The following is a 66,187-nucleotide window of genomic DNA, read 5'->3' on the forward strand; positions in this document are numbered from 1 at the left end:
TCCTGCTTCACCATCAAATATTTCTTCTTGATTTGCAGCTGTTACTATGGATGTTCCAAAATTTGCATTTGAGTCTCTATTCACTACAGAGTCATTTGTTTCAATGTTACAATTTCCTTCCCCAGTGACCGATGCTGAGTTATCAATTTGACCCAAAAAATGACCAACTTCTGTTATTTCTCGTATTGCAAGTGGACACTGATAAATGTTTTGATTGATTGATTCACTGTGTCCCATATGTCGATAGAAGACATCTCTCTCGTGTTGTGGGACATCAAGTAAGGCAAATAATGTCGAAGCTCGGTGCCTGAATTTATCAGCTATTAACAACTGGGGTTTCTCTAAATCCTTTACTAAGGAAGTGACATATTTGATGGCAATGTAACCACTTACATGATCTTTGGATATTCCTGTATTTGGAAAAAGAAATGGGTTGTCTGAAATATCAACAGCTTTACGCTCCTGTGCAAGTTTCCTTAAAGGCTGAATTGTGTCATTGGGTATCAACACAGGGACCAACATCTTGCTTCCCTTTCCAGACTGATAGGCCAGCTTATACTTCTCAAGTAACGCTTTTTCCAGAGGATCAGTGACATGTTGTACAAGCTGGGGATCAACCCATACACCTGAATCTGCATCATTCCAGTCTTTTAACAACATCCTTGCGGGTTCTCCGCCTCTCCTCGCATTAAACATTGTAAGCCTAGCTACGATGACATTGCGAAGCCTAACAAACATATGTGAATCAAATAATTGATAATCATCCTCACAAATACGGACCATCTCTTCAGTAATAAATTGCCGTAGCTTCTTTATATCATTCTCTAATGGCATCTCTTTGGGTTTTCTCAAATTTGTTCTCTTTGCTTCACATTGAACTCTGGCTGTAAAAAAAATACTATCCCAATTATAATCCAGGACAGCTTTGAACAAATCTATCTCTGCGGATTCTTCCATTTTGTTTTGCATTATATATTCCCCTTTTAAGAAATTAATTAACTTTTTCAATATAAATCCAATTGAAAGCTTCAAGCCTGCTTTCAATGTCCCATCCTCTTTCAAAGTCATTTCAGAAATGGTTTGCGATATTTCATTAAAGTTACAACGCTTCACCACGTCCTCTCCAGAGAAAGAAGGTTGATTCGTTCTCTTCCTAGTTTTTAAAATCAAATTTCCTAAGATGCGTAAATCACTCATTATAACTTTTCTCTCCTTCTTTGAACTTTTACTCCACAATTTTGTTCCTAACAATACTATAGCTTTGTCTGATCGACACAAATTTCCCACTTCATCATTCCGAAATTTGTCAAGAATATTCTCCTTTATTTCTTTACTTGCATTGGGAGCCACGGGATAAAATTTTACAACCCCAGTACACAGAGCATGCTCAGTACTACATTTCTTTTTGTGTTCATAAACCCTTCGTCCAGAGTAAAACCCCTTACAGCCAGCACACATAACAACTTCATGTGACCCTTGTGCTCTCTCACGCATAACTATTGAATTGTTTCTAGTGTTTGAATAAAAAATGCCCTTTTTCTTGAGATAATCCATTGTTCTATCCCTTTCCTTTACAGGCTGTTTCATGGCCTCTGTAACTTCTGTCTCATCTTTGTGTTTCCTCATCAAATGCCTTGAGAGTTTTGTTTGCAACTGTCCACAGTATGGACAGGGTCTCCTTGGCTTTTTGTATTTCTCTGGAAAAAAAAGAAGAAAATAAAGCACATCATGCTATGAACTATGAAAATAAATCAATAGACAGATCATATGCACATCAGCTACATGACAGCGATAGAGAGGAATAGCATTCCAAATATTTAAGGCCTGGACAAGTAACTGTCATAATTCCTTCTTGTTATATACTTTTCTACCATCTATTCCTTTGGAAGAGGTATGTTAGATTTGTGGAGACCTCTGCCACATAACAAATCCAGTGAAAAGACGCCATATTTTTGTTTTGAAATAGAAATAAATAGATCAATCCACCCACTTCACTGGGTTCAGGGTTCCCTCTTCATTATAATCAAAATATGAACATAAATCGGAATAGTAACACATTGAAGTCTCATCTGAATACATAGATTGTCCTTTGTTGTTTCAGCGAAAAATCAGACAGAATGTCAAAAGAATTTTAGGTTTTTCCCCAACCACCCCTTGGAGGTATCAGTATCAGCGGAATGGTAAGCGTCATGTTTTTTACGTTGAGCAACAAAATTTACTCCAAATGCTTCACTCGACCCAGGCGGAAAAGCAATCAAGAATAGACCCAAGTCCTATCCAAAGACTAACATTTCATTTAAGTTTATTGTAGGCCCTTGGCCAATCGACAAAATTCAATTCACATAAATTATTTACAACAATCAGAAATTAATTATATCAATAATAGTAATAGAATGCAATGAAGGCAATATCATAATAATAATAATAATAATAATAATAATAATAATAATAATAATAATAATAAATAATATAATAATAATAATAATAATAATAATAATAATAATAATAATAATAATATATAAATACAGTAGCGGCTATAAGTAACAATTAATATAGTAACAAAAGTAATAATAGACTATAGTTCATAGTCATAACAATGACTTTCTTTGTCATTGAGGGAGTGAGAAAACATCACCGGCTGGCAGAACAAACAGCCGACATCAATCAAACGTCCTCCAGACCGGTTGAGCATCGGCTTCATTAATTCCTTAAAGACTTCCCCCCAACTGCCTGAACGATGCTGATGCCCAGACAACTTAATCCTGATTTATATTTTGTGGGAATGAAATATGACATGTATATGCCGGAAATATTTCAATAACAAACACACTGTTCAGATAGAAAATATTTGAGTCTTGCCTTTGTTAATTGATACAGGTAAGTTAGGAAAATAAATGCTAGTAAAAACGATCAGCAAGTTCGTGAACACTGCTTCTCAACTCGAACATATGTTTTCATCAAATCTACACACATCATGTTGTGAGCTGAATTTTAATGATCTCAGTTGTCATTGAAAGGAAACCCAAGAATTTTAGAATAAAGAAAAATATGAACCTGGAAGTCAAAAGGGTTTGTAGCACAGCAGGCATTATCAAAGTATAATTTTAGTACCGACAAATTAAAAAGAAAATGTGCTTTTCTTTAAATGCTCCCAATCATCATATACTGTTTAGGTTGCAAGATTAATAAAAATGTTATCTACTCTGATTCTCGTTAAGTTTCCAGCTGGTCTGTGAAAAAAAGCCTTAAGCATCATAGAAATACAAAGAAACAGTTTTAATATATAGATGGGTTGTAACAAAAAAACCATTTTAACACTTACAATACAAGCAATTTAAGTCTATTACAGACAAAAAAAAACCCCAATAAAATAAACATGAACATTTTTATGGCTGGTTTCACTGATATCACTCCACATTGGGGTTTCAGATTCTAAGATGTCCACCCTATCAAATTTGGATTTGTGCTTGTTATGTAAATGGTAGCGTATTTTGCGACGCAGCACTGCCAAAACAGAAAAAAAATGCAATAACACAAATGCAGCACCATGGAGGGGGTGGAAGTTTTCTTTTAAAAGGAATGGGTAAATTAAAATTGATCCCACAAATATCAAAGGAGAAGAATGACAAAAAAAATGACTCACCATTGCACGTAACACGTTGGTTTGCAAGTGTATAGCATTCGGGTTGAACCTGGGTCCCAGACTGGCAACGAGGTTCAGTCTGTGATAGTTGTGGATGAGGCTCTGACTGAGTTGGGGAATGAGCACTAGGTTCCAAAGACAATGATGTACTCAGCATTGGGTACCTCACAGAGTACGTAGAGGAATCAGACTCGGAGTCAGCAACAAAATCGGGACCCTGTATATTTTGTGGAAAAGATGACAGATCAATCAATTTATTCATGTTGACAATAAACATGAAGAGCCATTGTTTAATAATCCAACTAAACAATTAGCTGGTTAATAATGCAAGTATAATAAAAAAGAGTTGAGAAAGGCAGACATATTGTCTAAGTATTTAATATGTTCAACTGTGCTTGGATAAATATAGATACACCAACCAGGGTTTCAGTAAACCGTTTTTAACCAACTCTTTAAATCCTACACCAGGACCAACAACTACAAAACAATTTTTTATATCACTACGATTCTGGACATATAAACGGTTGTCATTGCAACAATATGAACTTCCTAACCTTGCAACTGCAATATAGTTAACAAAAAAAGTTGATAAACATTACGATGCAAGAGAATTTGGACAAAATGCGAGATCAAAAGTATAATCCCAACAGAAGCTATTTTAATTTTTCCTGGAAACGCATCATTTCACATTTTGTCAAATAAAAAAACAAACGACTTCAAATGTGAATGGCTCATCAATGAATATCACTTCAAAATATAACGAGGAAGGTTTAAAATAGTGTTATTGTTGGCGAAGTCCACTGCAAAGAAAAATTTTTAACAACAAAAAACTAGGAGATCTCACTGGTGTAAAACAGTGTTGTCCTTGTCCTGAAATATTGTATTGCGCCTAACAGACTGCAGGTCTCATCTTTTGTGGCAAATGTGTTTTGTCACCACAAAATATGTTGATGTGAAGCATTTTGAGCATGGTGCCAACTGTGGATAAACGCTATACAAATGTTATGATTTTATTTTAATGTACATACTTACCACAAATGAATCATGTGATATGGAACTTTGTTCTGCATCACTTTCAGGCTCTGAGTTGGAGTCTATATAGAAAATAAAAACAACAAAAAAAAGCTGAAGACTATCATGTGCAAGTTTTTCTCTAAACTCTTAAACAAAAAATCATGCCATCTTGTGCTGTAAAAGGATTTTTTAAAAATTATTTACCTTATGACTATTGTCCTTTGGAAAAAAAAAGAAAATTAAGTCCGAAACCTTCTGGCTATTTTCTTTTAAATTTCAAGAACGTCAGAGTTGGCAAGGGAGGACGGAAATATAATTCCAGAAACCAATCTGTCTATAATCATATCCATATGATAGTTTTTCGTTCAAGATTCAGGTACAGTCCACTTAGGATAATCGCAATACCTTGGGATCATCGAAAATGTTGGGATTAACCGAAATTCAGTTTCCTGTCCACTATTTCAACATTTTACACATTTATTGTCAACTCAAACCAGTAAATAATATTCTTAGTCCACCACATACAGAGCAATTTGATTGAAACAAAAACCATATGGCAGCCCCGTGTAGATTTGTCAACCAAAAGCAGCTATGAAGCAAGCCGATATCTTATTCAGATTGGAAGAAGTTTCAATCTTTTTTCTCAACAATTCAACATTTGTCAGAGTTAAAGAGATTAGCCTTAATGAGAGACAATAAGCTCTCACCAAACTCGTTGGTCACAATGCACAGTTGTTAATCCTAAAACAAAGGATATCGCTCAGTCTCTCTTTATAACTGTCATTTATAACCTGTTGTCAAGATTATGACCAGCCCACCCCTCTTCTATTTAATGGCCACCGATGACGTCACAAACCCATACTGCAGAGCCCCGCCCTCTTTCGACTCTAACAGAGTGGTGACACACTACTGTAGCATTAAATCCTGCTCACTCTCGATTCTTCAACCTGTCACGATTTCATCCATGATGAAATTTAATCATGATATACTGTTTGATTTCTTGAATTTACCACTTTTTAAAAAACCGAAGTTTGTTGCAATTAACCAGTGACTTTTATATAGAATTATTTCCATTGCTTAGGAAATATTGTGATTAACCGAAAGTTGCGATTAAACGAGTTGCAATTATCCGGAGTGGACTGTAATAGTATTACACATCATGACTCAAAAAAAAAAAAAAAAAAAAGCAAACTATGTGTACCTAAATGTTATTCATTTCCTCATCAAATTACATTCTTACCATTAACATCATAGATCACATCAAAAGGGTTGTCTGGATTGACAGCAAGACATTTTTCAGGATTTTTAAAGCTCAAATCTCTCTGATCTGAAGTTACAAAAGAAATAGCATATTCTCAACATTAAACTATGATTTTGTGATGGCTGTGATATGGCATACTGTATGCATAAAGCAAGATGCAAAGACAGGTTTAAGTTTAAATTATTTTATATTCTTTTCAAAAATCCATTCTAGTTTTGCCAAAATAAAATAAACACGAGAAGTGTTGAGTTGGATAAAGCTAAAACTAAAAGTAGTAGTGGTAGTAGTAGTAGTAGTAGTAGTAGTAAACGACAGATCTTACTCACTAGTGTGAATCTACAGTCTACAGAAGTTCCCGAATTATCTGACTCCACTTCCAAATGACTGACTGACAAGTGACAATCATCAATCGGTGTGTGTGTGATTGTGATGTCTACCCTATTGAAAATCTTAAATCAACAGTGATGTAATAAGAATGGCCAATAACTTACCATTTAAATTATCTCGGTGTCTCTTCAATGATGCCTCCAGCATCAATTTACCCCACGATGCCATAGACGTCTAGTTTGGAACTCAGCAAGTGACGAAAAAATACTTGCGGCTATAGAGAGGACGTCCGTCGGCCACTCTCTCCGCAAGTCAGTTGTCAGTGGTTATCAGATAATCATTGGTTCTTGAAAAATATAGAAACACAGCGGTTCATTTAAAAAGACTCTTTTGTAGATCAAGATATAATGTTAGGTATTGCACTTTAAAATCTCTTCAGACATAGAACGGGTCAACTTGACGTCTAGACCAAATCATTTCGAAGATCGATATGGCAACAGCAACGCCTGGAATGGAGGATTTAAATGCGGCATCTGACGATTCTACTGCTATGACAGAAGATGCTCCATTTCACGACGTCGAGATGGCTTCAACTGGCATCAGGCATCAACATGCTACTCAATAATGGGTTTGATGAAGCGTTTGACTAAGAATTAAAGCTGATAACTGATAACCACCTACCTACTACTGACTTGCGGAGTGAGTGAGTGCCGAGTGCCTCTTTATGCGCGAAATTGACTAAACATACGTTTCACGAAAAAAAGAGTTACTATGTTTGCTTGTCTCTTGTCACCAAGATAAGAATCCGGACCAAGATTCGATAAATCTGTTTCTAAAAATAGATTATAATTCGTATATCTTGTTCATTCCTCAGTTCATCAACTTTCACACAATTTTATATTAGGTTTTCATTACTATAAAAATCCATATAATGCTCTAGAATTTTAGAGAAAATTTCGGAAAGATATATTGCCTCACTATTGAAATATATCGATGAAAACACTGGTACCCCTATTGTACTTTTTTCAGGCGGTCACCTTATTGACCAACGTGAAAATTTAGGCATAACTCTTCTTACTGTGGTGTTTAACAAATAACTTCAATACTATGATTTACAATTATATATCCTTGACGGTTGGGTTGACAACTTTAAACTAAAAATAGAAAAGTGAATGTGCTAGAGGTCAAATCAATAGGGGGACCGGATTTTGGTCTCCCTATTGGTAAAGTACTGTAAAATGAACTAATAGGGGTACCAAAAGTCTCCCTATCCGGTATTAATACATATATATATATATATATATATATATATATATATATATATATATATATATATATATAATAATAATAATAATAATAATAATAATAATAATAATTGTTACTATTATTATTATTATTATTATTATTATTATTATTATTATTATTATTATTATTATTATTATTATTATTATTATTATCATTATTATTATTATTATTATTATTATTATTATTATTATTATTATTATTATTATTATTATTATTATTATTATTATTATTATTATTATTATAATAATAATCTTTATTGTCCAAATAAAAGGCAATTCATGTGAGGTAAACAATGCTCAGTTTGGTTCATGGTATGAACACCAACACATTTACAAATACAGACACAGACATACACAAACATACACGCACGCACATTGTTTTTGCACATGTATACAAAAGAAATGAGCATACATACATATACTTGGCTTACGGACTGGGCACATTCTGCCACCAAGGCTATCTGACTTTTCAGATTTAACTATTTTCATGATTTCTGCGGTGATTTGGCTTCAACGATATAGTTGTTTTTAAGGGTTTTACGGCGTTTGCGACACATTTAGGTCATAGCAGTGCCAGTAAAAAGAAGAAAATGGAATAGTCAAAATATTCTAGATTGACAATCAAAGCACCCAAGAAAAAGTAAGACATAGGAAAATTGGTTCAAATAGGGAACAGATGTAGATACCAAGAGCACACCATCAATGTACTCAGTTTGAGATCACCTTAAAGTCTCATCCAGACACCAGCACAGGATCCCACTAAGAGGAATACACTCAAATGTTTACAGAAAACATCCAAAACAGAATATATAACTAACAATACATAAGAGAGAGATGATTTACAAGGAAAAAAATATCATCGCCCAAAAACTCTAACTACACATCCAACTGTTTCTCTCCTAGCCAAGGACTTCGGCCAGGGTCAGGACAATACTAAGTAACATCATTCCAAGACAAAGAAAGAAAGCAATTGGAAAACAGATACAGGGGGATAGAATACACAACAAGTACTTCCCTGCCCACAATGTGAGGTCAGAAACCCCACCCAGGGGGTGTAATTATTATGTACATTTTGTCCTCACTGGCCACTAGGAGGCTCTTCCTCAAATCTATCTACCAACTAACCCTGACCTACCAGCCATAGATCTATAAGATCTTGGATGGCATTAGTATGTACACTCATAGCAACACATTTCTTCATCAGATATTCTGGTATTATGTCTGGTTTTATACCCCTACCCAAATCAATAACCCTGACCTACCAGCCATTGAGTCTGTGAGATCTTGGATGGCATCGGTGCAGACACTCATAGCAGCACATTTCTCCATCAGATGTTCTGCATTATATCTGGTTTTATACCCCCCACACCTACCCATAACCCTGACCTACCAGCCATAGAGTCTACGAGATCCTGGATGGCATCGGTGCGTACACTCATAGCAGCACATTTCTCCATCAGATGTTCTGGCATTACGTCTGGTTTAGGCATCAATTGCTCCATGTCTAACTGGAGGGATGACATGAATTGACTGCAAAAGAGGATAAGTAAAGATCATAATCAGAAATCATCCCAAAGTTTTATCTCTTCTTCATCCTCAGTAAAGTAACAGTGATGTTTATATGTGATGCAACATCTCACTTTGGTAACACATCTGCATCAAGAAGTCAAAGTGAATTAAGATTAAATTGTGTGGCAGAGTTATGTGGTCTTTGCTTCACACCCAAAAGATACACAGAGTTCGACTGCCCACTGCGATGTGTGGCCTTGAGCAAGTCACCTCGCCTTAGCTGCAGCAGATGCCTGGGTTATTCCAGTCTTTCTTTTGTTTTGTCAGCTACTGCTTCATACACATCTTTTCATATTTTTATCTTACACCAGTGCCTGCTCCCTAATGTGTCACTTTGAAAAAAAACTTTATTTTCTCTGCATATAAAAAAGTATTCATCTAAAGACAAACAGCAAAGTATTAACCCTTTCCTTACCAGCCATTTTCAGAATTTTCCCCAAAATTTCAGTCACCCAAGACAAAAATAGTTTTTTCTTACTCAAACAGAAAAGCAACAAATACATTCTAATGCATAATATTGATCAGCAAAATGAACTCTACAACACAGTGTCACGTTTTTATAGCTAAAATAAAACATTTTTCTTTAAATTGTGTGATTTACAAACGAAATCTGAATGATAAAAGTGCTGTTTGGATTGTAACGAATGTGACGATTTTCCTATGGTTGGTAAGGAGAAGGTTAATCTAATATTCAAAAACAAATTATAAATTAAATGATTTCGATACTTTTCTTTAGAAAAAATATATATTCATATGTTCATTATTTTCAAATTATAATAATATACAAATTCATGTTTGAACATCCTGGTGACTCAATTTCTTCCAAATCATCACTCATTACAGTATATCTGGTTATAGTTATTACTTTAAAATTATCATCAAAAGACAGGAATAGCAATGCAACTGGGCTTCTTAATGAAAACCAAATGATAATGTTATTACTTCAAATATAAGACTACAATAGAATACTTACTCCAGATCCGTGTCCTTTTGCTCTATATCACCTTTCACTCTCCTTAACAATTTCGCCTTTTCCTCACTAGAAACAAGAAGATAAAGGATGAAAAAAAGCTTGAATCCAAATTCGGTTGAGAATTTTCAGTGAGAAAATAACAACACTTATATGCACATAAACAAAAAATAAAACATTTCATTTAAGCATGAAGAAAATTCAAAATTTTATAATCCTATCTAATCTAAAGTGGTAATATAGATATTTGTTTGTTTTTTGTTTTTTTTTAACGGTTTTACAGTAAAAAGGAAGAAAATGGGATAGTAAAAGCATTCTAGATATTCAGTTAAAAGGGCTTGAGGAAAAAGTAAGGCATAGGAGGAAAGTTCAAATAGGAAACAGCTGTAGATTCCAAGAGCACACTATCAGTGTACTTAGTTTGAGATTACTACTGAGTTTGAGATTACCTAAGTCTCACCCAGTCACCAGCACAAGATCCCACTAAGAAGAATACACTCAAATGTTTACAAATCATATGTTAAAGTTTTTAAAAATAACAGCACATAACAGAGAGATAATTTACAAAGAAAAAAATATCTCCCAAAACTATAACAATACATTCGACTGTTTCCCTCCCAGCCAAGGACTTCAGCCAATGTCAGGACAAAACTAAGTATTGTCGTTCCAAGACAAAGACAGAAAGCAATTGGAAAACAGATACAGGGGGATGGAAGACAGAACAAGTACCTCCCTGCCCACCATGGGAGGTTGGGAACCCCACCAGATAATATAGAAACATACCTTACCATTTATTGTGACACGTAATGAAATATAGAAATGAAACTAATGATTACTGGGTCTAATGAAAATCATTGACTAACCTTGAGTGATCGGGTATGGAACCCGATTCAGAAAAAAAAAATTTTAAAGAATAAATTTCCAATATTTGATAAAAGTCCAAATGAACCCATTGCAGAGGAATTTTGACAAGAAGACAATTCATTCTTTTACTTGTAAAAATGAAATCCCAGAAAATCTAAATATTCCAGGAGAAATCATAAAGCAATAAGAAGAAGGGAATTACCCGGATCCTATTTTATATAGCTTTTACATTCTATTTGTCAGTAAATTATCAAAGTAAAAATTTTGTAGTAAAAAAAATTTGGCATTGGAATTCCCTCACCGACAATTTGAGAAATTCTGGGTTGTGAGTAATTTACTTGTCGATTCGAAAACATTTCTATCACAGGAGGACATAACTATCGCGATACAGAGTCATAACCTAACACCATCCCACACTACACAAATGTTGCATCTATCTTCAGTATTGAAACTTCAACAATATAGATTGGATTAAAAAAGAAAACTAATGTGTCCATGATTCAAGATTGCAGTTTTATTTACCTGTAAACAGAAGACGCCTCATGAGCCTCCATTGGAACCAACTTCTGGAAGATGTCAGGACCTGATATTTCTTTGTCGTTTGGGTTAAAGGGAATTCCCTTTACCAAGGATGCACCTAAAGAGGATGTCAATTGTGAAGGGAGGAGGGGTGACAAGAACAAGAATTTTGTCAAATCGGTATGAAATTTAAAATTTATGACAAATTACAAGACTTTTCTTCAATTCTATATAAATGGATTTGTTTACGAAATGAACCGTTTTTAAAATATCATATTAAATATAATATTACATAGGTGTGAACTGAGAAAATTGGTAGGCCTGATCATGATACAATCAAGTGGAGAACAAGAAAATCTGTATACAGACTCTCTGAAACTCACGCCATAAGAAAAATATACCTTCACATAGATTTGAACCAAAAATCTTTTGATTCAAAATCAAGAAATTTACCACAACTAATCCTTCAGAGCCACCAAGTAAATGAAGTTGACATCAACAATTACCAGCTACCCTTTGGACATGACGTTGATTGATCTCAAAGTATTTTCCATCTGATCTGACTTAGACCCGACACTGTCATATGGGCAAACAGAGGAATCAGAGAAATGTAAATATGAACCAGATCAATTTGCATGTGATTTAAGTTCTCCACAGATTGAAAATATAACCAAAATAAACTGGATGCAGCCCGAGTGGGATTTCATCATTGGCTTCTGTGAATAAGTCATAAAGACTACAGAACAAACAAAAACATGTTAGCAGAACCCAACAATGAAATGTCAATAGTAGCATTCTAAAAATATTGATTTACTTCTGTTTTATTTGAAGTATCAGACTAACCTTTGACCTCTGGCAAGCTTTCAAGAGCAGGAACTTTATCATGATAAACAAAATCGTTGTCCTTTTTGGCTGAGTTATATCTAAAAGACAACAACAAAAAAAGAAAAGACAATTATTTGAGAATGTTATTTCTGTATAACTTGCAATATTACAGGACAAATCTTTTACATCTCTCCAGTCTACACGGCTAGATAGTGAATATGATCGACTCCAAAAGATACAGAACAAGGCAGCTTGATTAGTAATGTTATCTATCTAAAATGGTAAGCATATTATCCCCATTTTGAAGGACCTAAACTGGCTACCTGTAAAATTTAGAATTAAATTAAAAATACTTACCCTAGTTTTCAATTGCTTAAACATTTCTGTCCCGATTACCTTCAAGAATATATCCACCCTTATGAACCCACTCAAAATTTGAGATCTGCTAAGGGAACCCCCAAAATATGTCGTTGTTCATGAGTAATCCTTTGACCCCCATCAGCATTGAAACAAAAAAATAGTGGCAATCCACTTATTGTTAAAAACTGAACTTTTCTGCAGAGCATATGCTTTAGATTCCTGGTATGCATTTTATTATATATCATATTATCATATCTATGTGGTTTTTAACTTGTGGTAACTTGTCGGTTTTATACATAATGTGTTCTAGATATTATGTGTTGATGTGTTGATGTAAAGCGCTGGTGAGCAGTCTGATTGGAACTAGGCGCCATATAAATTCATGATCTTATCATAATATTATTATCATTTTTTCATGAAATCATGAGGAATCAAATCTATTTCTAATAAAAAAAATGTTCTTAACATTACCATGAGATCTCAATTGAACTGAGCTCTATATACCTTTTAAGCAAAAAGTATTGAGCGTAAAATATTGTTGCTGTTCCTTGTGTGTCATTGTTATTATTGTCGCTGTTGTTGTTTTTGATGTTGTTGTTGTTGCTGATGTTGTTTGTGGTGGTAGTGGTGTAGCTGATGCTGCTATGTTACTCTTGTCAATTTGTTGTAGCTTCTTTGTGGTAATGGATATGATAGATAGTTATTGTTTAGTTCTGTTACAGTTGCAATTCCTATAAATATTTTATCATCCTAATACCATGTGTGGTGTCAGTGGCTCCTCTTGTTACTAAGATGAGCTATGTTGAAAATGGTCAGTGATTGAATGACTGACAATGATTGAAACCGCTTGTCTTGTGTCCTTGGTTAAGGAACTTTACTCACATTCTCATCGTATTCAGATGTAAAAAGAGTACCTTGCCAGCAACAGCATTGTCTCTGTCACAAAAAAAAAAATTTAATAGCACCTAACAGTTACAATGGTTAGTGTTGCTTTTCACTTAGGACTCCTTTGTAAAGCACTTTAAGCACATTCAGATAAATTGCACTGTATAAAAGCTTCCATTTCTTTCTTTTAATAAACCTTAACAGGAAGGTTCCATTTTACTCTAACCTCATAACTTATCTTAACAAGTTTGCTAAGAATTGTATCGGCAATTCATAGTTGTGCATCACTGTTACTGCTCTCTTAATGAAAACAATCAGATCATATAAAGCTATGACCAGATAAATATTAGATAAAATTATGATTTGAAAGACAGTTAATCTTGCCATTAAATGAGTTTTCAATAACAAATTAACTATAATCTTACTTTCCCAAGACCACATCCTGACAGTATTTCAGACATTCCGATATTTCAGACACTTCATTCTGTGTGAGAATAAATTTTTTAAAAAGGGATGCAGGAAACAACAATAATATCCTTGGTTATATCAAAATGACTATCCTATTTAATTTATAACATGTTTTCATTACATCTCATCTACATTATTTTCATTACCATTTTTTTCGATACCATCATAGTTTTCATCATCTTCATCATTATCATCATCATCAATATCATCCTCCTCCTTCTCTGCCTCCTCCTCATCATCATCATCATTTTCATCATCATCACCATCATCATCATCATCATCATCATCATCATCATCATCATCATCATCATCATCATCATCATATTCATCATTATCCTATAATAATTTTTTCACACAATATAAATTAGAATAAAATTCTGACTCAGGTGGCCTACTTGCTCAATTTAAAGTTTGAAATGGAGTAGAGAAACATTTTTTAATCGCATTATTCATTCCATGAACAAATTTTGTCTTTCAGGTTGAATATGAGAAATGATCAAAATGATTCAGACATCATAGAAATCACAATGTTGCAATGAAAAAGTCTCTTGTTCAAACAAAATAAAAACATCAGATTTTGACAGCAGGGCTCAAATACACTTCTCCAAAGTGAAATGCCAATTTGAGCCTGAGCCTGCAAAAGAATTTTTGTTTTAAAGAGTGAAAAAGAAATGAACATGGTACTATTAAAGTAGCTCAGCAAAGCATTATACAAATTGTGTGGCTATGTGGTCCTGTGATATGACACTCGCTTTCAGATCGGAAGGGCCAGGGTTCGAGCCTCGCTCGACACATAGTTGAGTCCATGGAAGAGGCTCTTTACTCACATTCTCTCATCTTACTCGGATGTAAAATGAGTACCTGGCCATTAACAGCGTTGTCTCTGTCCGAAAAAAATTTGTCATATCGCCTAACAGGCGTCATGTCTCGTTCTACCTGTTACGTGTTGCTGTTGGTCAGGGACCCTTTGTAAAGCGCTTTGAGCACATTTAGTGGATATTGCGCTATATAGAAGCTCAGGTTGTTGGGGGGGGGGTTTTGATGTTTTTTTTCTTCTATGTATGTCATTTAATAGAGGGCTCAATGATAAATCGAAGCAATCACATTACCTTGGCCAATTTGGTGACTTCAGCCAGTTTATCTTTGGCCCCAGTAAAAAAGGACAAACATTCTCCGTGTTTCTCAGCTTCTTCAGCTTGTCTCCCTTGATAGTAGTAAGTAATGCACTGGTAAAAGAGCATCTTAATGTTCATACGCTTGCGCCACTCCTGAATGGTAGAAAAGATATATATATATATATAACAAATGAATATATGTGCAAAACATTAGATCACATTACTACAGATTGATTAATACTCGCTGTGCTTCACATTGCTTCATTATGGCTTCCCAAACAATTTTTGCTGGTTCACGCAGTAGAAGTCACCTGTTAAGCATCTTTTGTGCACTCTACTTCGTGAAGTCCCAAGACTGAGAGTTTTTGCTATGATGAGAGTCATTTAAATCAGTCGATATTTGAAGAACGTCTAGCCAAATTTTAAAATACAAGTTTTCCAGAGTACAGCAGTTAACCGATACATGAATTAATGAGCCTTAAATGTGATAAGTGGTTTTAAATACAATTATACAGTCCTTTACATTGTAAACTGTTTACGTCAAGCATTTAAGAAATGACAGTATACATGGTAAAGTACTATAAAAATGCCATATCTTATAATAATATATAGTTTTGAAGCAGTAGATCAAAAATATCACTAAGTATTCAGACAGTCACAAACCTGACTACATAAAAATTTTAAAATTCGTAATGTTCAGGAGATAAAATTGTAGTCACTATAATTAATTTTTAAAATCAACAATTTACCCTCACAGGGATTAAAGATCACTTCAACATCCTTAAAATTATGTAGTCTGACTGACATCAACTTTCCTTTTCAATAAGTTTTAATGAGTTAGTGATACTCATAAAGTTTAGAAATTGGAGCCAAAGTTTAATCATTCAACTAATTTTTTGTAATGGTCTGCAGGTCTGCAACCAAATATTGAGAGAGAGAAAAAAAGCATTGATCACCTTGTGCATACGAGAGTTGATCTGGTTCTTGGCATCACAGGAGTCAATGGCAGCTATGGACTGGCGGTAGAAATCAACGACTTGAGCAGCCACCTTGGCTGTAATGTTGTTTTTGCGACCATCCAGCATGGACTTTTCTAGGATACATTCTTGAGCCTGAGCCTGTAAAAAAAAAAATAAATAAATAATAATTATGGCACTATTTAAGTGGCTCAGCAAAGTATGAATCACATGCAAATATGCCTTAAGCATTCAGAATTATTTTTTTTTCAATCCCTCTGTCCATTTAGAAATGATTAAGTTGCTCTGTCAAAAAATAAAAATACTTGCATCCTGTTAAAAGTAAAGCAAGCAATTATTACATCATTTATCACACTACAGCTAGAGAGATCAAATAAAACTCCTTGGGAAATGATGGCTTTATAAGACTATTTTTACTTCATAGACCTCCATAGTAAATTTTCCAACCAAGTTTTTCGAATCTTTATCTTAAGATAGTTCATCAAGGAGTGGAAGACGGTGTAATCAGTGAGAAAACGACACTCTTAGAGGCTTGACTCACTCAACCCTAGCCTTTACCTCTGTTTTCCACTCTCCTAAGAGATTTTTGGTATTTTTCAAAAATTGAGAAAAAAAATATATATTTTCACAGGGATGCCCTTTGCTAAAATCAAAAAAGCTGAAAGCTATTCTAGTAAAGACCATATCATGAGAAAATATTTCCTACAACGCTTCTCTTCATCAAATAGTATCACTCTTAAATCATATAAAAGGATACACATCCATCTAGCTTCCCCACAACTATTGCATTTAACCCTCTCCCTATCAGCCATTTTCAGAATATTGCCCAAAACTTCACACCGAACAAACACAAAACAGGCATTTCTTACTCAAACAGAAAAACAACAAGCACATTCTATACAAAATATTGTTCGGCAATATGAGCTCTATTACAGAATGTCAAGTTCTTATTGCTATAGCAAAAAGAAATGAAATCTGGATGAGAAAAGTGATGGCTGCATCGTAACACATGTGACGATTTTCCAATAGGTGGCAAGGAGAGAGTTAAACAATCAATACTTTTCATCTTTCAGAAAAAAAAATCAACTAACAAATGCCGAACAAGATTAGCCAGAAGATTTCAAAAAGCTGATTTTCCGGCATTAGCCGGGAAAAGGGCATCCATGATATTCAGTAACTAAATCTTGAAGAAAATTGGCAAGCACATACTCTTATTCAACTACTACAATCATGAAATAATTAAAAACTGTACCTTTAATAAATGTGCTTGTTTATTGTTCACAGAAAAATATGAATTATGACGGGGTAAAAGTAACTACAGCCAAAGTCATTGTGAGTAAATCTTTCTTTAGGACTATTGCATGTCTATTTAGAATGACTTAATCGATTATTCCAATGGAAAAGTCCACACAGATAATATCAGTGTTAGTAGCGAATAGAGGTTTATGGATACTAAGATAGTCAGCATTTAGGCTAAATGGTTCAATCTTCAATTAATATTCAAACTTACCAACATGAGTAGAATATGGAATGAGAGAAGTTCAAAACTCAGGTCAGTACTCATAGAGGAACTACCAAAATTGTCCCTGAGGTGCTCAAATGCCCAAGCAGCACACTGGAAATGGGTACACGAAACTTTCATGCCCTGTGGAGAACAAATACAAATAGAAATGTTCATTATTAAGGGTTTTTTTTATTTTTTACTATTTATATTCCTATTGATTGGAATACCAACAAATTTATCAATGAAGTAAGTTAAATTTTTTTTTGTTGTCCATGATTTAAAAAGAAAACAATAGAACAAATAATCTTTTAAGTCTGACTACACATTAATTACATATAATTATCTTCACTGGGTTCACTGGGTTAAATATATATATATATATATTATATATATATATATATAATATATATATATATATATATATATAATATATATATATAATATATATTATATATATGAATGATGAATGATATGATATAATATAAATAATTCAAAGCGTTGATAGCTCAAAGGAACATGAGCATTAAACTTTTTTTTAATATCTTCAAAATTGTCACATAATTAAATAGCCTCAATCACAATTTCGTATCTTTGTATTATTATTAATAAAACTTTTCATTTTAAAATCCCACGGATAGCATCAACGCTTATTGATGGATGGAAATGTAAAATTTCTATTGTCTTCACAGTATTACTTAACCACAAATCTTGGTATCTCATTTATAGGCTTATTTTCAATAACCATACATTTCTCAATTCTTGAACAACGAACTCATTATGTTGGCATTAATAATAGATGGTTTGATGACACAGAAATCAACAATGACAACTAACCTCAGCATTCTGCCTTGTGTCCAGAACACCCAACTGGGAGTGAACACTTCCAATGTTGTAAAGAATGCAGGCCTGTTCAAACTTGATATCTCCTTCATGGTACTTTCCTGTCTGGACGTCTTCCCTATGTTGATAAAATAATAATTTTTTTTACATGAATGGTGAAATTATTTATCTTTAATATTATATTTGTAACTTAGAAAAAAAATCACAAATTTTACACCATAACATTATCTTTAATATTATACTTGTAACTTAGAAAAAAAAGATTCACAAAGTTTACACCATAACATTATCTTCAATATTATATTTGTAACTTAGAAAAAAAAAGATTCACAAAGTTTACACCATAACATGCGCACTCTTTGGAGAGAATGTTGGCATTAAATCATCCCAATTTTTGGGAATTCTCAATGTTTTTCAACTGTTAGCCTATCTGTTAATTTATTAAATATATAATTTTCAACAATTCACCACGCCTCATTGAGCTTCATTTATTCTCCCAGAATGCCATGAATAACCAGGTTTCCAATTAATACAATCCAAGTCATTTGTTAGTTAACCTTCTTGTAATAGCACTCTGACAATATCCATCACAGACTACAGTGAGTAATTCTTGCCCACTTGAGTGGAGAGAAGTAATATGAGTTGAGGGTCATAACCAAGAACTCCAAACACCATGGCCTGAGTTTTAGAATCATTATCACTCATCTGGTGAATAACCTTGCTCGACATTGACTGACTTTTGTTACAAGGCATGACACAGCTCTGCTACCGAGAACGGTCTTAAACTGATAAAGCTGTAGAAAAGAAGTATTCTCACCAAACGAAAACCATGGCAGCCTCCTCCCCTTCCTTCATTGGGAAACGTCCTTGCAAGAATTGTAGCTGTGCATAGTACTTCTTGAGAGTGGTACATACCACGTAGTCACACACCACATCAGCCACCTCCTGATGAGATAAAATTCATTTCAATTAATTCTCCCTGGATTTTCAAACAGATTGTTGTTGAATGATGCAAAATAATGTCTTTGTCCTATTTGTTAAGTGTTGCTGTTGGCTAGGGAAACCTTGTAAAACGCTTTGAGCATGTTTAGTGGATATCGCTTTTCATAAATGCTCAAGTTTTCTTTTTTTATTGTTTTCTTTTTTTATCACATTTGGTTTTGAATTTGCTTCGCACACATTATTGATATCCATCCTATACAATAAATTACTACAATATACTACAATACTGCCATAACATCCACAAAAATAGTAAAAACAAGAATTGATTATGATGATGATTATAAAAATCTTATAATGAAGAAGACACCACACAAGCATGATGGCTTAATTTTTCCCTGCAAATCGTAAAAATCTTAAAATCAGCTCTTTGCATATTGTGCTTATTTGAAAATAACTAATTAATAAACAATCAAGAATGTTCCTAGATTTTTAACTTTTACAATAAGACTAAGACTAATGAGATTACCATCTCGATTTACAATATCTTGGATATTACTAGTTTTTCTCTTACTTCCTATAGGCATGATTTCTGTTTGTTTGTTTGTTATTATGACAATGACGATGTTGGTGATGGTGATATTGATGATGGTAATGATAACCATAATGACAATTTCCAAGGAGAAATTTTGACCCACTATTTTGAAATATATAAACAGGTATATGATATTTCCATTGGATACAGAATACCTACAAAATCATTCAAGTTCAGTAAATAATTTGGGCAAACAAGTAAAAATACCAGGGTGATTGCCCCATGTTCACAATCAATCCAATTAACTTATATATGCACTAAGAAACATCAAATGTTAATTTCTTTAGTTCACCGAGATTACCAATATTCAAATTTGACAACAACAAAAATAAATAACGTTGAAATAAAAAGACGAGAGAAAAAAATTATTCTCAATCTCATTTTCAAAATAATTGTAAAAAAGCAAAATGGGGAAAAGGGGGTGGGAGGTTCTTTTCAAACAAGTCATAAATTCTTTAAAACTTTAAACTTTTTTTTTTCAGAGTTACCTCTCGCAGCTGATCTAGTTCAGAGAAGGCTTTGCTGTACAACTTAGGGTCCTCTCCATAATGCCTCTTAATGTACTGATGAGACAAGAGAGGATATAAAATATAAGTATATATTATAAACATTCGTATAGAACACTTCTACAGATTTAACATGCTCAATGATCTATATTCTCCAAGCTGTCCAAATGGGAATAAACTTTCATTTCATACAAGAACAAAAGTTGAATTCTTGCTGGACAACTGACCAGTGGATTCTTTTGCCGTTTCGAAACTAATGAGTAATTTTTATGATGTGAAGTCGTTTTTTCATACAAGAACAAAAGTTGACTTATACAAATCCTTTTTATACTAGCACTCTTACACTATGTCACTGCCTATAGTCAGGTACTCATTCACACCAGAGTCGAGTGGTTATTTTACTCAAGGACAACACACCAAAAAAATGCAATTCAATCAATGTCACCCCTATGGTCACTGACCTTAACTTTGATGCAGTCTTTTCGTTAACAAAATAGTGGAATTATTTTTTTTAAACCTGTAATTCCAGGACGTGCAACTTATTTTGAAAGCATTCAATTTCAATCCCTAAACAAACTAACTTGGTTTGATGCCACTTAATTCCTAATTTCTTTTGACTCTTCTGTGAACCTGCATTCAATCAGCAGTTGAGCCTGATTAGAAAGTATTTATTCTGAAATAGACTGAACTCAATCCCAGATGTAGCACTGTCTATTTCGGGCGACAGAAACTAGGATAAGAGAAGACTAGATTTAATAAGCCTTGATAGGACTATGACACACATTCCTCGTCTTTATTTGATTTCTCTCATTTTCCGAATAACTGTGACAAATGATTAAGAAAATACTCCAATGAGTACCTAGCTATAGGCATTGCCAGATATTATAAAAGTGTGAATATAAACAGAAAACTAACAGGCGACTTATAGTGTATGGTATGGAAATTTGATTTCATATACCTTGCAGGTGGAGGAGTAAATTATTTGATTTCTCCCACTTTCACAAAAACTGTGACAAATGATAAAGAAAATACTCTAAAATGGTTGTTTCATTGCCTGATATGAATCTTTGAAATTTACATCTCAGACACTTATTTTCTCTAGAATTTGGTGACACCTTGAACGACTGCTGCTCTGTTATATCATGATACTTAAATGTCATAACTCAGGTCTATATCAGTGTCTGTAAAATATTATTGCTTTTAGGCCATCATATGGAATCAAAAGAGTAAGCACCCCAGTGCTAATCGTTGTGTGGCACCAGAGCTAATGGAGCAGATATAAGGAATATATGCCTTCTGTAACCACTGTTCGAATTTTTTTTTAAATTGTACCTTTCAGGGAAGATATAAGCTATTTAGTTTGGCCTTCGATTTGATTATTATCTAATTTGTAAAGCTGTTTGTTGTGGGGTACAACGTTAGAGGTCTTTCTGAAGCCTAATATGATCTGATTGATCTGGATTTTTTGTTTTTAACAGAATATTTCTATTATATCACTTCGGCCTTCATTTAAAAATCTAAGGAGGCCTTCTGTAAGCTCCTCATTCTAAGGGAAACAACCCAAGTATTCCTTTAACTATAGCCCTAAGAAAAAATCAAACCCAGTACCTTAACCTAATAGGAAAAATAAACACGCTAAGACCTTTACTAAAATAACTAATCCTAATAGAAAAAAAAAATCCTCTGACCTCTAGCTAACCCTTAGGAAAACAAAAAAATAGGACTGCTTTGCACTGCCTTTCAATACTTCAATGACAAAATGGCGGTGGAGAACCAAAACAATGGTCATGTTAGGAAATTTTTAACTTTCACTAATCGGTTTGTTAATAGAGTTTTATAATGCTAATATTGAAAATTGAATAAATAAACGCCTGACAAAAGATCCAGCGTGAAAACACTAATTGAAAGAGGTGCTAGACCAGAGAGCTTAAGGGATTTCTCCCAAAATCTAAATATTTGTAATGGAAACATTCCTCTAAATTTTTCATAAACTGAAATTTAAATATTGACCTCATGAATATGTATGCAAAGAGATTGAAAAATGCTTACAGTGCGAGCTCTGTGACCAGTGGTTTCATACCTTGTGCGAAAAGATAGATGATGACACCTATCAACTGTTGAAGAAAGACTCAGAAAAAGAATGTCCGCTGCTGCATTACTACTGCTCTAAGTCCTGCAACAAAGTGGCCTCAAAGTTCTTGGGCAATTTCATGCAGCTTGAAAAGGAAGTAGATAAACTCAGGAAAAAAGTAGAAGACGTAGATAAAAGTGTGAATATCATTCAAAAAGGTGAATTCACAGAGGAGATGATAAAAATAGTGAAATCAACAGCAAAGGATGAGATAGAGGCCTACCCTATGTCTGAGGCGAGTGAGATTAAGGAGCGACTCAAGAGAAGTACAGAAGAAAAGTCAGATAGAGTAAGACAATATATAAATGAAATGAGGAAAATTAATGAAACTGAGGAGAAGAAGCAGGCAATGGTGAAAAAGAACCTGGAACTAGAAGAAGAGAGAATTGAAAGGGCTAAGAGAGTGAAGAATGTAATTATGTACGGCATACCAGAAGCAAAAGATGGCGACAACAAAGAAGATATAAGAAAAGCCCAAATGGTACTCAAAGAGTTGCAGGTTCATGGAGACAAAGACAGCCTAAACCCTATAGAGCAAGTGATCAGATTGGGCAGAAGAGAAGATAGACCAAGACCCATGAAAATAAGTCTGATGTCAACGGATCAGCGTAACACTGCTCTTAGGAACAGCAAACAGTTGAAAGACCATAAACGGGAATGCTTACAGAAGGTGTATATTGGAGCTGACCAAACAATTATGCAAAGAGAGCAGGCCAAGGAGTTAAGAGAGGAGCTGAAGAGAAGACGAGAAGCAGGGGAAGATGTGGTCATATATAAGAAAAGGGTCATTTTCAGGGAAAAGTTTAGTGAACAAATAAGAAAGAGAGACAGCGATGTTGGAGGAAATGACTGGGACTGGGATGAGGAATGACTATATTGGAAACGTGTCAGTCCAATTGCCCAAAATGTTTCTGAGCAAGGACTCGAAGACAACAAGGAAATTCAAAAAAGAGAATTACCAGTAAATGATAAGGAGGGGCAGCACGTGAATATGAAAAATACTCTGAAGTTCATGTACACAAACGCAGACAGTGTGATGAATAAGAGAGAGGAGCTAAAGGCTATGGCAGAAGAAGAAGATCCAGATGTGATAGCAATAACAGAAGCTAAGCCAAAGAATGCAACAACACACCCAACCATAGCAGAGTTAGGTATTGAGGGATACACTATAATAGCTAGCAGAGATTTTGAAACTTCCGACAGAGGAGTATACTTATTGGTGAGGGAGAACCTCAAGGTTAACCCCATAGAGGAACTCACAGATCACGACTTTAGGGAGAGCGCTTGGTGCTCGATTGGAGTAACTGGACAAAGTCAGATACTAGTAGGAGTGATTTATCGGAGCCCAAATAGCACAGGAGAAAATAATGAGAGAATGTTGGAGATGATAAGGAGAGCATCACAAAAAAAGCATTCAGAGATAATTATTATGGGAGACTTCAACATGCCGGAACTGGAGTGGAAAGGGATGGACGAACCAAAAGAGGGAAGCCTGGAGGAAAGTTTCATAGAAACCATTGAAGATTGCTACCTACAACAGATAATAAAAGAACCCACAAGACAGAGAAAAAACCAGAAGCCCAACGTATTGGACTTGATATTGATGGAGGAAGAAGATGACATAATCGACCTAAGACTGAGCCACCCACTGGGAAAAAGCGACCATGCGACCATATTCCTAAAACTGAGGGCGACATCAGAGACTGTAGATGAAAAACTGACACTCAGATATAGGAAGGCTGATCTAGAGAGTATGAAAGAGGAACTGGTGCATATCAAATGGGAGGAAATACTAATCGAGGACACCGTAGGAAACAACTGGAGTAGATTTACCAGAGTACTTAACCAATGCTTCGAGAAAAACATCCCGAAAAGCAGAGGGAACCGGGTTGGGAGAAGAAATCAACATTGGATGACGCAAGAAGTGAGAGAAGCATTACGGAAGAAGAAGGCAGTAAATAGAAGATACTCTAGAAGCAAAAAGGAAGAGGATTGGGACAAATACAAAAGAGTGAGAAACGCAACTACTAAAATAGTCCGACAAGCGCATCAAAAGTATGAGAACAAGATAGCAGAGGAAACGAAAGAAAATCCTAAGGTATTCTGGAGTTATGTAAACAGTAAAATGAAGACAAGACAGGGAACCTGTGACATAAAAAAAGAAGATGGCACTTGGGCATCTGAAGATGAAGACAAGGCAGAGGTGCTAAATCTCTTCTTTGCAAGTGTCTTTACAGTGGAGAACCAGAAAAACTTGCCAGATATTGCTAAAAGAAGTAATATAGATACTACACAATGGCCGATTTCTGAAGAGAGAGTAATGAAGAGACTACAAAACTTAAAGGAGAGTAAATCACCTGGACCTGACAAACTTCATCCTTACATCCTAAAAAACTTAGCAGAGCACTAGTAGAACCCCTAACCAAGATATTTAACCAGTCGATGAAAGAAGGAAGACTACCAAGGGAATGGAAAGAAGCTAACGTCACAGCCATATTCAAGAAGGGAGACAGAAAAAATCCAGAAAACTACAGACCAGTGAGCCTGACATCTGTCGTCTGCAAGCTCATGGAACAGCTGATTAGAGAAGAAATGGTTGATCATATGACCAAGAACAAACTATTCAGCAAAGATCAACATGGTTTCATGGCGGGAAGGTCTACAGTAACAAACCTACTTGAAACAATGGATGACTGGACGAGAGACCTGGAATTAGGCAACAATTTAGATGTCATATACCTCGACTTCAGAAAGGCATTTGACAAAGTTCCACACTGGCGCCTAATCAGGAAATTGGAACAGTATCAAATTAATGATCAGACAGTCAAATGGGTCCGAGATTTCCTCAAAGATAGAAGACAAAAAGTGATAGTGAATGGAACAGCATCAACGGAGAGACTGGTAACAAGTGGAGTTCCACAAGGAAGTGTACTGGGGCCAGTTCTCTTCCTGATTTATATCAATGACTTGCCAGACAATCTATCATCTAAATGTAAAATCTTTGCCGATGATACTAAGCTCTATGGAGTAGCTAATACAGAAGAAGAAAGAAACACCTTACAACAAGATTTGAAAAAGCTTGAAGAATGGTCCGAAATATGGCAGATGGAGTTCAACGTAGATAAATGTGCAGTTCTTCACCTAGGAAAAAACAACAGAGAAGCAAACTATATAATGAAAGAAAAACCCCTGCAGAAATCCAATGGGGAAAAAGACCTAGGAGTATTTATTGATAGGAAGCTAAACTTCAAGAAGCAAATTCAAGATGTTCAATCTAAGGCTAGTAAAACACTCGGAATAGTGAAAAGAAATTTCAAGAATCTGAAAACAAAACACATGACTACCATCTACAAGACTATGGTTAGATCAAAGCTGGAATATGCTAACTGCATATGGTATCCGAAGTTTGAGGGAGACAAAGACTGTTTGGAAAGAGTGCAAAGGAGAGCAACAAAACTTATCACACACCTGAAAGACAAAACCTACTGTGAGAGATTGAAAGAATTAAATCTCCCGACCTTAGATTACAGGAGAAGAAGGGGAGATATGATCCAAACATATAAAATAGTAAAGGGAATAGACAGGGTAGAGGCAGGATTCCTTAAACCAAACAAGAACATTCAGACACGAGGAAACAGCAAGAAACTGAAAAAAGAACGTTTTAAAACAAATGAAAGAAGGAACTTTTTTTCATCTAGAATTGTAAATAACTGGAATAAACTGCAAGAAACCACAGTATCAGCAAAAAATTTGAATAAATTCAAAGCAGAGTTGGAGATAAGCAACACCCTAGGAAACAAGTTCAATTATAAAAATTGGTCCAATCATTAATAGATGAGGAGGAGCGAAGGAGACTACACCAAGTCTAAAAGCTCTATACAGAGGTATCCAGGTATCCAGGTATGATAAATTTATGTCTTAAATTAGACAAGATCATTGACAGACAGAGAGAGAGAGAGAGAGAGAGAGAGAGAGAGAGAGAGAGAGAGAGAGAGAGAGAGAGGAGAGAGAGGGAGAGGAGAGAGAAGGGAGAGAGAGAGAGAGAGAGAGAAACAAGATAACGGACTTTTCGATATAAATTTGGTTAACGAATCTCGTCCTGGTAGTCCACAGTTCCATAAGACTAACTCCATCCCTTTGTTTCTAGGCTGAGTAATGTCGTTGACATTGTGTTGGTTCTCATCTTTGACTTTGATGTCAACAATTCATGGGTGATTTTACTACTTTCTGACAGGCAAAAAAAAATCACAAATAAACATCCACATCTAATCTGGCCTCCGATATAATCGCGCCATTTGTTATTTTAAAAAACATTAAAGAACTTCAAAACGTCTTATGACAATGAATCACGCAGAAAAGAAAGAGAAATCGATGAGACTCGACACTCGAGACGGCGGCGATGAGAAATCAGGGCCAATGTAGGTGATTCCAGGCCCCGAAGTAGACGAAAAACAGAATTAAATATTCAACCATCAAAAAGCAAACTTGGTTTTTAAAATACCTCCTCAAGACCGGCTCCAAATTCAAAATGTGATGCTGGGCTCCGTTTTACGTCAAAAGACAGCATAGGAAGACGAGGTGTCGCCTCCATTGCGAATCTGTCTGTTGTTGATTTTATTGCTTATTTTTAGTAGCAGACTACTCTTCCTCTCTTGATTGTCGACCCCTGGGGTCATATCCGGTGCGCTGATCCGTTTCCACTTTTTTCCATTTCTTATGACAAATGACATTTTATTACTGTATTTATGTAAGCTGAAGCATTAGTCTGGTGATAAAACATTAATTTGATGCTATGCGTTAAGGGTAACATACTCACAGCATACGGCAGTCGGATATATCATACCAACTCACAAAACTAGGTGCAACCTTGAACATTCATAGCCTGATTGACATTATTTAGTGAGAACTAATCACCAAAATGGCTGCCTAAAAACAATAACGCAAAGCTGAGTGACGTCAATTTCGTTCCCTCTGCAACTGAGACAGGGAGAAACTGGGAACAAATAAATTGAACGTTGGCACACACATATTACACACACACACACACACACACAAACACACACACACACATACAAACTTAGAGGGAGAAAGAGAGAGAGAGAGAGAGAGAGAGAGAGAGAGAGAGAGAGAGAGAGAGAGAGAGAGAGAGAGAGAGAGATTCTTGAAAGTTGATGGCAACATTTCTTTGAAGTTTGATTGTCACTTTTGACAATATTGACATGTTAGTGGCCATTTTAGTCATTTGGTATTTGAATTTTTATTTTAAAACGAGAAAGTCCTGGCTGAACTTGTATTTTTTTTTTTTTTTTAATTTTTTTTTTGCTTGTTTGTTTTAATTGCTTTGGGGTTTGTTGTTTTTTTTTTGGTTTGTTTTTTTTTTTTGTGTGTGTGTTTTTTCAAATCCATTTACTCCCCCGCCGCTTACAAGCTTGTATGGTATGGACACACACATACACACACACACACACACTATATATATATATATAATATATATATATAAATATATATATATATATATATATATATATATATATATATGGAACCAACTTTCCATACCATCCACTCTAAGTCGCCTGTTAGTTTTCTGTTTATATTCACTTCTACAATATCCGCTATTGCCTATAGATAGAATGCGCTTGGCTAAGAAGCTCATAACATTGCCATCCGGAAGTATAACAGACCAATACACAAAACTCTGTGTAACCATGAACGTTTAAAGTCAGGTTAATACAGTTCAGTGAGAATAACTCACAAACGCGGATGGCAAAATATAACAACAAAGGCTTGAGTGACGTCATCATCGAACTATCTATAGATAGAACGAAGATGACGTCACTCAAGCTTTTGTTATTGTAATTTGCCATCCGCGTTTGTGAGTGAATCTCACTAAACTTTATGAACCAGATTATAAAAGTTCATGGTATTATGTGTTGGACCGTTATACTTCCGGATGGCAATGTTTTGAGCTTCTTAGCCAAGCGAATACTATCAAAAGATAGTACGCGCTTGGATAAGAAGCTCATAACATTGTCATCCGGAAGTATAACGGACCAACACACAAAACAGTGTGTATCCATGAATGTTTATAGTCAGATTAATACATTTTAGTGAACATTACTCATAAACACGGATGGCAAAAAAAAAAATAACAAAGACCAGATTGGATTCGAAAGTATTAGAAAATACGTTCGGCATAAACGGAATTGCCCTTAAATGGTTTACATCATATTTACAGGATCGATGGCAGACTGTCGTGGTGAATGGTGTTCAGTCAGAACAAGTTTTACTAAATTTTGGAGTGCCACAAGGCTCTGTTCTTGGCCCTGTCCTTTTTACTGTATATATGCAGCCCCTTTCTAGTGTGATATCCAGATTCAATCTGAGTTATCATTTTTATGCAGATGATACGCAAATATATGATTCAGCACCCCTTAGTAATTTACAGTTCTTAATACAACGAATTACGAGCTGTTATAATGAGATTAAATCTTGGATGTACCACAATAAGTTAAAATTAAATGATAGTAAAACTGAGATTTTAATGTGTGGAAGGCCGAGTATCATTAAACAGGCAAATAAATCACCTATTACTCTCGGAAATAGCAAAATAGAATTTTCAAATAAAGCAAAAAACCTTGGCGTCATCATTGATAAAGATCTTTCCATGATAAGCCACGTGAATAACACCATACAATCTATGTACATAGAAATGAAAAAAATAAGCAAAATTCGTAATTTAATACCGAAGCATATAACAGAACTTTTAATTAATTCCCTGGTTTTATCTAAATTGGACTATTGTAACTCCCTTTGGGCGAATTTAGCTAAAGACAAAATTAGCAAACTTCAGGTTGCTCAAAATAACGCAGCCAGGCTCATTGTACGCAATAACAAAAAATACCGGTCAGCAACTCCTCTTCTCCGTGAGTTACATTGGCTTCCTGTGGAAAAAAGAGTTGCCTATAAGATTTGTACTGTCGTCTACAAATCCCTGAGCACGAACAGTCCCTCCTATATTAAAGACCCTCTAAACATATATGTCCCCAATAGAAACTTGAGGTCAAGCAATGACCAATCAATCCTTGTCAAACCTAAGCCATTGCGTAAAATAGGTGAACAGTCTTTTCAATTTTCGGCCCCCCATTTTTGGAACTCTCTCCCATCCATAGAATTAAACGAATGAGAATACGTACGAAGCCTAAAAAGTGTCCACCAATGAAAGCATTCAGCGCCATTTTGTTGTTGGCTGAGAATGTAGTAATTACCATTCATTCGGTATCTATGTCAACATAACGACACAAGAAAAACAACAAACAATATCAAAATCCACAATAAAATGTTTCAGAACTGTTGCGTATATTTATGGCACAACGAAGCTGTCAAAAAATGAAGTTAGAGAATGTGTGTAATCATGTATTATAATAACCTGTAATGTGTTTTCCAACCACCACATCATCTACTACTACAACCACCACCACATCATCTACTACTACAACCACCACCACAATATCATCACTAACACTACTACTACAACCACCAGCCCCACATCATTTTCACTACCACTACTACTACACCACCACCAGCACATCATCATCACTACCACTACTACAATCACCACAACCACATCGTCATCACTACCACTACTACTGCAACCACCACCACCATATCATCATCATTACCACTACTACCACAACCACCACCACCACTACTACTACAACCACCACCACATCACTACCTCAACTACTACAACCACCACCACAATAGCATCACTACCACTACTACTACAACCACCACAACCACATCGTCATCACGACCACTACTACTACAACCACCACCATATCATTACCATTACTACTACTACTACAACCACCACTACCACCATATCATTACCATTACCACTACTACTGCAACCACCACTACCACCATATCATCACCATTACAACTACTACTACAACCACCACAACCACATCATCATCACTACCACTACTACTACAACCACCACCACATCATCATCACTATCACTACTACTACAACTACAACCACCACCACATTATCATCACTACCACTACTACTACTGCAACCACCACCACCATATCATCATCATTGAAATATTTATTTTTTTAATTGAGCTTTATATAGTGCAATATCTACTAAATGTGCTCAAAGCGCTTTACAAGGGGTCCCTGGTCAACATTTAACATGTAGGACGGGACATGACGCCTGTTAGGCGATATTACAATTTTTCGGACAAAGACAACTCTGTTAACGGCCAGGTACTCATTTTACACCTGAGTACGGTGAGAGAATGTGAGTAAAGAGCCTTTTCCAAGGACTCAACTATGCGCCGAGCGCGAGGCTCGAACACAGGACCTTCCGATCCGGAAGCGAGTGTCATACTACTAGACCACATAGCCGCATCATTACCACTACTACTACAAACACCACCACCACATCATCATCACGACCACTACTACTACAACCACCACCACCACCATATCATTACCATTACCACTACTACTACAACCACCACCACATCATCATCACTACCACTACTACTACAACTAAAATCATCACCACCACCACATCATCATCACTATTACTACTACAACTACAACCACCACCAACACCACATCACCTCACTAACTTTCAGTACTACAATCACTACCATAAGGTTTTGGAGCTTTACTTCATTTGAAATAAGGAAACTTCGGAATTGTATTTGGCATTGTGTTTATATATCATAATATAATTCTAATCAGTTATCTATTTAGAACTAGATACTATACAATATGTATACCAAATACCACCCCAATTCCCCTTTCTTGTGTGCGGGAATTCCTCTTTCGGCATTGAAATTGAGTGTGAGAGAGTCATCACTACACACATAAACAACAGAAACAATTTAAAAACAAGACTATGACACGCAACCACTCACACACGAGGCTATACTATTTATCCTTTTCTCTATATAGAATAGGACAAGACAAACAATAGCTTGACTCTCGCTACACTTCGCATTGATGTTTGTCGTCTCACAAGTTCAACTCTCAGTCGACCTGTCAATATTCCTTTTTGCCTCGGACGTAATCATTAATAGAATGTTGTGTGGTTTTGACCGTGAAGAAAACCTTAAGAAGTCACATTTATATCATTTTAGAGAGATCGTTTTGAATAATTTTGAGTTAAACGAGCGAGCAGCAACTTGTTTTCATGAACGGCCGATTAGCGCTTGTTTACTATAGTAACGCGATTCCCAGCCAACATCAAAATGGCGGATATTTTTCTCATCGAGGCCGCTGGTTGGTTAGCCAATAAGAGCACCGTACGGTTTCCATTGGGTAAATTCCTTGCTCCCATCACACGTGAGATGCTCGGATTCGTTGACAACGTTCAAATCTCGCTTAAAGTTTTATCTTTTTACGTCATAATGTTGCAATATTATTTTCATATTTTGTTGTTGTTAAATTGAATTCGTATCACGTTTCCTTCACACTTGTCTCACTGTAATATGTTTTGTTTTATATCACTGTAAAGCGCTTAGAGCCTGTGACAACGGGGTAAAGCGCTATATAAATGCCATTTATTATTATTATTATTCAGTAGTCTGATGTCACGCCGCCCGGCAACGGCGGCCATCTTGGTTCTAAACAAAGAAAATCATTACTTTTTATTCTTCATGCTGGCTAGAACTTTTCATATGCCTTGTGATCAGAATGTGTAAAAGTCAAAACATGATCAAATTTATGTTTTTTTTCCCTCTGGATACGCTTTTATGCTTGCGGAAGAAATATTTCATACGGGCGTCCGCCATTGTTCCGATAGTTTAGAGCCAGTGTTACTAAGTTACCATGCGTCATTAGGAAGGAAGTGACGTTACGACTGTTGAAGAGTATTGACGTCATCTTCGTTCTGTCTATGCGCTTGGCTAAGAAACTCATAACCATAACATTGCCATCCGGAAGTATAACGGACCAACACAGAAAACTCTGCGTAACTGTGGGAACGTGTTTGTTGTTGTGTTTCAATGTTTGTTGTTATTTGGCTATTGAGTTGTTGTGAATTGTTTTCATGTTGGGTAACCTTGAGTTTCACTGTGAGTTCCATTCACTGTTGTGTGTTATTTCTTCCCATGAGTTTGTGACGTCACAATGGGTATAAAAACGGGGTTGCCTTCATTTCCCAAGCTCTTCTTACTACTTGATAATGGATTGTTGATTGAAATTCGTCAAGTGTTGACTCTGATTTTATTACAGGACGAACAAACCCAGTCTATTCGCGTGATGCCTTGATTACATGGCATATTTTAACCACCCATATATTATGTCCTTTACAAATATGGAGAACACTCACTTCGGTGGAGACTTTTTCTTTATTTCCTATAATTTACCTATCGTGAACTAGATGGAGTAATCCGTTCACGACATAACCATGAACGTTTATAGTCTGGTTAATACAGTTTAATTAGAATTACTCATCTTGAGGAAACCACTATGTGATAATGTCCAAAAAAAAAAGGATTTCAACCAATTGCTATTGTATATTTAACGCTACAGAAACCGGGATAAGCTCGGGCTCCATGGGCCTTTTGGTTCTTAAGGACTAACATGAATTTGACCCTTTATTCCAAACTGGGGAGAACTTGAATTATAATAATGAAAACAAATCATAAAATTCATAACACTCAACATTATCCTTAATATCAACATTTTTTTTATTGGGCTTTGATATATAAAGCATGTATATAAACATCCACACACACACACACACTAACTCACACAATTCTCTCTCTCTCTCTCTCTCTCTCTCTCTCTCTCTCTCTCTCTCTCTCTCTCTCTCTCTCTATGTGTATGTCTCTCTCTCTCCCTCTCTCTCTCTCTCTATCTCTCTCACACACACACACACACACACACACACACACTCACACACACACACACACAAACACACGCACTCTAATCCCACCCCACAGCACAAACTCCAAACCCTTCCCACTCTCCAAACCCGTCCTCTCCCATCTCACAACTGTTTCAGGCACTGTAATATGGCATCTTTTACTCTCAGTCTGACATCCTCCCTGCCTGTAATGATGTGTGTTGAGTTGCCTTCAACTTGAATCAACGAGTCTTCCTTTGCCTGAGAATAAATAGAAAAGTTGATCATTACAGAAAAATGCTATCTTAATCTATTTTGTCGAAATGAAAAAAAGTTTTTAAAATTTTCAATTTAAAAAATCTTTTAAAATAAAAAACTATAAAATTTTCAGCTATGTGGTCTAGTGGTCTGACACTCCGTTTCGGATTGGAAGGTCCTGGGTTGAACCTTGATCAGCGCACAGTTGATTCCCTGGAAAAGGCTCTTGACTCACATTCTCTCACTGTACTCAGGTGTAAAATGAGTACCTGTCCATCAACAGCGTTGTCTCTGTCCGAAAACAACAACATTCTAGCAAACAAAGCCACGAAAGAGTGCTTTACAAAATCAGGTCAAGACATTCACACAAAAATTGACAGAGACATGAAGTGCTTCTAGAACCATCGAGAATTGAGTTCGGAAAAAGATCTTGCAGAACTACAGTCTTTTGCAGAGGATAGTAACCAGCAGAGGTAACATTCTTCAACAGAAAAGAAATAGGGAAGCTGCCAACGCACTCGAGCCTGCTGATTAGGAGGTGGATGGAAATAAGTCAAGTAAATTGAGGTCACTGCACTGGTGCAAGATATAAAAAAAAATTCTGAAAAGTTTTGTATGACACAGTGCTTTCCTGTAGGTCTAATATAGACCCAAACACCTTACAACTCGTAAAAAGCCAATATTTCAAAGAAACCTCATTTTTAAGAACTAAGAACATCATTGAATCAATGACAAAAACAAAAAAAATAGTGCATTTTCTCTCAAATCAAAAATATTTTTTTTCAAAGATGCAATAAAAGAATAAGGAGAGTTTAAAGAGGACTTCTGTTTGTTTTTAATTAATCAAACGTGAGAGTTTTTTATCTAAAACAGAGAGGACAAATACATTGGACTTACCAAATGGATAATAGAACCATTCTCTTTCCTCTCTATTTTGATTGATGAAAATCCACGCTGTGGAGATATACAGGATGATAAAATGTACAATATAACAATAATAATAATTCCCTTTATTCATCCCTGAGAGGCCTATTCCAAGAGAAGACTGGAATAACCCAGGCATTAGCCGCAGTGCAACGCTGCAAAGTGAGCTAAGGCTAGGTAACTTGCTCAAGGCCACACAGCGTGACGGGTAGTCAAACTCAGTACCTTTTGGGTATGAAGTGAAGACCATACAGCTGAGCCATACTGTCCCAAAAACCAATGCAGTTGAACAGTCTTTATAAAATTTGGTTTGTATTGAAAGATTCTATGGTATATGTGATGCAAGAAATTGTGAGCTTTTATAAAGGGCGCTATCCACTTATTTTTTGCTCAAAGTGCTTTACAAGCGGTCCCAAGCCAAGAGCAACCCTGAACATTGAGAATGAGACGTGCAGATTGTAAGGTGCTATCATCATTTCATTTTGACAAATACAACCATATCTTCAGTCAAATATTCATTTTACACTTAAGTACAGTGAGAAAATGTGAGTATAGGGCCTTTTTCAAGGACAGTTCAAAAGTCAGAAGTCACCCCACCAAACCAAAAAGCGACATTGAAGTCATTCCAGTACCAAGTCAAAAGATTTGAGATGTGCACCTACAAGTACCCAAGAAAAAAAAGTAATGTAAATGTTGCTGCTCGAAGCTGAAAGAAATAAATAACAATGTGAAAATTTAATGTAAGCTCCAATTTAATATACAAAACAGGATGAATGAAACCTCCAGACGAATGAGATAATGTGGTAGTTGCGTTGTTAAGATGAATAAACAAAAACACTGATGGGCAAGAAATAGTATGCTCCTTTGTGAGGAAGCACAAATTAAGATAGAACAATAGATATTTATAAAATGTGCACAATTAATTAAGTCAAAAGAGTGGAGGCGGGAAGAACAGTGTAATGTAGTATAGAAAGTGAAATATACTAACATGTAGACTATTGTTGGAAAATAAATACAATGGAATTGGAAATAGTAAGTACAAAATAAAGGGTAAAGTAAGACAATAAGGGAATAGTTCAAACAGAGAATGGCATTACAGCCCAAGACCAATCTATCCAACAATGGCAAGAGCTGCAACACGTAGGGTTCAAGTCCCACTCTAAGTGGTGCATGGTTGAGTCCATGGAAAAGGCTCTTAACTCATATTTTCTCACCATACTCAGGTGTAAATAAATGAGAACCCGACCGCTAACAGCAGTGCCTCTGTTGGAAAAAAATTGTAACATCACCAAACCAGCGTCATGTCTCGTTCTACATGTTAAGTGAGGCTTTTGGCTAGGGACCCCTTGTAAAGTTCTTTGAGCACATTTAGTGGATATTGTGCTATATAAATGCTTAAGTATATAATAATAAAAGGTAATAATAGAAAATATCTATATCTCACATAAACAATCCACAATACCGGCACTCAATGAGCTCAAAATCATTAACACTAAAAGTAAATTTTATATTTATCATCTAAGAAAGTTACATCAAAGCCACTAATGTATATATGTATTTTTAAACTAGCCAAGGCTTACCTGTTTCAAGGCTTCAGAGACAGCCTCTATGTTCAACATCCCAAAGATGTAAGGATTCCGACACAACGGACTCCCATCCGCTCTTCTCTTACGTAACAATTGTGTGCCAGCTGGCAATCGCTGGTGTTGAGGGACAGAAATTGAAAAATTAAATCAAATATCAAAGTTATTGTTAAACATCCTTTATGATACAAAATAAAAGATATTCATGAAGGCAGGGTCTCTTTAATAAACTCCATCTGCAATAGGATTTAATGGAGGAGATCTTTAACAATACCATTTGAGAAACACCATACAAAATAAGAAGAAGAAGAAGAAGAAGAAGAAGAAGAAGAAGAAGAAGAAGAAGAAGAAGAGGAAGAGGAAGAGGAAGAGGAAGAAGAAGAAGAAGAAGAAGAAGAAGAAGAAGAAGAAGAAGAAGAGGAAGAGGAAGAGGAAGAGGAAGAGGAAGAGGAAGAGAAGAAGAAGAAGAAGAAGAAGAAGGACAAGAAGAAGAAGAAGAAGAAGAAGAAGAAGAAGAAGAAGAAGAAGAAGAAGAAGAAGAAGAAGAAGAAGAAGAAGAAGAAGAAGAAGAAGAAGAAGAAGAAGAAGAAGAAGAAGAAGAAGAAGAAGAAGACAACAACAACAACAACAACAACAACAACAACAACAACAACAACAACAACAACAACAACAATAACAAGAAGAAGAAGAAGAAGAAGAAGAAGAAGAAGAAGAAGAAGAAGAAGAAGAAGAAGAAGAAGAAGAACAAGAAGAAGAAGAAGAAGAACAAGAAGAAGAAGAACAAGAAGAAGAAGAACAAGAAGAAGAACAAGAACAAGAAGAACAAGAACAAGAAGAACAAGAACAAGAACAATAAGAAGAAGGAGAAGAAGAAGTAGAAGAAGAAAAAGAAGAAGAAGAAGAAGAAGAAGAAGAAGAAGAAGAAGAAGAAGAAGAAGAAGAAGAAGAAGAAGAAGAAGAAGAAGAATACAACATTATCTCTCACTTTCCTTTATAGGTTTCAATCGTAATAGAACAAAATCAATAATTCATGAATGATTAAATAAAAACTTACTTATAAAAAAAAATGACGCAGTCTTCTGACAAAATGTGATTTAAAAATTCAGGTGTCTTCAAAGTAATAATAAATTACGCCCTATCGTGCAGCATTGTTAGAAACTATTGCCTAAGCATTCCATGAAAGAATTTAGATAATCCATCACACAAATGTCTGATGTCAACAGGAATCACCCATGTTGTCCACAGTGAGCAAATTGCATAAGTAAGTAGAATCAATTTCATGACTAAATTTCCAGAAACCTTCCAAACCATTTACCCCCCCCTCCCACCCCCCCCCACCCCCCACACACACCTTTCCCAGCAGTCCAGCCAGCAACGACTGGATCTAAAATTCATATCTGAAGAAAAATACTTTGCAACAGACCATGACCTGTCCAAATGGTAGTATGCAATTGTTACTGTTTTAATTAATGATACAGTATCAGAATAAATGTTAATTATTACATATTACATATTGCATTAGACAAAACCCAGGATAACTCCAGCTGTATTAGCTTCGAATTCAGATTTACTTATATCATATATTAATATATAATATATATATATATATATAATATATATATATATATATATATTGTTTTTTTTTTAAACAGAAGAAAACTTGACTATGGCAATTGTCTCATACATGTTACGAAATATTTTTCTCTCACAAAATAAAATGTAATCCAACCTTTAAAACATATTTGTTGTCCTTAGCAACCAAAGACGCTGTCACCATCGATACAGCAACCCCAGATTTCACCTCTGTTGGTTCCAAAGTTTTAGCAAGCTGTAATTGAATGAGAAATACAAAACAAATAAATAAAAGAAGACATTGCCCAGTACAAAAGACTTAAACATTAAGAAATAAAACAAGATGAAAACTTGGTGATAACGCTTTGTAAAAACCACAACAATAAGAGCGTACAACCAATGTATGAGGACCTGGCCTGATAAAGAATAACTCTAGTCCAGCAAAGAGGATCTATAAGAACCTATGCTGGAAATCATCGCAAAGTAAATAAGTGAGTAAGTATCTTTGGTACACATTTTTACGACAAATGTGACCAGTTTTCACAAAACGATATGTCAGGGTGAACCAGATTCATAAAAAAACTGAAGTTTGAGCTTAACTTATAAGCTAACAATAAATGACCTCATTTAAAAGAGTAGGTTTTCTTTCTTAACTATTTCAGCGCTGAGGCTATATTCGCATTTCCGTCACAAAATGGCTGACATCTGATCGAGGCAGCATGAGAATGACAAGCTAAGACAAAGCGACATTCGAATTCGGCACAAAATCTCAATTAAAATACCCCCCCTAGGGTCAATTGAATGTTCTTACGAAAGAAATGATACCATTGGTTCAATTTAAGTACTTTTGTAGAAAGTAGGATTGGATTACCATATTGTTTTTGCCTTTCAAGACCGGCCGCACTGTGCGGCCATTGGCCAGTAGAACAGATTCTACTCTGGCCGCCAATGGTGCTGAAAGAGTTAAACTTTTTTTAAAAACAATTAAATTTTCTAATTCTGACCCTTACGACAAAAATATCTTCATCAAGTTCATTCCGACATATTACCATACTGGCGTGCTTTGATGCAAATTGAGTTTTTACGAGTTCTTTACAATGTCACCCATGAAAGTTTATGCAAGACGGACACTTTTGAGACACTGTATCACAGAAGATCAAAGAAGAGGAGACCAAAAGGATGCTGTGGCTGGAAATGGATCTGACTGAACTTCAAAGTTTGAGGCAGGTGTAAAAATTATGAGTTCTGCATCTTGCATGTTCTCCTATCATCAGTAGATTTGGTCACAAGAATGAATGATAGGCCTTAACTTTCAAATGATTTTAGTAAATGGTAAGGTAAAGAGGTAAAGACATGGCATACAATTAAAAAACAAACAACAGCTATTGAAGGGGGAAATATTACCTCTGCCTCCATTTCAACTGTCTCATAGTGACGCCTGACAGGAAGGGAGATAATTTCTCCGAGTTTGTATGTGATGGGTGATGGTTCCTGAGGAAAGATAAAGGAGTTAATAACAGTAAGTCATGTCCAGTGAAAATGATTGGCTTATGAAATAGAAATAAACTATGTAGTCCTTAAGCATTATACAGTTTGTGGAAGAAAATGTTTACCATAATTTTTGTTGTGTGACTTTGTGTTCTTGTGGTATGGCACTCTGCTTCAGGCCTGTAGGTCACAGGTTTGAGTCTCAATGTGTGCAGTGCGGTTGAGTTCATGAAAAAGGCTCTTTACTTATATTCTTTCATCATATTCAGGTGGAAAATGATTAGCTGGCTGATCTCTTTTTTCCGAAAAAATAAAAAAGTTTACAGGCATCATGGCGCCTAAAAACAAGACGAAAGTGTAGCTGTTGGTATGAAATCCCTTGTAAAATGCCTTAAGCACATTTAGAGGATTTTACTCTATATAAAAGCTCATATTTTATCATTACTAATATCTTCTTTTTTGGTAATATTAAACCATCATTAGCTCACTTAAGGCTTAAATGAAAAAAGTGTCTGCAGGGAAATGAGATGCACTACATTCTGAACAAAATGTCAGAGATATCCAAAGTGAGCAAAAAGAAGGAAAAAAATTGCTAGCAATTGTAGAATGTTTTCAGAAACTGAAATTCAGAAATACCATATAAAATATCAGATTTATCTGTACTACTCAATAAGTAAGGGGGTGATCTTGGAATCAGTGGAACCAGGTAATTATCCCTATTTCTGCAGAGAGAAATAGACTGTAATAATTGTTTGTAGCCAATCCAACACAATGTGCTTTCTACCAGATCTAAATTAAACTCAAGCTTTCTATTCACTGGAGGGTGAAAAATATAACAACTACTAGTTCGAAGCCCCATTTGGATATGAAATTAATAATAATAATAATTTAAAAAATTAAAAAATAAAAAATAAAAATAATAATAATAATAATAATAACAAAAATAACAATCAAGAAGAAGAATAGAAAGTATCCAAATGCATTGCAGACTCTCATTGTCAAGAAACATTATAAGTTATGTTTTATGTACTTATGATTTAAAGCCCTGGGATAGAATTTTTTATTTTACTGACAAAAATACACAGTCTGCTGGAGCCAGATGAAGAAAAAAAAAGGCTTAACTGACTTAATTAAAGTTTTAATTAAGTCAAGTCATCTCAAGAGCACTTTTAATACTCACAAAATCGATGTTAAGGTCACTTCTTGTGGGGTCCTGATTAAAAGGTTTGGTGTAGGTCTCAGATACAACCAAGTTCAAAGGTCGTAGTTCGCGAATTAATTTGTTGGCCTGAGAGTAGCTGAGACTTGTGTCAATGGGACAATAACACACCTGAAAATATGGAGATAAAAAATTGGAGAGTGGGAATTGGCAAAAGATAACAATGTAAAAGGGTGATTATGATACAGTAGGAGAAAAATCAGAGAGAGAATAAGAGAAAAAAATAAGCCCTAAAAATCAACTTTTATCGACTGGAAATCTAAACTCAGACATTCTGTATGTTGGACAGACATGATAAGATACCATTAAAACTTGAGCTTGAGCTTTACATAAATTGTGATACCCACGAAATGTGCCCAAAGCGTTTTACACGGGGTCTGATCCCAACAGGAATACTTAACATGTTGGACAAGACATGACGTGCAGTGTGCAATAACAAGTGGCAAAACAAATTTAAGCCTCACATTTCCTTTTATTCTATATTTCAAATCAGTTTTCAACATCACATCTGATTCACCCTGACATAATACCCTTTTGAGATAAAGGTCACATATAATGCTGTCATTTAATCTACAATATCATGTAAACACAAAAAAAGCTTACGCGCATGGCCAGTGGCAGGAAAGGTGCTAGGGCATCCAAATGGTTGAAATCTGGCTCTGGAGGAAAATAAACCGGTATTGATGACAGCAATAGTGGTGTCAATTGTGGTAATGATTGGGATAATGATGATAATTATGATGATATAATAATGATAATAATAATAACAATAATAATAATAATAATAATAATAATAATAATAATAATAATAATAATAATAATAATAATAATAATAATAATAATAACAAAAATAACAATCAAGAAGAAAAAGAAGAAGAAGAAGAAGAAGAAGAAGAAGAAGAAGAAGAAGAAGAAGAAGAAGAAGAAGAAGAAGAAGAAGAAGAAGAAGAAGAAGAAGAAGAAGAAGAAGAAGAAGAAGAAAAGAAGAAGAATGATAGAAATGACTATGAAAGTAAAAACAATGCAAACAACAACAATGCTATAAGTCAACTGTAGCTTACCAGTGAAGATGATAGTGTTGGAGGCCGAGTTTGCCCACAGTTCCAGGAAATGGACCACATCCCCCATTCGTAGTGATGGGTGACCAGCGAACATGATGCAGGGACTGTGAAAGTCTGTGGTCAAACCAGCTGGGAAAACAGAATATGTTAAGGTAGGAATTATAAGCTAAACATCCTATATTTCTCTTTACCAGGGTGACGATTGATTGCAACTGGAAAAATGGGACAGCTCTATGTGGAATTATGCCGAAACTTGGGAACAAGAGCAAGTGTTATACACTTCAGTAATGTACAGGTTTACAACAGGGACAACTAGCATTATTATTTTGGTAATTTGAAAATTTTCGTTATTTGAGTAATTTCTTTTGAAGTAAAGGAAAATTAATCCTCATCAAAAAGTTCAAATTTTACACTTGCAATCTTTTTAATTAAATAATTACTTACTTGCTTATCCTCTTGATGCTTGATCAGCACATAAGGCTGGCACGTGGAATGCCATCTTTCTCGGTTGGCGGCCATTTTTGTCATCTGCCCCAAGACCAACCACTAGCTAATTAAATAATGCCAGATAGGTTTTCAACTACAATGCTGAAGTCTTTCATTCACAACATAATGATGAATTTATTGATTACTAAAATCAACTTTCCTAAAACCCTGCTCTATTTTTCATATCATTCTTTTTAAATATTAAAAAAAAAAAATTAATTCAGTATCTCCACTCTATCCCAAATTATTTTCAAGTAATCTCAATCTCAATCAAACCAATCTTACTTACAGTGGATACTGGAGAAATTCTTTAGCCGTCCTTTGCTTAAAAGCTGGAAAAAAAAAATTAATAAAATTCAAGAAACTGGGTTAAAAAAGAGCACAAATATGCAGATAAGATTGTTTGAGAAAGATCTATTATTTGACTCCAAATTATCAAATGAAAAACAAAACAAAAAAAGAAAAGATATACCATTTCATTACAAAAATTAATTAATCCCCAAAGGTATTACAACAAAATTCAAACTGAATTTCCCAGTCATCTATTGAATTGATTGTGATAATATGAAGTCTATTTTAAAACAATCATAATGGTCAGTTATGTCTGGGAACTCAATCCCACAATACAATATTCTCTATAATTTAGGCTCTAATAAAGATAACTTAAAAATCAAGGCTAATTAGTTGGCTGTAAAAGCATTGAAAAAAAATTACTGACAGTTCCAAGTAAAAAAAATTTTAATTTAAAAATACAAAAGAAACATTTCAAACTTTAACTTTAGTCAAAAACTTAAAATAAAACAACCAAAAAATTCTTTTTTTAATGTAATCACAACATCATGGTAAAGTCTGCACCTTTGACTTCATGTTTCGAATCTAAGTTTTATCACCCTCTTTGTAAAAAGTAAAGATAAGTATTGAATTGTAAGCTTCAAATTATTAGACAAAGACAGATACTGTGGACGTTTCAGGTTTCACTACACAATTCACACATATCTCATGGCAATCCTGAAACGTCCACAGTATCCATCTTCGTTCATCTAATAAATTGAAGCTTACAATTCAATACTTATCTTCATCACTTTCTTTGAAAATACAGTTGGGTCTGCGGCTGTAACCACACATATATAATAGAAGAAATAATTACTTTAAAGCAATTATGTCTTGCTTTAAAACTTCACTTTTTAAAATCAATCAATCAATCAATCAACTCACATCTGCATGGGGGAAAGGACATTCCGGAAGGAAGACTTTGGCTTGTTTACCAGCCGACAACCTGGGAAAGACATAAAAAACATTTATAGTATATCAGAACACTTACTAAGCGCTTGTACAGAAAAGCAATTACCCCCCTTGCTTACTCTTCTTTTCTAATCTAACACTGCTTGTAAACAAGTCAAATAAATAGAAGCCCCCATCTTTCACTGTTGTTAGTCATTTGACTGGACTTACTTTTTATTACCTTTCTTAAGACTATTTGGTCTAGTGGTATGACACTCGCTTTCAGATCGGAAGGTCCTGGGTTCAAGCCTCACTCTGCACATAGTTGAGTCCTTGGAGAAGGCTCTTCACTTACATTCTCTCACCGTAGTCAGGTGTAAAATGAGCACCTGGCCTTTAACAGCGTTATCTTTGTCAAAAAAAATTGTAATATCGTCTAACAGGCATCATGTCCCGTTCTAAAAGTTGGCCAGGGACCCATTGTAAAGCGCTTTGAGCACGTTTAGTGGCTATTGCCCTATATAAAAGCTCAAGTTGTTTTGTTTTTTATCTTTCTTCATGGACAATAGCACAGTGAACACATCTCCGGACTGTCCTGTAGGCTGCAGCATTAGCTATTTAAGAATAGATTTCAGTTTTCTTCCTCTTAATCAAAACGGCTGAATAAAGTTAAAGATGTCTTGTTTTTATTTTTTACATTGGTTAAAAATATTAGATTGTAAATATTCATCATATTTTTATGAACAAAGTGTTGGAAAAAGACTTTATTGGCCCATCAACCCTCCCTGCTACTGCTACCATGCTAAAGTCAACTTACTTGATACATTCATTAAAATCACAACAATATCAAAAATAATATATCACAATTTTAAAGAAAAAAGAGTACCAAAAAAGAATTTTGTTTTTATTTTAAGAACTTAAATGATGATGATGATGATGATGATGATGATGATGATGATGATGATGATGATGAGATGATAATAATGATGATGACTAGAACAAAGATAAATTGAAGACAATGATGATAACAATAATAAGATCAATGAATGTCCATAAAGAAATAACCAAAATCACTGTTGACATCTAATCCATTACCATTCAGCATAGATATTGGAGAAAGCCAAGGTGTTGTCAGACACGGGGGACATGAAATACATGGGGACTCCTGACAAGCCACACTGTTCTAGATGACCCGACAAACACTCAAATAGGTCAAAGGTCGTACCAGAAGCATAACATGGAACAAGAACGTTTCCTCCATTTTTGACAGTGACAGCTGGGTAATGAAAGGTTAAAAAAAAAGTGTATAGATGCATGAAATGTCGAAATGCTTTTGAAAAAATATGTTCTATTATATTGTTCATTTTTGTAATAAAGAATATAACAGCTTCAAAAAACCAAATGGAATGTTTTGGGCTGAAATCCCTTCTTCCCTATGACAAAAATTTAAAACAAAAAATAATTAGAGCTTTTATATAGCGCAATATCCACTAACTGTGCTCAAAGCACTTTACAAAGAGTCCCTGACCAACAGCAACACGTAACATGTAGAACGAGACACGACACCTGTTAGGCGATAAGAGCAATAAGCCTATATCCTTGTAGCTAAACATTACACCCTTACACTGACACAGGATCTCCTCCAAAAGAGATACACTCAGACGGTTACAAAATAAGCATTATAGTTTAAAACTTAACACATCTAATCCTTGGGGGTCCCAATATCTCATTTGGTAGAGTGCTTTGAGCACGTTTAGTGGATATTGCGCTGTATAAAAGCTCAATTAAATTTTTTTTTTATTAGAGCACTCGCTTCAAAGGGACCGAAATCAATTTCAGATGAAGTCAAGTTTGTTTGTTTTTCGGACCCCCCACCTCTGTCCACCCAGCATTGGGTACCTGGTTCTGTTAGATCTGGAGGAAATTACTTTGCAATAGTCTCACATCCTATCCAAAGGGTAGCATGCAATTGCTACTGTCCGTATCACGCTATAGAAACAGGGAAAATCGCCAGCTCCATGACTCTGAGGGACTACAACTCTATAGTTGAATCTTTTAACCTACCAGCTTTCAAACAGAATTCTCCTATCATGGGATCTGGCATGTACATGGGTGTCTGTGTAAGACAACTCAATATTAGGACGTCTGCATTCTTCAAAAGGGTCTGGTCCATTGGCTGATGAAGGAGATGGGTAAAAAAATCATATTTTGAACATTGTATTCAATTAATCAGCAGCGTCCAAAGGACTTGTTCTGTTCATTTTTAAATCAGCATTCCATTTTTTAAAAGGGAAAAAAAAAGATGACAGAGTGATAGATGGAGAGTAAACCAAAGTTTAAAAATGAAGAATTGAAATATGAGGATGAACAGAATAAGAGAAAGACAGAGAGGCAAAAAACTACAATCTTCTTCATATAAAGCAAAGGATCCTTTTTCATTCATTTTATCTGCTCTTAGATATTTTTTCGTTGAAGAACTCGTAAAAGACAGGAAGAAAAAAAAAAGGGGGGAGGAGAGAGAGAGAGAGAGAGAGAGAGAGAGAGAGAGAGAGAGAAGAAGAGGGAGAGGGAGAGAGAGAGAGAGAGAGAGAGAGAGAGAGAAGAGAGAGAGAGAGAGAGAGAGAGAGAGAGAGAGAGAGGAGAAAGAGAGAGAGAGAGAGAGAGAGAGAGAGAGAGAGAGAGAGAGAGAGAGAGAGAGAGAGAGAGAGAGAGCAGCACCAGACCTACCCTCGGGTGTGTTGTCAAAGTGGATGTCCCAGCCACATAGGAAACCTGTCAATACCAAACATTAAGCTATTTCACTGATTTATTGAATGAAGTAAAAATCATCACTATCCTATCAAAGTGTTATTACAACAGATGTAGTTTTGGCCCCATTTGTAAATTGAGCCGTCATTCTCTTCTTGGCGAGGATGTAAGTACAAAGGATCTCACAACAGTTTACAAAACTATTCATCACCTACACATTTAAAAAGTCAAAACCAATGTGTCAGTCTTTTGAATATGGTTTTAAATCCCAAACAATCATTTATTTTTTTTCAATCCACCGGCGTGTTCAAAGAAAAATAATGTGGAGGAGAAAATTTCTACCTCAACCAAACCTTAACTCTTTCAGCGCCATTGGCCGCACTGTGGCCAGAGCAGAATCTGTTCTACTGGCCAATGGCCGCTCTTGAAAGGTAAAAATAATAATGTAATCCAATCCAATTTTCTACAAAAGTACTATAAATTGAACCAATGGAATCATTTCTTTCATCAGAACATTCAGTTGGCCCAAGGGGGGGATTTTAATTGAGATTTTGCGCCGAATTTCAATGTCACTTTGTCTTAGCTTGTGATTCTCATACTGCCTCAATCAGGTGTCAGCCATTTTGTGATGGAAATGCGAATATAACCTATGTGCTCTAAGAGTTAAATTTGACCCGCAACTTTAATCTGGTATGATGGCAGAATGTACAAGATGGAGAAATTTGAGTATACAATCATTCTGACCAGAATTAGGGAATATAAGTTTTTTGACATTTAATAATGGTATTAAAAAACAAATAGCATTTCTATAGCACATATCCATGACTATGTCGTGCTATATGCACTTTACACAGGCAATAATAACATGACATAAAATCCAAATATTTGTAACCATAATCTAATACACACATACTATCAACTGATACAAACAAATAAAACCGAGATCAAACAATACAATAAAAGTAAAGATATGTCTTATAAAATAAATGATATTTCAATCTAGATTTTAAAATGGTGATAAAACTCTCCTGAATGATGGCATCCGCTTTGATTTAAATTTTTAAAAATTAAGGATTCACATTTTTATATACAACTTCAGAATACCTGATGACGATTAATCAAACTTGCATGGACTCACTTTTTCATACTTAGATTGGATTGTCCAGTTACAGCTTCCAATGCATCGGCCAGAACTGGCGGCTGTCACAGTCAATGCTCCGAATATGTCCTTAAATTATAATACAAGACACTCACACGTGATAACAATACAATATGTGTGACATTACATTAAGGGTAAAAGTAACATTTGTATACCTACACTCTCATACCCATCAGCGTGAAGAATGTCTTAAAATTTATTTACTGATTTTCTTAAATTCCTTGGTATTTTTATATTTTCTATTGATCCATAACATATCCCCAAAAAAATGGTAACAAGGTAAAATTGTGTGACACAGACCAAGAAGTTAAAAATAGGTAATAATAAGGAGTCACTCAATTTTAAAACATACAGCACACTTATTGATGGGGACGAGTGTGTGGGTCAGCCAAACATAACCTCTATCATAAGGAGACTTAACGTCTATCAAGTACTAAGATGGTTTGGGTTTAATTGTCATTGGATTTATTCATGTATTTGCTTTATGATTAAATGTAGAAACATAATGACCCTAACACTGTACAAAAAACATACAATTCTAATAATTCACACCACACGGAAGAGGGTGCTTAGTGGTTGAGTACTCACCATACATTTCAAAGTTTAAATCTCGGTTACAGTCAAGATATTTTATCTGACCATCCAGCAGTGATTGGGTGGCAAGGTCTAATAGATCTGGTTAAAAGTACATTGCATGATGACTTCTATCCTACCCAAAGAGTAGAAAGCTATTGCTACTGTATGCGGCTATGTAGTCTAGTGGTATGACACTCACCTTCAGACTAGAATGTCCTGGGTTTGAGTCCCACTCTGAGCGGTGCATAGTTGAGTCCTTGGAAAAGGCTTTTTACTCACATTCTCTCACCGTACTTAAGTGTAAATTGAGTACCTGGCTGTTAACAGCGTTGTCTCCGTTGGAAAAATTGTAATAATGTCAAAGAGGCATCATGTCTTGTCCTACATGTTAAATGTTGCTGCTGCCCAAGGATCCTTTGTAAAGCACTTTGAGCATGTTCAGTGGATATTGCGCTATATAAAAGATAAAGTTTGTGTTTTGGGGGATTTTTTTACCAAGCATTTACCACAAGAGAAACCTGGAATAACTACATCTCTATGGGTCACATGGATCTGGGATTGTTTTCGCAATTCTTTGAGCATGGAATTTAACCCTTATTGTTCACTTACAAGTAAAGCACTCGGGTTGATGCTCAAGATAATAATTTAATTCTTCTTTCAAAATTGGCATATAATAAATTGAACTTGCAGATGGAATTTCTTTTATCTTTTATATTAATGTTATCTATATCTCAGGTCGACTGTTTTTTTATCATTATTTATATCTTAGTTCATTGGCATTTATTTAATACATTGAACTAACGGATGAAAATTCCTTTACCTATTATTTTATTATTATCTAATATTAGGTTTACATCTCCTGTCACATTGAATAACTTTCATCTAAGAAAAAGGATTAAGGAGGTGTATTTAACCAGGCATGTGTGCTCACCACTTTCTCGCTAAATCCCACAGTCTGTACTTTGGCCAGAGCCTTGTTGACGTCGTGGAGGGTGTAAAGCTTTCTCCATGATCTTGGCTTGATGGCGTCACGAAGGGGAGGGGGAAGACATCTACATTGAAGGAACCATGAATGATAATAACATTAATAATGGTAACAATGATGATAATAATAATAATAATAATAATAATAATAATAATAATAATAATAATAATAATAATAATAATAATAATAATAGAAATATAATAATAATAATAATAATAATAATAATAATAATAATAATAATAATAATAATAATAATAATAATAATAATAATAATAATATTAAAATAAACTTTTAAAAAAAGATAAATTTTACCACAGATGGCACCTGCACTATTAAAGTTAGATGCCTTGATATAAAACATTTTGATTACAATTAAGTGTTTATAGAACTGTTAAAGATAACAATTTAACAATTAAATAAACCAAAATTTGTTGACTTACTTTATAATATCAGCTTGCTTCCATTTAGATGCCACTTTTGATTTGGGGTTTCGTTCCACGTATTTGATTAACTCCTCCATGTATTGTCTGTGGGATAGATAAAAACGTAAATGGTAGCTTTGATGGTCATGTCAGAATATTAATATTGAATCATCAACCAGTTTGTTTTCTTTGACTGGATGAGAGTTTTGATTTAGGAAGTAAATAACAATGTGAAATTGAATGTAAGCTTCAATTTAATATACGAAAACAGATAAAATAGACATTTCAGGTTTCCCATGTTTATTCATCTTAACAACGCCACTACCACATTATCTCATTCATCTGTAGAGTGTCATTCATCCTGTTTTGTTGATAAAGGGGAAACCCGAAATATCCCGTTTATCTGTTTTCGTATATTAAATTGAAGCTTACATTCAATTTCGCATTGTCATTTATTTCTTTGAGCTTCGAGCAGCGACATTTACATGATTTAGGAAGTAAGCACTAGGGTGAGATAAGAATCTGAAGAAGTTTGTATGATGCAGAGACAAATAAAAAAATTTTTTTTTTTTTTTTAAATCATCTCAAAAATTATATTACTTGACTGGATTTAACCTGAGACATGTTTATTTTAACAGATGTGTACAGAATTTGAACTTTACCCTATATCACTTTCCTGCACATCCTAACACATATCCAAAAAGAAAATCAATAAATGTTTTAACCTTCCATGCATAACCTCGATCTGTTCATGTCACACATTTACACCTGCACATTCCACTGCCTCTCTCACAGATAAGGACTCCAGCCCGGATATGGACAAGACAGAGAGCGACAGAAAAAAAGGACAACAGAAAAGGGAAATTTAAGATTTTCCTAGCAGCTGCCAATTTAATCAATGTCAAACTATATAAAATAATGAGGTCATTAAAATACACCAACCTTCCTATCTGTAATGTTGGTTCTGTCATGTAGACAGTGCCTTTAAACCCAGTGTACTCGGTGATAAGAGGAAGAGCCATCACGCATCTGTAGCTGGATATCAATATGGCATCTAAGGTGGATAAATCTACTATACCTGTCTGAATTAAATCAATGGCAATAACAGAATAAAATGGACCTTATTCCATTATAGTAAAAAAAAAAAAAAATTAAGCTTTTATATAGCGTAATATCCACTAAACGTGCTCAAAACGCTTTACAACTTGAATAAACGCTGCCTTGTGAAAACCTAAAGTAACTATTTTTTTTATTTCTCTTTTCTCTCATCAAATCTGATGGCTGTATTGGAGCTGGTTGAAATCAAGCTCAACTGTACAACGTTTGCAAACAAAGAGACAAGAGATGATAAGGAACAGGGTGCATGAAAAAATTGAGTTATAAATCTATTTTTAAAATTTGTTTTTTTAACATCTCAAAATAATGAGTCAAATTTAAATGGTTGAAAAAAAAAAAAAAGGGAAGCCCTTTGTATTCCAGAGATCTGGCACCCACGCAATCAAAATTTTATGGATCATAAAAATAAAAAAAAGGTCAATTTGTGTCCCAATTACATCTTAAAGGATTTTGGTCACTTAAAATTTTTTTTTTTTAAAGTTAAAGGGACTTTGGTTGCAGTGACTTCTCTTTATTTGCTTAAACTTGTGAAAATAATGAGAATTTTCATAGCAGAAATTTCCCCATGACCAGGAAAATGCAAAATACCTCTGGTATAGAAAATTCTGGAGCACCATCAATCAGCAGACGTCCTCCGCAGTCTCTCAATTCTTGAGCCTAACAAAACAAAAATTATTAAAATGAAAAATAAAACATGGAATTCAAACTAAAAAAATAAAATAAAGAAAAATGAAAATTTTTAAAAATCAAATAATCTTGATCATTATCCAATATTAAACAGTATTTCTTGTTTGGCTGGTAAAAGGAAATTTTCCTCCTTGTTGTGAATGAAAGTTATTGTATTCAAGTATCGTAACTTGTATCGTCCATCTAATGTAGTATCGTTCACAACTAGCATCTGTTCTACTGGCTACCTTGTTGGGAGTCATTCTGTATCCAACCATCATCCTGTACACGTGTATCTTATGTTATATTGTTTAATAAATGTTCTTTACTGTAACAATTTGGTTTGTTGATTCTTGGAATAACGTGTCTTATCAATAAATGATCTAAGAACACAACACTCCTGAATGTTTAAACACAATGACATCTGTGATAATTTCTAACCTCGTTCACATAACCAGACCTGCCTACTTGAAATGTAAAAAAATCATAGCTTTTGTGGGGAAAATAGTACATGTCAAAAAGATCTACCCTTATCAATTTATCCTCAGAAAGATTGAATAACGTTTCTAAGTCCTTGAGCAATGTGATTTTGTGCCACGTTTTAAATTTGGACATGATTTGTTGGAATTGAGTTGCCTAATTTTAGTCTGCAGATGGAGCCCAAAATTCGTAGTTCTACGACTTTTTCGTGGAACTAGGTAGGTCTGTTTAATGTCACCACTAGAGTACAGAGCCCTTAATCCAAATGACATGCTCTAAAACATTGAATATATATACAAAAATATATATTTAAAAAAACAACAACAAAAAACAAACAAAGGAGCATGTTGATTTTGATGTTTGTTTTGGATTAGATCAATGTTTTGGGTTTATTTTTCTATTATTTTTTTTTTTTTGTGTTTTTGTGGGGGGTTTTTTTAAGCTTTTTTTAAAGAAACATCAAAACTAATGACATCCTTGGGAAGGGAGTCCTAATAGTTGAGTGATAGGGCACTCTCCTCGCTCACAAAGGGACCAGTTTGGATCATAGGTGCAGTCAATATTTTTTTTTATCCTACCCATCTGTCCACCCAGCACTGGCTGAGTGGCTGGATCTGTTAAAGTACGTTGTGATAGTAAATGAACAAACCTCTTATCCATTGGATAGCAAGCAATTGCATTAGGACATTAACACTACAGTAACTGGGATAAAATCCAAGGGCTTTATGTTTGTTTTGTTTGTTTTTAAGGATTTTACGGCGCTTGCAACACATTTAGGTTATATCAGCACCAGTAATAAGGAAGAAAATTGGATAGTAAAAAGTTATAGAATTACAATTGAAGCACCCAAGAGAAAGTAAGACAAAGGGGAAGTGGGAACAAATAGGGATCAGATGTAGATTCCAAGAGCATACCACCAATGTACTTAGTTTGAGATCACCTACAGTCTCATCCGGACACAAGTACAAAATCCAACAAAGAGGAATACACTCATATGCTTCCAAATAACAAATATAATAATACATAACAGAGAGGATTTACAAGGAAAAAAATATCATCACCCAAAACAATAACAATGCATTTGACTGTTTCCCTCTCAGCTAGGACTCCGGCAGGGCCAGGACAAAACCAAGTAATCTCATTCCAAGACAAAGACAGAAAGCATGTTGGAAAACAGATATAAGGGGATAGAAGACACAGTATGTACCCCCCTGCCCACTATGGGAGGTCAGGAACCCCACCCAGAAGGGCTTTATGACTGTGAAGGTCAACTTACTACATCATCAGGCACTCTACTCCTTCTGTCTCCCCCTTGAATCCACGGCCTCGCTTTTGATACTTGAAACCTAAAAGAGAAAGGATAAATTTTTTTTTAATAAAAAAATGTTTTATCATAACTCACTCAATTTGTAAGACAAATATAAAATCTTGAGAGCTGCAGGAAACCAAAACAAAATATTTTTTATTTCCATAGAAATTTTTTTTCACAATGTTTTACGTTACTATTGAAAACGATGCAATGCAAATGAGTGTAGGGTAGCATTAAGGGCAAGTGGACTGTCTCTTTTTTTTTTTTTTCAAAACCCACAAGTTCACTATCTCTCACTTTATTTATAGAGTCCAAGCCAAATTTGTTCACCAAAAAATGTCAGGGTTTCATTTAACCCTTCTAGACTTTAAAAAAGTATGAGGTTTAAATAAAATAGGTGTGATAATAGTTTAAAATGACGTCCAAATAATTCTGAAAATCGCTCTTTGTAATGAGTAGTTCAATTGTCCTTAAAACTGGCCATGTCTGGCTGAGTGGTGCAGTGCAAGTCAAGCAACAATGGGCATGGCCAGTGACCAAATGAGTGACAATGAAATCTCTGGTTCAGAATGGTGTCCTCAAATAAGGCACTATCTATTAACATATTACCACAATCTACTCAGGGTGAATGAGTCGGTACCAGGAAATAACTATTAATGAATATTATGATATAAGAAAGCTAGTACAAAAAAAGAACATTAGAAAGACAATGTGTACTTTATGAAATGGGAATATCAGTCTAAAAGCCTGAGCATAAATTGTGAAAATACTAATACTAATACAGTATATAAATATGTACATTTAGTTTGTGATAAAAAAAAATTATCATAACAGTGATTTGAAACTAAAGTTTCTAAAAAATAAATAAATAAATAAATAAATAATTAAATAAAATAAATAAATACCCTGGTACAACAAGGAGTGGAACAAAGTGTAAAATCTGTTTGATGTCCATTCCACAGTCCAGCATGATGCGGACTCCTTTGAAGAACAAGACAAAGCATGGCTTACTTGGATTGTCAGACAAGCACACCTATAGTCCAGAAGAAAAAAAAGGAATAATAACCCTGACCAAGAGCAACACGTAACATGTAGAACGAAACATGATGCCTGTTAGGCGATATTACATTTTATACAGAGACAGCACTGTTAACAGCCAGGTACTCATTTTACACCTGAGTACGGTGAGAGAATGTGAGTAAAGAGCCTTTTCCAAGGACTAAACTTTGATCCGAGCGAGGCTCGAACCCAGGACTGTTCGATCTGAAAGCGAGTGTCATACCACTAGACCACATAGCTGCATTTTTTAGCTTACAGTTACTGCAGTAAATGAAATTACTCCATACTTTTGTTAGAACATTTAGCTTAGTCTGAATACCTAATTTCATTTGAGTACCTAATAAGTGCAATTTTGTACCCGAAAGGTAACAAGTTCAAATACCAGATGCTCGGTGTGGCCTTGGGCAAGTCACCTTGGAATAGACCCTAAAGACAAATTTTTCCAGGCTTAACAACTAGTGTTTATTCCCAACGGGTGTTAGAAACAGTAGAATTTACCTATTCCCAACCGGTGTTGTGAATAGTATAGTAGAATTTGGCTATTCCAAACCGGTGTCCTCTTTAATTTGTATTTGTAGGCTATTTTCGACTCTGTGTCACTTCTTGGGTTAAATACTTTTACAACACCTGTTGGGAATACGCAAAATTGTACCATCCCTCACACCAGTTGGGAAAAGGCAAATTGTACTATCCCCAACACCGGTTGAAAATAGGCAAATTTTACAACTATCCTTGGTTCTCAGCCTCAACAACACCGGTTGGGAATAGGCATAGGCAAATGTTACTCTATCACTGTCACCAACATCGGTTGGGAATAAGCACAGCCCTTAATAAAGTGGGATTAATAAAGGGAATTTTGAAAATGTATTTACGATTATGAATGTGTTTTTAATATTCTTTCACGTTCACATAGTCTACTACGACTAGGTACTAAGATTCTTGTGACTTGTGATTGTGAGATAGAACCACAAATCACTGCTGACTGCTACCAAGTTCAAGTTCAAGTATCTTATCGGAATCGGAGAACCGGCATTCAAAGTTAAAACATGTTTTCAATCCAAGGTGAACAATAAAAGTTAATTTTACGATAGCGTCTTTGATTCTGAAAATTTAACTCACCAACTTCATTGTGATTATGCTTTCATTGAAAGATAATATATAGGGAAATCTTAATTTACACAAGAGATCTATGTTGTGTTACGAGATTCATACTTTGTTATTATCGGAAGTCGAAAGTTGGATTTTAGTTGTTAGATTAAAACTATGGAACTATGATATAACAGAATAATAATTCTTTTCATTTTTAAATTATCCTTTTAAAATTTCACATGAATAGTCATATTACTGTACATAATCTTCAGTAATTAATATTGTACAATTATCTGTCTACTTTGTTTTTATTTATTTTAGTTTGGGCAGTTTTTATGCAAGAGGATATTTCGGGATTTTTTTAGATTTCCTTTCATGTTTTTAACTGTTCTAAAAATTGTTGTGAGGGACGCTGCTTTCATTTTCAATTATAACGTTATCATTTTCATCAAGGATAATAAAACAAACTTATTTTTCGTTGTCTATAGGGACAGGTAAACACATATAGTATAAAGAGAATGTAGGGAAAGTATTTAGACTATGTTTGAACATCTTTCGGTTGCCCTAACCTGACTTAAATTAAGGACATAACAAGGTGCACGTATTTATTTAGAAGTTAGTTTGGTGTTTATGATTAAATATTATAATGGAAATATATTGCGTTGGTATGAGAATATTTCCATTAAAACAATGAGCCTTAAACAATTTGGGTTATCAGACCTGGTACATGGCGGATATAATATTGAAAATTATAAATATTTTTTAAAGGAAAGATTTATAAAAAATATATATACAGCAAATTTTCATAGATTCGGCAAACTCAATTATTGAGTCAATGCACAGCATTTGTTCCATTTAATACACTAAAATTAGTCCTTTTAAAATTTAGGTTGTATGTGAGTGTTATTTAAATATTCTTCTGATTGAGTATTCAATGGGTTCAATATGAATATGATTTTTAACTGTTCTTTTTTATTGTTTCCCAAACACTAGGGCACTGATTTTATGATGTCTAGCAAAGGATCCCACGATGATGATCATCTCGACTTTGCTAAGATTGAGAAAGAGGTTCAAAATGCAGTTGTCTATGATGAAAAATATTGGAGGGAGAATGATGCAAAAATTCGAGCTGTTGAACAGCGAGTTCCAACATATGATGATTTCAGGTGGGTTGTAGTTGTATACAAAGCAAACCTTTTCATCCTTGCCACAAATTGATGTTTTGTTTGTTTGGGGTTTTTTTGTGTGGTTGAATTGTGTGTGTGTGTGTGTGTGTGTGTGTATGTGTGTGTGTTTGTTTGGGGGGGGGGGTAGTCTTTTGTTTTGTTTTATTATTGCGGGGGGGGGGGGAGGAGTTGTTGTGCTGTTGGTTTGTTTTTTTTGTTTTTGTTTTGTCGGGGGGGGGGGGGGGTTTGTTGTGTTTTGTCGGGGGGTTTCTTTATTATGTTGGTCATGAAAATTATCCAAAATAGAAATTTTATTCACGCTTATATCTTCCCGGAATAGCAATCTTCAGGGAATCCTTGAATCTTCCACCTTTACTTCTTTTCTTTTTTTTTCATATTGCACAGTCATGAACAATCCGTGACATCTTACCAAATAAAGATCTTTATTTTAAACTTTCTCAATTTGATATTTTCAAAAATATAAAATAGATGGAGCTACTCAGATGTCTTTCTCCCAACCTATCGTGTTCAATGTATGTGTAGTGTATGTGGTACAAGCGAGAGTTCACCTCGTAAAATGCGTACCTTTATGAAGAATGTAGGAATTAAAATTGTCCCAACTATAGGGAACCTCTGTGGTGTAATGGTAGCAGGTCTGGCCAGGAATCAGGAGGTCTGAGGTTCGATCCCCAGTCAAGGAAGACTGGTTTTTTTGGGATGGTTTTTATTTTTGTATTTTTCTTTCATGCTTTGTCTGGCACCATTGCACTGAACATTTGTTTAGATCTTTATCTTACACTTACTTTCTCTAGGAAACTTGTAAGTGCAGATCTATTATCTTTTGAATATCACATCATCTACTTTTTACTGGTACTGAAATGCGTAAAAGTATTGCATGCACTCTAAAACTCGTCCTAACAAATAAACCTTTTTTTTTGTATGGTAAAAGAAATATGTTGAAATTGTATATTTCAGAGAAATGGTGCTAGCAGCTCATCTGAAACCTCTTCAGAAAGGAGATCGGATCAGTGACATTGGAAGATTTACACAAGTTTGGAACCAACTTGCTATAGGCCAAAAATCAAACAATGACATGCAAATTAAGAATAACGATGATTTAGATGTGGTATGTGATTTATGTGATTTTCACGTTTTATGGATTGAGCTTGTATAGTTTTGCTTTTACCCTAACAATTCTAGAGATACAGAAACATCTTTGGTATGAGCTCAAAGCCTATCAGCATGCACATTTGTATAAATGTAAACAAGTATCTGTATTTTTTTATTTTTTTTTGACAAACGCATGGTTTCATTGATGAGTAAGAGGACTGTTGAAATACAAAATTTAAATTCACTAAGATTGTGCTTTATCTTAAAGAAAAAAAATAAGAGATTATATTTTTGTCACGCTTAACTATGATAAACACTATGATACATAATGCCACACAATTAATTAACATTTGATTAATTAACATATAATATAAAATATACAATGTAAAGTAGTTGAAGTTTATGAGAAAGGTGTAAGAAGCTCTCTTTATAAATACTATTTATTATTGCTGTTATTTTATAATTATATGTAAAGGATGAGTTCTTGCAGTGGCAATGCATATTCTCTTCAAATCATCAGTTGTGTAGAGAGAGGCCCGAAGTTTGTCCTGTTTACTTAACAATCCTTTTCTTTGCATTTATTTTAAAGGTGGTATCAAAAGTGGTTGTCGTTCAGAGTCATTAGGCCCATGTAACTGGAGTTTGTCCAGATATCTGTAATTTGAAACGGGCAATAACAATTGCTTGCTACTGCTTGGATAGGATGCTAGTCTATTGCAAAATTTGCTACTTTATTACTGTTGGGGTGTGAAGCAAGTGAAAAATCCTCCCATAATGCCTGTCTTCCTCTAAAGGAGATCGAACCTTAAACTGTGCTTCAATAACATCAGAGGTTACCTGATCATCGGGATGACCAAAACACATGATGTGTCAATTTTACTCTCTAGTGCCCGTCTCTAGTTTTTGCAATGTGTTTTCAATCAAGAAATGTTAATTTTTGTGTGATTTTATTTTGTCTTTTTATTTTTCTACTTTGTCTGACTCTGTATCATACACATACTTTCAGAGTATTTTTTTTTTCAACTTTTCACTTCCATTATGAAACATTCATTTTTTTTTTTTACAGAATGGATTGCAAATACCATCATCAGGTCAAGAATTTGCTCGCACTTGGAAACACTTGAGTAAAGTGAAAGAGGACCAGAAGAACTATCTTCTAATTGTTGGACCTGAAAGATTGGGAAGTCTTTTCCGAACAGAAATCACAGATGGTCTGCTGGGAGAATTTTTTGATTGCCTGCGGTCTGTGAAAGAATCAGAAACCGATGTTGTCATAGAACTATTGGATGTGTTCACAAAAACTCGACGATTTTCACTATCCCTAGCATTTTTAAGTAAAAAGGAAAAATCAAACGGTTCGGAACTTTTTCAAAAATTAAAAAGTCTTTGTGGATCTGAAAAGGCTGAGAAGTTGAAAGAGCTTGAGAAAATGTATAAACTTTGTTGAGATTTGGGGAAAATGCAATTACCATTAGAAGTATCTATGAATTTTATTTTTTCTCTCAAGATTATTCAGAATATATTTAAACCTTCTGTGTTAGTTTGTGATATGTTTTTCTGTGTTATACAGTTATTCATTTCTTATGATGATGATGAGAATGATAATCATCATTATTAGTGGTAGTAGTATTATCGTTATTATTATTATTATTAATATTATTATTATTATTATTATTATTATTATTATTATTATTATTATTATTACTATTATTATTATTATTATTATTATTGTATTATTATTATTATTGTATTATTATTATTGTTATTATTATTATTATTATTATTATTATTATTATTATTATTATTATTATTATTATTATTATTATTATTTATTATCATTGTTATTACTATTATTATTACTATTATTATTATTATTATTATTATTATTATTATTATTATTTTTTATTACTATTTGTAACGAAATGCTTCCGTGTAGGCGTCAGTTTACGACAGGATGTACGTCGTCGTAGTATTAGTTGTTGTTGTTATTGTAATCCCTCTGGAACAACCCTTCTTTTGTTGATACAGGTCGTATCAGATCATGCACCTATGGCCCGGAAGTTTCAATTAAACTACGTAGTGTGGGTGTTATTGTGAGAAAGGCATCAATCTTGTTTTCTCCGTAAACTTATAAGCAAAGTAGGATCCCTGTATTCTACGGGAGTGACTTTGTTATGGTATGGCTTGATTGATATCTCGTAACTATGGGGCTGACGAATTTATTTATCCTTGATATGAGGATGTCCGGTATCAGGATGGGTTGTTGTTGTCCATGATTATGGAATCTAAGGGAGTTTTAAGGAATTTCAGATGTTTACGGATATGACTAACATCCGGTTGTGTGGGTAGAATTTTGCTTCGTTTGCTTGATTTTTGCCTATAAATGCCAGAGTTTTGAGCAGTTTCTTCAGACCACTCAGCGGAGTCTTTTAGGCTCATTGTCTCAAAAGAGACCAGACAGCGGAGTCTTTTAGGCTCATAGTCTCTAAGCGATAACCACAGCGGAGTCTTTTAGGCTCATTTGTTTAACTCTTGTGTAGAGTTGGATTAAAGTCTTGTGTAGACTTTGTAGTGCTCAAAGTTCGAGCTGAAACACGTTTTGTGTTAACTCTTGTGTAGAGTGTGATTTAAGTCTTGTGTAGACTTTGTGGTGCTCAAAGTTTGAGCTGAATCAAGTTGTGTTATAACTCTTGTGTAGAGTTTGATTAAAGTCTTGTGTAGACTTAATTTGTGATTTCAATAATCTGTTCGGCTCTGGTGAGATTTTGAATAATATGTTGTGATTACAATTATGATTGTGTTTTGATATCAATATCATAATATCACTTTAAATTTTGATTCTCAATTAATTAATCAGATAATGAAATTAATTGTGTAATATATTCTTGTTGTAAAGAAAATAAGCTTTTCTTGCTATAAAGCATTATTATTTCATATCTACAAAGTAAAGCAATATTAATCAACATTAATAAATTGATTTGTTAAAGTAAAATAATATTTACTCATTTAAAGTAAACATATTGAGTGAGTTCGAATATAGATAGAGTTATATTCGTATGATTATTATATTATAACAAAATCATTTTCTTTCTTTAAAGTGAATGAGCCGTCGGAGGCTGGGCTTTAACAAGCCAACTTTAGGCTATACACTCATAGCTTGACCCTAATAGAAACTGAACATTTGCCTGTTTTATAAGTTACCTGTGAAGAACCATTTGCTTATTTTAATATCAGAACATTGAGAAACAATTGATCTGTTTATGAATACTGTGAAATCAGAACAATTTCAAGAAGAGACAAATTAACAATATTAGAACAACCTTACAGTTTTTGTTGAATATCAAGGACACTCTTTTGGCTTTCTTCTACACGTCTGGATTGTGTTTAGTTAGTTAGTTAATTATTAGTTGCCTGTATGACTGTGATGGTTGCAACCTATCTGTGAGATTGTCTGATGTGGTAGCGGTTTGGTAAAGTATTGATAATTAATTGATTTAATTATATATTTTCATATCGCTTTCATATCATATTCATCATCACACCATCTCCATCAATTTGTCATCCATCCATTTGATTTCATACTTATGACATCTATCATTTCATCTTCATATCTCATAATATCTTGGTTATATTGTAATAAAATATATCTTCATTTAGCTTCAAAACCTTTATCAACGTATTGTGTTTGGTTATTGATCGGTGTCGTAGCTTGAATATAGCACACATAAACAAGGTTGCAAACTGCGCTACATAAGCATACGGTTTACGTGCGCACTTTGTGACATAATTTGGTGTCAGAAGTGGGATTCTTATTGTTGTGCATTCAAGAGACATCGCGACCAAACAATTGTTGAGACAGGTTAGGGAGTTGTTTCAAACTTGAGATAGATACTATCTTTGAGCTTAAAGCAAATTGGTATCCATTTAATGGTTATAAGACTGTCATTATACGCAAGGTGTAATACAAGTTATTCTGGTAATTTTCACTTGTTCGGTTATACGTTGTCAGTCATCTGTCATAGTGATACGGATCACTGACTTAGCGCGAAAGCGGTACTCGCGCTGTGAAGCCTCCATTGTCCCCCCTCTCCCTTTTGTAAGGAACGAAGGTGGTTGTTGGGGTAATTTGATTCCGTGTAGGAATCTGGGTGAAGATTGTGTTGGTCCCGTGTGAGGATCTGTATTAAATCATTTGTTTTGACTCTCTATGCACATATAGTAAGTCAAGGTATTGATTCTGTGTAAGAATCTGGGTGAAGATATTTTGTTGATTCTAAGAGAGAATCTGGGTGAAGATATTTTGTTGATTCTAAGTAAGAATCTGGGTGAAGGTATTTTGTTGATTCTAAAAGAGAATCTGGGTGAAGATATTTTGTTGATTCTAAGTAAGAATCTGGGTGAAGGTATTTTGTTGATTCTAAAAGAGAATCTGGGTGAAGATATTTTGTTGATTCTAAGAGAGAATCTGAGTGAAATATTTTGTTGATTCTAAGAGAGAATCTGGGTGAAGATATTTTGTTGATTCTAAGAGAGAATCTGGGTGAAGATATTTTGTTGATTCTAAGAGAGAATCTGGGTGAAGATATTTTGTTGATTCTAAGAGAGAATCTGGGTGAAGATATTTTGTTGATTCTAAGAGAGAATCTGAGTGAAGATATTTTGTTGATTCTAAGAAAGAATCTGGGTGAAGATATTTTGATTCTGAGAAAGAATCTGGGTGAAGATATTTTGTTGATTCTGAGAAAGAATCTGGGTGAAGATATTTTGATGATTCTGAGAAAGAATCTGGGTGAAGTTATTTTGTTGATTCTGAGAAAGAATCTGGGTGAAGATAGTTTTTATGATTCCGTGTGGGGAATCTGGGTGAAGCTATTTTGTTGATTCCGTGTGAGGAATCTGGGTGAAGCTATTGTGTTGATTCCGTGTGGGGAATCTGGGTGAAGCGTTGGTTCCGTGTGAGGACCTGTATTAAATCAGTTGTTTTGACTCTAATATACGTCTATATTAAGTCAATGTTTTGATTCTGTGTAGGAATCTGGGTGAAGCGTTGGTTCTGTGTTAGGACCTGTAGTAAATTTGTTTTGATTCTATATTTGAGTCTATATATAGATCAATGTTGAATTCCGTGTAGGAATCGGTATTAATTGCCTGTTTTGAATCTGTTTTGGGATCTATATTGACCGCATATCGTTAATAAGGTTACTTGTAATACCACTTTATTCTACGTGAAAGTAACATTTACGGCAACAGTGTCGATAAACATATTGAAGTTTGTTTATTTGAATTTGAATTGGTTTGATTAATTGTCCTAGAGATGGATGTGGAAAGATTAATTAAACCTGGAGAAAAATTGGAGTTAAGGGGTGAAGATCTCCGTGCTTGGGTGACAGCCCAGTTACAAGAAGATGAAGAGAGAAAAGAGAAGGAGAGAGAACGTGCCAAAGAAGAGGAGGAGATAAGCAGAGCACGAGCTCAAAGGCAAGAAGCTCTGATGGAGAAAGAGCTTGAACTGCTTAGGTTAAAGTCGGAGTGTCAGGCTTCCTCCAACAACGACAGTATGACAAGTGACATTCGATCATTTACTCATGCTCCCACTGTTAAGAGTCCTCGACTTCCATGTTTTGACGAAAACAAGGATCATGAACCACCGAAATGCATGACACACGGCAAGGTGGAGTTGAAGTGTGGATGGGTGATGCCGATGTTGTCTGTTGAAGGAAGGGACAACAATGAGCCCGAATAATTGTCGAGATCGATGTGATCTTGAGGCATTTCGTTGATCTAACTAAATGTTGTACCAAATTTAGTCTTAGGGGGAGATATGTAACGAAATGCTTCCGTGTAGGCGTCAGTTTACGACAGGATGTACGTCGTCGTAGTATTAGTTGTTGTTGTTATTGTAATCCCTCTGGAACAACCCTTCTTTTGTTGATACAGGTCGTATCAGATCATGCACCTATGGCCCGGAAGTTTCAATTAAACTACGTAGTGTGGGTGTTATTGTGAGAAAGGCATCAATCTTGTTTTCTCCGTAAACTTATAAGCAAAGTAGGATCCCTGTATTCTACGGGAGTGACTTTGTTATGGTATGGCTTGATTGATATCTCGTAACTATGGGGCTGACGAATTTATTTATCCTTGATATGAGGATGTCCGGTATCAGGATGGGTTGTTGTTGTCCATGATTATGGAATCTAAGGGAGTTTTAAGGAATTTCAGATGTTTACGGATATGACTAACATCCGGTTGTGTGGGTAGAATTTTGCTTCGTTTGCTTGATTTTTGCCTATAAATGCCAGAGTTTTGAGCAGTTTCTTCAGACCACTCAGCGGAGTCTTTTAGGCTCATTGTCTCAAAAGAGACCAGACAGCGGAGTCTTTTAGGCTCATAGTCTCTAAGCGATAACCACAGCGGAGTCTTTTAGGCTCATTTGTTTAACTCTTGTGTAGAGTTGGATTAAAGTCTTGTGTAGACTTTGTAGTGCTCAAAGTTCGAGCTGAAACACGTTTTGTGTTAACTCTTGTGTAGAGTGTGATTTAAGTCTTGTGTAGACTTTGTGGTGCTCAAAGTTTGAGCTGAATCAAGTTGTGTTATAACTCTTGTGTAGAGTTTGATTAAAGTCTTGTGTAGACTTAATTTGTGATTTCAATAATCTGTTCGGCTCTGGTGAGATTTTGAATAATATGTTGTGATTACAATTATGATTGTGTTTTGATATCAATATCATAATATCACTTTAAATTTTGATTCTCAATTAATTAATCAGATAATGAAATTAATTGTGTAATATATTCTTGTTGTAAAGAAAATAAGCTTTTCTTGCTATAAAGCATTATTATTTCATATCTACAAAGTAAAGCAATATTAATCAACATTAATAAATTGATTTGTTAAAGTAAAATAATATTTACTCATTTAAAGTAAACATATTGAGTGAGTTCGAATATAGATAGAGTTATATTCGTATGATTATTATATTATAACAAAATCATTTTCTTTCTTTAAAGTGAATGAGCCGTCGGAGGCTGGGCTTTAACAAGCCAACTTTAGGCTATACACTCATAGCTTGACCCTAATAGAAACTGAACATTTGCCTGTTTTATAAGTTACCTGTGAAGAACCATTTGCTTATTTTAATATCAGAACATTGAGAAACAATTGATCTGTTTATGAATACTGTGAAATCAGAACAATTTCAAGAAGAGACAAATTAACAATATTAGAACAACCTTACAGTTTTTGTTGAATATCAAGGACACTCTTTTGGCTTTCTTCTACACGTCTGGATTGTGTTTAGTTAGTTAGTTAATTATTAGTTGCCTGTATGACTGTGATGGTTGCAACCTATCTGTGAGATTGTCTGATGTGGTAGCGGTTTGGTAAAGTATTGATAATTAATTGATTTAATTATATATTTTCATATCGCTTTCATATCATATTCATCATCACACCATCTCCATCAATTTGTCATCCATCCATTTGATTTCATACTTATGACATCTATCATTTCATCTTCATATCTCATAATATCTTGGTTATATTGTAATAAAATATATCTTCATTTAGCTTCAAAACCTTTATCAACGTATTGTGTTTGGTTATTGATCGGTGTCGTAGCTTGAATATAGCACACATAAACAAGGTTGCAAACTGCGCTACATAAGCATACGGTTTACGTGCGCACTTTGTGACACTATTATTATTATTATTATTATTAATATTATTATTACTATTACTATTATTATTGACAACATCATCATCATTATAATAACTCTTTCTTCTTCTTTTTCTTCTTCTTCTTCTTCTTCTTCTTCTTCTTCTTCTTCTTCTTCTTTTATTATTATTATTATTATTATTATTATTATTATTATTATTATTATTATTATTATCATTATCATTATCATTATCATTATCATTATTATTATTATTATTATTATTATTATTATTATTATTATTATTAATATTATTGTTATTGTCATTATCATTATTATTATTATTATTATTATTATTATTATTATTATTATTATTTATTATCATTATTATTATTATTATTATTATTATTATTATTATTATTATTATTATTATTATTGTTATTGTAATTATCATTGTCATTATCATTATTATTATTATTATTATTATTATTATTATTATTATTATTATTATTATTATTATTACTTATACTACTATAATTAATATTATCATCATCATCTTCTTCGTTATCATAATCATCAATAATAAATGCTATAATATAAACATTTAAATGGAACTTTTCTGTGAATTCATTATGCTCCATACGTTTCACATAACTCCATTTGCTCAAGCAGAGGGTCATAAGGAAACAAATTTTCATGTCATTGTGTTAGTTGCTTATTTGATGTCTTTGTTTTTTTTTGTTTTTGTTTGTTGTTGTTGTTTTTGTTTATTTATTTTTTGGGGAGAGGGGGGCTCGTTGTACTGCAATATCCGTCACTTCTTATAGCCAGGTACACATTCAAACCTGAGTTTTACTGTCCTTATTAGTATGTAAATGAGAATTTCATTTGATTTTAGAGCAAATTGCGGGACCTCTTCTTCTCAATGTCCATATAGGCGTCCCCTTTTGGTGTGGAGTTTTGTACATTGCAGACAAACAACAACAACAACAAAATACCAGGTCAATTATCACAAACAAAGCTGGGTGGAAAAATTGTTATTGAAAGTTGTTTTGAAATAGACCTGTAAAGAAATGGTATTGAAATTATAAGTACCTATAATAATAAGAGATATGTGAGTATGTTTGGCTAATTATATTGTAATGGCCATTAAGGAACCCACCCTAGCTTTTTATTACTATTAATGGAAAAGCCTCTACTTAAAGACCACGGCAGTACTGACCAAACTCAATCATTCTCGACTTCATTATAAGACAAAACCCCGAATCTTTCATCCATCTACACTTCTACAATGAGGCAAGTCAGCCTCAGACAAGTGTAACAAGATTTCACCGATATTTTGAATTCATCTCA

The 66,187-nt window shown here is 34.6% G+C and overlaps 4 protein-coding genes across 5 annotated transcripts in view; 1 reads left to right on the forward strand and 3 right to left on the reverse strand.

Moving 5' to 3' along the window:
* The window catches only part of LOC144959170 (uncharacterized), a 19,952-nt gene extending 12,952 nt beyond the window's left edge, over positions 1-7,000 (reverse strand). The window contains exons 1-3 of the mRNA XM_078891704.1: positions 6,410-7,000; positions 5,898-5,984; positions 4,676-4,737 (exon numbers count right to left, since the gene is read on the reverse strand). Coding sequence (XP_078747830.1) covers positions 4,676-4,737; positions 5,898-5,984; positions 6,410-6,473 — 213 coding nt within the window. The 5' untranslated portion in view covers positions 6,474-7,000. The remainder of the gene's footprint in view (positions 1-4,675; positions 4,738-5,897; positions 5,985-6,409) is intronic.
* The window catches only part of LOC144959174 (uncharacterized), a 62,911-nt gene extending 35,678 nt beyond the window's left edge, over positions 1-27,233 (reverse strand). Inside the window, 12 exon segments of the mRNA XM_078891708.1 lie at positions 8,940-9,079; positions 10,092-10,157; positions 11,475-11,589; positions 12,315-12,394; positions 13,967-14,025; positions 15,119-15,277; positions 16,081-16,242; positions 17,612-17,746; positions 18,440-18,563; positions 19,263-19,390; positions 20,468-20,542; positions 27,118-27,233. Of these exon segments, the coding sequence (XP_078747834.1) occupies positions 8,940-9,079; positions 10,092-10,157; positions 11,475-11,589; positions 12,315-12,394; positions 13,967-14,025; positions 15,119-15,277; positions 16,081-16,242; positions 17,612-17,746; positions 18,440-18,563; positions 19,263-19,390; positions 20,468-20,542; positions 27,118-27,207 (1,333 nt within the window). The 5' untranslated portion in view covers positions 27,208-27,233.
* A 6,076-nt stretch (positions 27,234-33,309) lies between these two features.
* LOC144959171 (integrator complex subunit 9-like) lies at positions 33,310-55,052 on the reverse strand. Of its 2 annotated transcripts, none has more exons than XM_078891705.1 (21): positions 54,937-55,052; positions 53,664-53,791; positions 52,726-52,795; positions 50,892-50,960; positions 50,130-50,269; positions 49,206-49,292; positions 48,712-48,832; positions 47,184-47,273; positions 46,025-46,069; positions 45,362-45,473; positions 44,393-44,573; positions 43,292-43,352; positions 42,366-42,408; positions 41,591-41,719; positions 41,133-41,188; positions 40,491-40,640; positions 39,227-39,313; positions 37,980-38,078; positions 36,248-36,367; positions 34,641-34,697; positions 33,310-33,746 (listed from the first exon to the last, which is right to left on the reverse strand). In XM_078891705.1, exons 1-21 carry the CDS (start codon positions 54,943-54,945, stop codon positions 33,630-33,632), a joined length of 1,971 nt encoding a protein of 656 aa, XP_078747831.1. In that variant the 5' UTR covers positions 54,946-55,052; the 3' UTR covers positions 33,310-33,629. The 2 variants fall into 2 exon arrangements, with proteins under 2 accessions (XP_078747831.1, XP_078747832.1); XM_078891706.1 differs by lacking the exon at positions 54,937-55,052 and adding an exon at positions 54,690-54,751 and having other exon boundaries at positions 33,512-33,746.
* Positions 55,053-55,312: 260 nt separating this feature from the next.
* LOC144958783 (dynein axonemal assembly factor 19-like) lies at positions 55,313-58,801 on the forward strand. The gene is made up of 4 exons (XM_078890987.1): positions 55,313-55,400; positions 55,900-56,072; positions 57,048-57,198; positions 58,249-58,801. The coding sequence occupies exons 2-4, from the start codon at positions 55,912-55,914 to the stop codon at positions 58,627-58,629; spliced, it is 693 nt and encodes a 230-aa protein (XP_078747113.1). The 5' UTR covers positions 55,313-55,400; positions 55,900-55,911; the 3' UTR covers positions 58,630-58,801.
* Positions 58,802-66,187: the final 7,386 nt, after the last annotated feature.

The sequence above is a fragment of the Berghia stephanieae genome, chromosome 13 (assembly GCF_034508935.2).
Source record: "Berghia stephanieae isolate SIO BIC M18660-M18661 chromosome 13, UCSD_Bste_1.3, whole genome shotgun sequence".
Taxonomy (NCBI): domain Eukaryota; kingdom Metazoa; phylum Mollusca; class Gastropoda; order Nudibranchia; family Aeolidiidae; genus Berghia; species Berghia stephanieae.

What these genes read in the sequence shown, in the direction of transcription:
- LOC144959171 (XM_078891705.1), bottom strand. An exon ending in CTTTGACAACACACCCGAGG is followed by an intron (nt 45,474 to 46,024) that starts GTAGGTCTGGTG and finishes CTCCTTCATCAG; the next exon opens with CCAATGGACCAGACCCTTTT. An exon ending in GTGACCTTAACATCGATTTT is followed by an intron (nt 39,314 to 40,490) that starts GTGAGTATTAAA and finishes ATCTTTCCTCAG; the next exon opens with GAACCATCACCCATCACATA.
- LOC144958783 (XM_078890987.1), top strand. Translation starts at nt 55,912, where the DNA reads ATGATGTCTAGCAAAGGATCCCACGATGATGATCATCTCGACTTTGCT. An exon ending in CCAACATATGATGATTTCAG is followed by an intron (nt 56,073 to 57,047) that starts GTGGGTTGTAGT and finishes TGTATATTTCAG; the next exon opens with AGAAATGGTGCTAGCAGCTC. An exon ending in ATAACGATGATTTAGATGTG is followed by an intron (nt 57,199 to 58,248) that starts GTATGTGATTTA and finishes TTTTTTTTACAG; the next exon opens with AATGGATTGCAAATACCATC.